The sequence below is a fragment of the Platalea leucorodia genome (genome assembly GCF_965183815.1).
Source record: "Platalea leucorodia genome assembly, chromosome: 11".
NCBI classification, from domain to species: Eukaryota; Metazoa; Chordata; class Aves; order Pelecaniformes; family Threskiornithidae; genus Platalea; species Platalea leucorodia.
Genome location: NC_138833.1, coordinates 17171590 through 17241925, shown reverse-complemented (window position 1 = coordinate 17241925; position 70336 = coordinate 17171590). Strand labels below are relative to the sequence as shown.

Below are 70336 nucleotides of genomic sequence, written 5' to 3'. Positions count from 1 at the left end.
ATGTCTTACAACCTACAAGTAGTACAAATATTAGAGGAGAAGACTGTAAAACTGAAGGAACAATTTCTACTTGGTCCTTTCACAGATAATGCCATCAGACTGCACATACCTCCCTTCCCTTTTCTCAGGAGGACTCGTTCAGAAGCACGGAGTGGAAATGGTTAACATGTGTTTTTCAAAAGTTCTTCCTCCCAGATCATGATTTTGTCAAAACAAAGTTTTTTCTTTTTCTTTTTTTTTTTTTTTAAATGGTGGCCATTTGGCTAAATTAAAATGTTGACAAACATCTTCAGGACAATGCAAGAAACCAATGACCTCACTCCGTTTCATCTCAAGTTTCCTTTTACTTTGGTATTTCTTTGTAGTCTGTCATATGTTGATTTGTGCTTGGCTGACTGAGTGCACACTTTTTAATGAATGATGTTGCAAATAACATCATCTCATCTGCTGGTGTTTTTAAATGCAATGCATGACATAAACTATATTGAAAACAAAGGTTTTGAAAGTTGTTTTTCTTTTTTACATATTCTTCCGTATTTGTGCTTTGTGATTAACACTCATATTGTGTTTTCATCTGATTAGAAAGGAAACAGAATTATGAAATATCTTGCAGTGGGCAAGTGGTGGAAATGAAGTTGACGGGCTGGTTTTGTGCATGCCGGTTAATGCTAATCTCCGATCAAATCTGTTTTGTGAGTACTTCTTCAATTTTTCCTAAACTTTAAGGCCAGTCTGCTTTAGTTGTACTATCAAAACAACGGGTGGGACTGAAACTCTGCTGGGGAGAAGCTCGTGCATTTTGCAGCGCACAGTTCCCGGCGAATTCCCAAGGGCAATCAGCAGCTGCTGCCCGAGCGCCCGGCTGCCTCGTTGGGCACCTCGGGAGGGCCCAGGCCAGGGGACCCCGCGGTGCTGAGCGCACTCAGGGGGCCCGGGGGGATCTGGGGGGTCCGGAGAGCACTGCGCCTGCAGGGTGGCCAGTCCAAGGCAGCAGTTACTCTCTGGGCTCCCCGAGGGGCTGGGTCTTACCCTTCTTTGGTGAAAAGTGTGGCTGTGGGAAGCATGCCATGCTGTTCATCTCTTGAGAATGCCACCAGGTGCTAAAGCTCTGGGCAACCTTTCCCCCTGAAGCTGACAGCGATGCCAGCCCCTCTTCTGCCCCACGCAGGCTGCGGATCGCTGAGGCAGGGACAGGGGCTTTTTCCAGCCAGGAGTTTCTAAATTGCCTGGTACAGCAAAGCCAGGCTCTGATCTTGATTGCAGTCTCTGGGTTCTGCTGCAATATAAAAGCTGATGATGCTAACACTTAGCATTTATATAACACTTTAAATCTTCAAAGCACTTTCCAAATGCTAATTCATCTGTGGAATGCCCCTTGGGCTAAGCATCACCCTCACTTTACATGGAGAAAACCAGGAGATGAGGCCACACAGCATATCAATGTCCAATTTGGGATCAGGGTGTGAGGCTTTCCTGGCTTTCCACTTAACACTCAGACCATCCCATTGAACTTTATTATCTGCCACCGCCTCTCCCTTGCAATGCGTCTGGTAATTGGGGCTAAAAAATAAAGGCAGAGCTAGAAAGCTGCTAGTCCTTCCCTTTCATTTAAAAAGTCTCTGTTTGATGCTGATGTCGTAATTAACTCCAGGCTGGATGCAGCGGGGTGCCTGGTCTGGCGGACGCTGCTCCTCGGGCAGCAGGCAGCACCGTCGCTGCAGAGGGCTCCTGCCCGGGCATGGCCGCGCGTCCCCTGCTGCCACTCTGGTCCCGCTTGTCTGCAGGAGCCCTCTTCGGCTTACAAGGGATGCCTTGTACCGAAGGGATGAAACCGCTGAAATATGTACTGCTAGAGTCTTTTAATCACAGTGTTTTATCATGAAGCTGGAAATTGGGGAACAACGTCGCGAGCAGAAATAGTTGTTCTGCTCTGATGTGCCTGTCCTCGATTTGGTGCCGAGTGGCTGCGCACATGGGTCTCCACAGGGAGCTGCATCCTTTGGCTTCCTCCTCCTCCAAAGTTGACTCAGAAAAGAGCTCAAATGGATCCCAAACCAAAGAGCAAATACACTTTGCCCCATCGTCCTGCAGGAGCTGTGCTGTCCAGCGAGTGCTTCTGTGCACCCGCACAACGTTAATGCCAGGGCCAGGCTGAGCGTGCCCAGCCTTGCAGGAACTCGTCCGAGAGCTCCTCTGAGGAGAAGGCTTGCTGTTTTCAGTGCACAATGCACAACCGGGCGTGAACGCTGTCCCTCCTGAGAGCACGGAGGGTTTACAGCGGCGTTTCTTGCTGCCGACAGTTGACGCTTAGAGAGATGTGCCATGGTGAGAAGCGTGAGGTTTGTTTTCTCCAGGCTGTCACGGCAAGTGCCTCAGTCTCTCCCACCACCTCACTCCAAACCTTTCTCCACTTGGTTTCTCTGGGAGAAAATCGGACAGATTTCTGTGTTTACCTGAGTGCGTGCAGCTCCTCCTCCCACTTTGACCATCAGCTCGTGGCTGTGAGTTTCCAATGCATAGAGACACTGGTGAAAAAAGTATTTTACCAGCTTTGAATTTCATACATTTTAACATTGTTGGCTATTGCCAGTTCTGGTGGTTATGAGACACTAACATATAAACAAGCTTTGCATTTAATACCTTTAGATCACAAAGAACTCCATGAAGTTGGATATAATTACTCCTGTTTAAAGAGGGGGAAAAACAGGGGTGGGGTGACTCTTCAAGGTCATAAAAGCAATCAGTGGCAGAGTGGGGAAGGAAGCCTACATCAAATAACCTCTGCGATCAGCTCTGCCTCACTCATGGCCTGACATACTGGGATGCATCCTTACAATATGAAAACTAATTTCCTTGCTCTTCCTATGGCTGCCTGGGCAGAATTACCAGAAGACAGGGCATTGTTACAAGAAATGCAAAAGTCATTTCACACATATCATACAGTTTCTATATTGAAGGGCAACGAAACATGGGAAATCTGCTCGTGAAAACCCTGCTGTTGCAAACAAACACTTGGTCCATACAGCCAAAGTAATTTTTAAGCATCTGCTCTGTCAAACCAAACAGGTTTTCTTTGGCCCACCAAAAGGAGTCTCACGGAGCTCTGCAACCTTCGGTCTTCTGGCTGAAACTATGGAGATGTTAGAGCATCTGCATCTTTACTCTTTCTAGGGAGTCCCTCTGGTGGGACTATTGCACCTCCAGGACGCCGTGTCCTCCAGGCTGGCTGCCCTTGCGCAGGCTGCGTGAGATGGCTCTCCAACAGGACCGACATCCCACGCGGGTCTGGCGATGGGCTCCCGAGAAGTGCCCTTTGGCAGCGGTGGTGGGGCGGCTCTTCTTTCTGGGTCCCTCTGGGCTCTCCGCTTGAAATAACAATGGGGAATAGCATGAGCAAGTGAGAGGAGCCTCTCTCCAGTACCCCTCGCCTCGTGCTCTGGAGCCATCCTCCTCGCCCTGTCCTTCATCCCACCATGCAACCCAGTGACTGGGCGGCCAACCCTGTGGACATCAGGGACCCCGTGCCCCCTGCGAGTACCGCAGGGGCACCAGGCTGTGGTTAAATGAACACTACAGCCCTGTCATGGACAGGGAGTGCGTGTGCTAGGGGAGGGCATGGGCATGGCAGCGCTTCCCGGGGGGGCTATAAAACGCCTCTGCTACTCTGCATCTTGCGAGTGGATGCCACACACCTCCTCCTCTGGGGAAGAGGGACCTTTCAGGCTGTTTTTAGCTCCTGGAGGGCAGGGAGAGGGGGTGCCACTTACAAGCTGCTACAAATTATAGATTTGAAGCTAACAGCTTGTCCTCCTACCCACCCACAAACACAACGCCCGGTGTTGTCGCTGAAGGAGGGTGAACGGCAGGTCCTGCCTGTGCCTCCCGACCCCGAGGGCCAGGAGGGGAGCGGTGCCCCCGCCACGGCTCGGGGTCGCTCGCTCGGGATCTGCTGCTCAGCCGCCCTACGGACAGCACGCCATCGGCCGCGGCAAGCGGCCGTGCACAGCTGCAGCGGTGGGTTTTGTACACGTGGTCTAATGCTAATTTAGAAAAGCCTGAACATTTAGTAAATACATTGCATTTGCTTGAAGACATAATTAGGCCAGCGTGAATCTGCAGGGATGTGCACAGCACGGGGACCTGCAGCCAGCAGAGCAAAAGCCTCCCTAAAATTTTCCATCTCTCAAACCAGCCCCTGGTCCCCTCTGCTCCATCCTGGTCGGGCAGGCAGCCAGCGGGCGCTGCTCCCTGCTCCCGCTGCCCTGCTCTTCACCCTCCAGAGGGGCACACAGCAGGGACAAATGCACCGGCAGCTGGATTTTAAGTCTTTCACCTTTTTCCATTTCGTGAGGTATGCATCAGCTGGCGGATAAAAGCCAAGCACTGAGAAGCAATCTACACTTAGAGAGCCATTTATTAATCTTATGGAGAGTCAAATGCTGTATTTTGCCCATAACAGCCTTGTACAGTCTTCTGTCAGGTAACATGAAGGCTTCAGCTGATTCTGAAGTAGCTGGAGCAGAGCGGTGCCTATCCAGAAATAGAGAAGTATTTTAAAATGAAATTTATTCACTGATTTTCCCTAAGACAGATTGTTATGTGTTTGTTGATGTGTCATTAGAAGTAGCCAGCAGTGGAGCCGGGCCAAGCAGCAGCGAGTGGACTGGCACCGTCCTCCCTGCGCCTGGGGAGGTCACCCAGACCACCTCCTCCTCCTCCTGCTGCTGCCTGGTCTCTGCACCGAGGGCTGAGGTGGCAGCCCAAGAGGGCAATGGAGGTGATTAAAGCTGACACCAGGCTAGTGAGATTTTGGGCCAGACCCAGAACAGGCTTTGGCACCTCCGAGTTAGCAGCTGTGAGGTCTGAGCTCAGGCACCAGGTCCCGAGTGGGTGCAGCTGGCAGGTGATGGGGTGACACTGCCACCCCTCCCAAGGACAGATGCCCTGAATGCCATCTGCACGGGTGATGGGGCTTCAATGGGAGGGGACAAGAGCCATTCGGCAGGTTGCTGCATGGCCTGGTGTTGGAGTTTCCTCCTGGGGAGGGAAGGGCACCGGGCAGCCCCTGCTCAAGCAACCGCAGCTTGGACGTTAAGCTGCCTGCGAGACCGTGGCCGCTCCGGCAGACAGTGCACCAGGTGCCCTGGCACAAAAACTGGGCCGGGCTGAAGAGGTCGCTGATGCCAGCCTCTGCTCCATGCTCCTGCCGTGGCTTTTTCTCTCTGTGCTTTCTGCTACTTTCATCCTTTTTTCCCTACAGTGCAGTGAAGAACACCAAGCACTAAATCCTGTTTTACTGGGATTTGCCCGGTAAGGGCTGAATCTGCAGGGATGCAATTTTCATTTCTTAAGACAAGAAGAAATAAGGGTGTCCAAGTAGCACTAGACCTGAGCACCAGCCTAACAGGGCTTTGAAAGTTGTTTTGAGCACTTCTCAGCTGTTCTTCACACAGGTCTGACCACAGAAAATGTCAGGCTTCAGTTACCTAATTAAACATAGATGCAAATAATGACACTGCTTGCAACGATACATCACCTTTTAGTGTTCCCAGGTGCTTCTGGCCAACAGTGAGTGCTGCAGGCCAGAACAGTGCCCGTAGCTCAGCTGGTGAAGCAAACCAGGTTATAAATACTGCTGCTCCAAAAGCTCCAGCTCCAGGCATGGAGGGGACAGTTGTGGTACAGGAGGGGGAGCATGGAGGGGGTAAGTCTTTAACAGACTGCTGCACGTGTACCTCTGCTTTATGGCATTAAGGAGCAATTGGTTCAGCTATTTGCTGCTTTTTTGTTTGATCATGTAGTGATTTGGGGGCTGGCAGTGTGAGTTTGCTTCTCTAACAGCTCCTGCTTGCAGAGCAGCGCTCTTTGTGGAAGATCCGGAGAGCGGGCTCGTGAACCCAGCAAAGAAGAGCATAGTGGAAAGACACAGTGGGGTTGGAGTCCTTGTAGTAGAGTTATGCCATGCTGGCAGACTGGTTTTCATGTCTGCAGGTATGTGGGAGCTGTACCTCAGCCATGGTATAGACCAGTGTTCCTTACGTGCTCGCCTCTGATGCGAGGTGGTGTTTATCCAAGAACTGTCCGTTTCCCTTCCGCGGCTCCCCTCCCCAGCTGCAGCCACCCTCTGCTTCTGGAGGTGCTCGCTGGGCAGTGCCACCTTCGTGCCGTGGCTGCTGTTGTTGTTCTGTTCTCTACCAGTGCAGATATGTTCTTCTGAACTCCAGTTTCAGGCTGTGCTGCTGCTCTCAGGAGGAGCTGAGTAAGGTTTGCCTCTGTAGGTAAAACTCAACCCTTGGGAATTTCCCTCTTTGAAGCGCTTTTTCCTGGTTTTTGTTTCTTTGTGACTTCCAGATTTTTATGCTTACTTAGGACTCTTACCTGCCCATGTAAGAGTCTCTAGGGCTAAGGTGGGTGCTAAGTAAGCTGGCTTTCATCAGGGAGCCTGCACACTGCTCCTGGAGGTGCTGGGCGTCCTCCACTCCCACTGACCTCAGCCTCCAGGAATGCACGGCGGGCCCTGCCTTGCATGTGAGGCGAGACAGCAAAAGGAGACCTTCTTAGCTTGGTTTCCTACAAAAATGGAGTTTTATGAACTCGCAGCATATGTGAAGGTGTGTATGTGTAGCTCTGTGTCTGTCTGTGCACCCTCATAACTTTGGAATCCAGTTCAGCGGAGAGTAAAAGCATCCAGAATTTTAAATATCCTGTGACTTTTGTGAAAACAGGTGCCTGAGCACAAAAGAAGGAAACCCTGTCAGCCCCTTCATGAAGGGAGACGATGCAATGTGACTTCACACCTTATTCCAAATCTAACTCGGTGCTCACAGCTCCCCACAGGAGAGGCATGCTAAATGTGCTCCAAACAAGAGAGGATGTTTGCATCTTAACAGACATCAGAGAATCCAACCATGAGCTAAATCCATATGAAATCAGGCTTTCTTTAGCTGCTATATGCATAATCTACTAGTTTTTGCCACAATACCAATGGCTTAATTCCTGCTGCGTCCCAGTCCCTTAGCTTATATGGGGTGTATTGACAGCAGATTTCAGCCCTCTTTGTAACAAGAAGTTTGGATGCAGGATAAGATGCTTAAGAAACCCCATGGTGGGGGGTGCTCACCAAGGGCTGGTGGTGAATGATCAGCACCTGATTGCCAATTGATGCACGTACTCGTTAGTGAGTGAATGGACACCTTTGGGGGAGCAGACTGGCTCTCCTCAGCAGCTCGCACTGAGCAACCCCAGCCCAGAGGAGAGCAGGAGCACTGGGGCTGCACCCACCCACCCACCCACCCTCCGCAGGAGCAGCGCGGGTCCCTTGGCTGCGGGAGCCAGGGCTGTGCGCTGGCTGGGAGGGAAATGCCTGCTTCAGCTCCTTGGAATACCAGCGGGACCTGTGCTTGCCCCTGTATTTTACAGCAGGAACAAGTTGCCTGCCCAATGCTTCAAGGATTTTTATGTAAATCTCTAGCAGAGGATGAAGATGGCCATGGACTTCAGTGATGTTCGGTGCAGGTCAGACTGCTTACCATCACCAAATGGAGACAAGCTTAGTGCCTCCTGATACGAACATTAGAGCTTATACTTACGTCCAAGGCTGAGCAAATCTTGCAATGTTTTCCATGGTTTTGAAATTGTGTTGTTTGGGTAATTAGTTTCAGTGCTGCTTGCACTGAATGGTACCACCCATTTCAATTCACGTGTGTTGCTCTTTTGTGCCTATTTTCTGCTAATGATATTAAACAAATTCACTGCTATGAATATCTGTATGAACAGAGAATACTGAACAGGCTGCTTTGAGCAGGCGGTTAGATTAGATACCTCTTGCGGTCACTTCCACCCTGGATTATGTGGTGATCCTAAATCAAATAAGGAACATTATATAGCTAGCACTGAGCACCATGCGACCTGCGTGTTCAGCCAGATCTGGCTGGGGCAACTCATATTTAGAAAGTTCTTCAGACTTTTAAAATCGTTCATTTAAGAAATGATGTTTAATGTCAGATAAAAGATTACAAATGTTATGAGCTGCTTGCAGAGATAAATGGGAAACGACTAGAAGCAGACCCTTGCCTGTCTTTTTTCATGTAGACTGGTTCGTAAGGCCCCCAGTATAAAACAATCTCAGCTAAGACTTTCTTGATGCTGCAGAATAGGAAAATACAGAGCAGTAATTTGCAGAATACTTCTGTTTGCTAAGCTATACTTCCAGCTGCAGATACCATATCTCCTGATACTGTGGGTAAGCAGAGGCATAAGGCCATAGTCTTACAGACCTTGTGTCCATGCCCCACATCCCTGCCTGCATTCTTCTGCAGTGTATTTGCACCACGTCACTGTCACCTCCCCAGTACGGAGGTGGCCACACTGAACTGCTACAGTCTGCTGCCTGGGGACCACATGAGGATGAAACGATGCAGCCTGGTGTGCCATGCTACTGTTTGCAGTGATGGTGAGTCTCTATCAACTGATCTGGAGGCAAAAACCTGGGTTTAAGGAGCACTTTGGGCAACTGTTTCAAGTGCAGACCTTGTCTGATCAAGGTGGTAATCCAGCCCAAGCACTGGAAAGAAGTTCAGCACTTGAAATGAAAAGATGGCGATCTCACTGCTCAACAGGCAGTGCATTGTGTTATTTTTCTTACCTGGGAACATAGGACTTTATCTCTGAAACACATTTAAGGTATGCCAAGGGGGAGAATTCTTTTCTGCCACATATAAAAGGACTGGTCTGGTCCTGTCCTTTTTGCCACCTTTCCCCAGAATTACTGTACTTTGCTATTACTGTAACTTTCTTCTGTACAAATACATGTGTCATGGTAGTACTTAACAGGAAGAGGAGTGGTGAAATATGATTCTTTAGATCAGTGCATGCTCCCATTTACTGGAATGGAAGCCTGGCTGGAGCAGGCTCGTGTTTCACCACTTCTTCAGCTAAAAATACAGAAGGGCGTTTGACAGACTCAAGTGAATAAGGGGAGCCAGCAATAGCGAAGGCCCCTAGCTTCAGAGCTTTGAGACTCTGCACTGGACAGATGCAGTATGTGCTTGTTCCAGGTCCCAGTCTAATCCCACACACCGTACTGGGAGGCTTTCTCTGTAGATAAAGAAACAAGTGCTGCGTTCAGGCAACAGCCTCATCGATGCCTTCCTCAGGCTGGTGGGTGAAGCAGTCTGGTCTCAGTCGCTCCATTCATCAAGCATCTGCTGTGGCACTATACACAGTACAAGATTCCTGCAACAAGCACAACTTCTTAGGTAGTCTTATGTCAGCGGGTAAAATGTCTTGTCCCATGTGGAGATCAAGGCACCTCTCCCTGTGTCTGGTCCAGCTGCTGTCAGCCTGGTCACCCATCCCGTCACATCTGGTCCTCTGCGGGCTGGCCATACCAGCGAGGGAGTGCGGCTGGTGTAGGAACGTCAGTCTCTGCTGGCAGCAAATTTGTTTAAAAGGGAAGTAACTTCTTTTCTTCTTTTCTTTATTTTATGAGATCAGAAATATGAGGGTTTTATCTTCCCCACCCACCCCAGGCAAAGAGGTCAAGATCGGCTTCTGGCAAGTCAAGCTGCGCCAGGGGAGGTTTAGGTTGGATATTAGGAAAAACTTCTTCACCGAAAGGGTGGTCAAGCATTGGAACAGGCTGCCCAGGGAAGTGGTTGAGTCTCCATCCCTGGAGGTATTTAAAGAACGGATAGATGTGGTGCTCGAGGACATGGTATAGATGGACTTGGCAGTGTTAGGTTAACGGTTGGACTCAATGATCTTAAGGGTCTTTTCCAACCTTGACGGTTCTATGATTCTAAGTCTGGTTGCTTGACAAGGAGCTGTTGTGGCCGTTCTGCCTGCTGGGTGGCAAATCCTCGTGGCTGGCAGGGTCAAGGGAGCAACTCCTATAGAGCAGATGCTATTATCAGGAAGCTGCATTTGGTCTGTTCAACAATATATGGAAAACCCTTACTTTGCAATGAATGATGAAATCTAAACGCACACTGTCAGGGCAGGTGGAGCAGTGATGGTGCTGCCTGCAAACGCCCTTCTGGGAATCCCAGGCCCCGCTCTTTTTGATTGTCATGTAGCGTGTTGGGAAACATCCCCGGTTTGCTGGCACCGTGCTGTGAACAACCCTCCTGCCGGCAGCGGCACGAGCCTCCCCGGGCTCCCCGCGGGCAGCGTGGCTGTGACGAGCAGCACATCCAGTGCCGCCGCTGTGCCTCCGGTGGGGCCAGCGTGGTGGGAGAGGAGTGGGTCCCTGCGAGGCAGGGATGGCACAGACCCCCCCAGCCGCTGGTGGATGAGGGCTGACCTGTTCCCAGGGCACAGAAACGCATCTGAAACCTCCTGAGGGCGATTCTGCAGCTCAGAGGAAAATGGAAAGTGGTGGAAGGGAGCCTGAAAATCAGACTGAAGAGCAAACATATGAATAACTTCCAAAGAGTCAAAAACCAGCTCTGGCTTGGACAAACCCCCTGTTTCTGTGTCAGGGCTCTGACCGTGACACTGCTTACATTTCTTTTTCTGCTTTCAAAGTGACTTGTCTCAATGGCTGAGCCATTAGCTGATGGGCTTGCTGAACCCAGCAGGGTAAAGGCTGAGAGGGGAAATGATTGCTCTCTCTAAATACATCAGGAGGTAAAAACTATCAACAGAGAAGAGGTATTAAACTAAAGGACAGTATTGGTGCAAGTACAAATAAGTACCAATTGGCTGTGAATAGATTTAGGCTGGAAACTAGAATATTTCTAATCATGCAATGAACTAGCATCTGTAACAACCTTTCAGATGAAGCAGCAAGGGCCAAAACGTCAGGATGTTCCCAACTGCCGAATTAGCTTATGGAAGGGGCGATGCAGTATGGTGGCAGTGGCAGCACGCAGGACACGGCGAGCTGGGAGCCCGGTGTGGTGCAGACTCCAGTCCTTTGGGAGTTCAGTAACCCACCCCAGAAGAGAGAGCTGGCGCAAGCCCTGCCTGTGCTGGGGGATGCTCCGACCTCCCTCATCTCTTGCAAGGGACGGGTTGTTCCTGCTGCAGGGAAACTCAGAAGAACAGCAAAACGAGGAAAGTTTCCTCCTTCTGCTAACAGTCAATTATGGTTAATGTGGCATGCCTGATAGCTCCTCACACGCACCACCACATTTACTGTGGTAATGCCACTATCTTCCCCACCATTAAGCCTGGCAACTAGTAAGTAACACCTCTTCTTTCTCTTCATGCATCTAAGAGGTGTCTAAATGCTGGTAAGCTTTTCCTCGCACATACCCAAAATGTAATCTTTTCCTTAGGTTAGCAGCAAGCAGCTCTCTTTGCGACTCCATGCAGAATCTTTTCACTCCTGCTTTTACTTGCTGGCCTCTTCAGCACACACAGAGCCTGCTCCAACTCCTTTAAATTATCAGCTAAAATTATCTTCTTGACCTGCTGATCTGAACCCTTCTGCTTGCTACTCCCACACTGAAGCAAGTTTAACGCTTGTGTCCTTGCTTTCAAGCTTCTACCTTGCTCCTTTGCTTCCTTCGTATCTGACCTGCCCTCTTATCCATGAATTCTAGCCTGCCTTTGTGGCCCCTAATGCTGGCTGAGGCCCATTTTTTGTCTCTTCTCCAGCAGTCACCCACAGACCTTACTGTAAGACATTGTGTGTGCTCAGAGTAACGCGAGCAGTGGGGCAGGACCGAAGCGTTTGGGCGTTGCTGCAGCTGAAACCGTAATGCTCTTCCCCATCCCGATTCATTGCCTACCCTGTGCTTTTGTGAGCAGGAGGATTGTAGTGCTTGCTCTAAGGAAGCAAAACACAACAAAACATTTTTCAGCAGAACTTGCAGGCGGAAACTTGCCTTCAAAGCATTACAGTCCAGTTCACTACAGCTTTTCTTGCTGTCCTACTTTGTTGCAATAGATCTAAACCAACATGTTACGCTCCTTAGGGCAAGGACTGTCTCTCTTTGTTCTGCAAAGCCTCCAGCACGCTTCCAACAATCCCTTCATATTTCCTGACGTGGGGAGGAAGGTGAAGAGAGAGGCCCCACGCTTGAAAGACAGAGGTCATTAAACTACAGTGGAAAAGAGTCTGAAGTAAAACATAGTGCAGTGACGCTCTAGATCATGAAACTTAACGATTTCACTGTTGAATGCAAAGTGATTATTCTTGTATTTTTAGTAAGACTTGTGCTAGCTGTGGGAAACAAACCCACGCTGACACACGAGAGCAGCGTGAATGCTGCCGCGCTGGCAGGGCTGTAGCAGGCGGCGGCAAGCTCCTCGCGGCCCATCCATCCTTCACCCGCCGCTCCCCAGCTCTCACTCGCGGCTGTGCCACCTGCCCCCAGCACGCCGTAACGCTCCTCGGCTGGAGTGAGGCAGGTACGGCTTTGGAGACGGCCTCATAAAACACCACCTGGAAAGTCCCGGTTTGGCGTATTTAATGTGGAAAGGTTGGCCTGAGTTGTTCAGAACAGCTAAGAAATGCAGAAAAGCTATTCGGAAATCTTTTCTTTGCAAGATTTATCTGTACGGGGACATAAAAAGAAGTGCATACATATCTGAGTGAGGAATCCCTCTGCAGCGAGCCTGAATAGCAGCCTCTGCGTGCCAGCCTTGGGTTTACACGGGGAATGTGTGGCTGCAGGACTCTGTGCTGCTGCAGGAGGCTGAATTTCACCCTGATTGCAGCCCCCGTGCCGGCAGCCTCGAGCTGTTCGCATAAACAGCAAACCCAGCTGACAGTACTGCAGAGGACAGGATCGTTCTAACGTGAAAATTACAGGGCTGGGGTAGATTTGTTGTGTTTTGACAGCACCTGTAAGTAACTGTAAGGATGGGAAGCTGCTTTGCTCGCAGCTCGTGGCGGTGGTGCTCGTGCTGTGTTCTCTCATTGCTGCTTTGAACTTTGTTTCCTGTTTGATTGTTCCCTTAATCAAAAGAAAATGAACTCCAATTAAGGTATCTTACAAAGTATGATTTGTGTCAAATTAAGACCACTGGCGTACCTTTGAAAAAGCAGTAATACTGAGGCCTGATTCACACAGGACTTACAAGAGAAAGGGGTGGATCAAGCTTCTCAAGTAAATGCAGTAAAAGCTGAGTTTGATTCATGCAAATCAAAGTTTTCATATAATGTGAGATCCTCCTGTTTGAGATAGGATGGGAGACTGACATGAACATTATAATAGTGTTTTGGAAATGAAAAGGGCGTATCCGTGGCTGTGTGTTTACCCAGGCGTGTTCATGCATGTTCTCTTGGTGGAATATACATCTTTTACGTGTACTTACGATGAGGCTTCCAGCAGCCCAAGGAACCTGCAAGAGCAGTGGCTGTCATGACAAAACCGCTTTCGGCACATGAAGACTGTTCGGTTGGTTGGAAGGTCTGTATTGTGTATTATTAGTATACAGCCATCTAAACTGTTGTCCCGGTATTTAATGAACAAACTTTTAATAAACATAATAAATTAATCTATTGAGAATATTAAGCTTTAAAAGCACTGGTTTTGAATTAAAAGAAGATAGCCTTGGCAGGATGTAGGCAGAAAGCTTAGTTTAAGTCCCACTCAATGAAACTGCATTTAATAGTGGAAATTTACTGAAATCTTGGTACTTGAGCGAAGAGAGATTTTAACTCCTGTTGTGGGTACTTGATTTAAGTAAGTATTAGGAGATGTTTAAAACCCAGACACCGGTTACTCTGTTGATGCATTTTGTACTAAACATACTCTTAATTTTTTCCCCTTGAAAGGAAAGACAAGCCCAAAGCTGGGGATGGGCACAGTGAACAAACCCGTCCTTTACCCGAATAATGGCGCAGATGCCAGTAAGGTATCAGTTTCAGGGTTACTGGTGGGGATCTCTAATGACGGGCTGTCATGGGAAGGTAACTTGGGTCATTGCTTGCTGCCGTTGGGATGGAGGTTTGCATGAGTGTCAAGGAATTGAAGTCCCTCAGACGCTGAGCAACCTTCGGCTGGGGCTGCACGGCTAGAAGGCGCGTCCCCTGGGTGGTGGATAGGGGATCCCTCTCTGGAGGGTGCACCGGATAAAATTGAAGAAGGTGCCGCGAACCAACGCAGCCTAAGGGAAGGCCACCCTGACAGAAAAACCACTGGCCCTCCAAGTCATGGGGGTTGGGCAGGAGGCCAACTACCTCCTCCCGGAAAAAAAAAAAATAAAAAGTTGCAGAAACGACGAGCATCAACTCAGAGATGGAGAAAATCAGTAATGAAGTGAGGAGGAGGAGATGGAACTGGATCGGTCATGTCTTGAGGAAAAAACCAACAGAAGACTGCGCTGTGGCCCTTGGGACTCCAGAGCACGCAGCCGCAGACCGATCGAAGTGGAAGAACGATGTTCGCGCCTTGTGTGCCTCCTGGTACTGCGAGAATTCGGATTCAGATCAGATGCTCAGCAAGGCTGGCTGTAAGCAGCACCTTGCAGAGCTGCTGCCGTGCAAAGCAGAGACCTGCCTCACACCGACTTCTCTTCTTTTCCAGGGTCACCCGGGGCCTGGAGCCCCATCCCCTTCTGCTCTGCACCTCTGCAAACCTCTGCTTTGCCTACTGGAAAAGAAAATGACCAAATCGAAATAGCTGCACTTTCTGTGCTCCTTGAGCCCATGTAAGGGACTGCAGATGAGCAGCGGATTGGGCCTCTGGTGGCTCTCAGTAAGTGACTGTCTTTTAAAAACGAAAAGCAAACCCAGAATGGTCAAAAGGCCCTGAAAGCCAGCAAGAATTACAAACAGGGATTGAAAGCTAAAGAGAGAGAAAATCTTAATTAGATCTCCACCAACCTGTAGAGGAACACATTTGGATTAAAATGAAATGGAGCTTTGTACTCTCAGGGTTTCAGCGCAAGCATGGAAGAGGAATTATTCACATTTGCTATTTGTGAAGCTGGATTGCTTTTTCTGTGAACTTGTCTTTTTACCTTCTCACCTTGTCAGAAAATTGTGAAAAGCTGCTGGGGTGGTGTATTTGGGGTAGTTCTTATCACAGCACATAGCAGAAACATTTCCATGGTTTCACAACACGGGCAGAGTTTCCTATTTAATCCTATCCTCCCCAAGTTAACTCCTTTCCTCTTGTGGTAAACCAGCCTGTCCACCATTCACCAACCTGCCTTATATTTCACTACCGTCAATATTTTCTCTTTGTGAATATCCATCAATATTTAATACAGTGGTGTCAGTTTTGCTGTAAGATGAGAGGAACTACTAGAAATCTTGAATTATACATTGTGTGGCTGGGGGACGCTGGGGAGAGTTTTCTTTTGGACCCAAAGCTCTTGGAGTTGATCTCCGGGACCTACAGCTTGAAATCCTAATAATGGATGAGCACCAGAAGAAACTCAATCAGCGGCATGAGGGAAGGCCCCGCAAAGTGAGGTTCAAAATATCATCAGCTTACAGTGGTCGAGTGCTAAAACAAGTCTATGAAGATGGGCAGGAACTCGAGCCCCCGGCCAAAGAGCACTCTCGGCGTTTTCTCCGCCACTGCTTTGAGCCAGGGGACCATTTCTGTGGGGCTGGGGAAATGCCAGAAAACAGGTTTTACTCGCCAGCCAAGCTGACTGCCCAGCGGATCAGCATATTCAAAGAGGACAAGAAATACAGTCTTGCCTGTAACTCTCCTCTCCTCAGCGAGTGCCAGTCAAGCGACAGTCATTGCAGGGTAAGTAATGGCCAGCCTAGGGCTGTCAAACTGCTTGGAAACCAACTTCAGACTAAACCATTTTTTGGATTAATAAGGTAACAGGAGGCTCAAACTGGAACTGCATTCAGATAAAACTCAGTTTTGTCAGTCCAGGATTTTAAAAAGGTGATTGTAAATCTTCAGCCTTTATCCCACGAATTCTGTGTTCTGCTTACCCTGCAAATGGCAGGAGCCACATGTTCTGCAGCAGCACAGTCAGCAAGTGCACAGCATCTGCTAGCTGTGCTCCATCTTCTCGCTGGGTTGATTTGCATCTGTCCATTTTGTAGAATAAGATACAACATTTCCATATGTATCAATATCTATGCATAGTAACCCTAATGCATCTAAAGCAGTCAAATGTAAGGTGGATATTATCTTAATTAGTTATATTTAAAACATTAAAGTTGCATGACTTGAGCTGGCAAAAAGGTTAGTGCCACCGGCAGCATACCAGTGAGCCTCCGAGCGAGGCATCCGCATCCTCTGGCAAGTCAGAATTACCCTTTGGCTACTTTGAAAATCCCAGCTTAGTTTCACTGGATATTTTGTTAACATATAATTAATGTCACTGATATTGAAGTGTCTCTTTAGTCCTAATAAAAAGCCAGTACATGTGTAATATATGTTAAATTAATACACAGGGATTATGTTCATTTTCTTATCCTGTTGAATTAGATTTCATATCTTTTGCTGCTGTTTGGTTTTATCAAATCTCGATGTACCACCTACACAATTCATACAACGATGGCATATCGGCACTATTGATAACCCAGCCATGTCACACTGATACGCAAACTCAAAATGGAGAACATTATATTGATATAATCAGCAGACTTGTAAAACTTGAGGTGAGTCTGCTCAGAGAAAAGATGATAAAAAGGAAGACTGTGAGGTAAGCTGGCTTGCTGAATTGACATCAGGCCTTTCCCTAGGAGACGGCTCATTCAACTCCAGTTCACACTGAACAACGAGCAGTTAGTGTCAGCAAACAAGTCAACCAGTTGTCCAGTCCGCCCCTCGCACACCACCCCAGTCCTGCAGCACCTGCTTGATGCTGGTGCCCCAGTTGCTTGCAGAAAGGTCAAGACTTGAGTGTATCTCCAGAGAGAAATGAGAGGTCACTCAAGTACACCAACCGCTGCGATATAAAGAAAGTTGTGTCATCATCTGTCGTGGTCTGTGGATAAAGAAGGAATGCCACTCTGGCACTTCCACAACTAAAGAGACTGAAGTGCTTTAGAAAGTATAAAATGCTTTTTATGGCCTTGGTTTGAATACATTAAAAGTCTATTAATTCTTGGTGCTAATCAAAGTTGCATGTAGGAAATCTGTATTTGAACAATATTTAGTTGATACGCTGAGCATCTAGTTTAACTGAAAATATCAAACCATGATGAATCTCTCCTGCCTGAAGACAGAGCGCTAATGTGATCTTATCCATACCATTAATTTGTTCTGCATTCTTGGGTAACGCTCATCTCTATTCCTAGTTTCCCTAACCATAAATACTTTGAGTAATCACGCTATCCAGTACCAGTTCTGTTTTGTATCAACATGCGTTTGGTATTTGGAGACACCGTGTCAGTGTAACAAATACGAGGCTTTTAAAGCCTTCTGCAAACAGTAAGGGTTTGTGCTCGCTTGCCTCCCCCTCCGTGCTTCTCCCCATAGAGAAGCAGGTGCCCAATTGCCAGGAGAGCTATCAGCCACCTCATGTCAGCTGATGCGACTCTGGCAGGGTATTTTCTTAGGAGAACATCTTTTGCATCGCTTCTTGACACAGATACTTAAGCAGAGCGAAATATGAAGAGTGTGTAAAGCAATAGGCTATGGTAACTGCCATATGATACCTAGTGCAAAGGGAAAAAGGGACCAGGTAAGCAAAATGCTGCTTTCAGAGAAATGTTTGACCATATCAGGCTTAGGTTTAAAATCATTAGAAAAGAATACAAATTCAGGTGTCCCCCCAGATGGTTATTTAGACTGGCTCCTCACTGTTAGGAACACAATTTTGCATTAGATAATGAGAATTTTTTATCATCTGACCCTTTTGCCAGCATTAATAAATTACAAAGAAGAGCTTTCTTTTAAATCTGAAAAAAAAAAAGCCATCAAAGGCTGCAGAATAGGTCACCATCATGGGGAATTTCTACTTCTGGCCAAAACCATGAAAACCCCTCTTGGCCCGCCCCACACCCCAACTACTCGGCCTTCAAAGAAATGTAGGTCAATCCCCAGTGCAGAGGTTGCTTTTCCATATATGCCAACACCACTGCTCTTAGAATTGTGCTGTCTTTTTTTCTTGCATATGGGGTGGAATGAGAATTTACATCCCGGAAAGCTTTCCCCATCCAGAACATGACATTAAAGTGAGGGTCCTAAGATTTGAGCCAAAGTCTTGGTCCGATCCCATAGCCCATTAGGGCAGAGCCAGCCAAGCAGATGAGCGGGAGGAGGGGATGTTCTTCTGGAAGCACAGGGATCATCAGTGTTTGTCGAGTGTATTTATACAGGCGAGACACTGATAAGATCCTTCTACAGGCTTCCCCAATTCTAGATTTTGGCAAGATCATCATCTACACTAATAACCTGAAAATCATCCGTGCACCAATGGACCAGAAAGAGCTCATGAGAAGAATCATCCAGACTGAGGGAATAAATGACTGGGCCTTCATATACCGGGAAAGGAAAGAAAGATTTGGTGGTGGACACAAAAGAGATGTGGAAAAAAAGGTTGCCTGCAACCAGTACGTGCAGGTAAGAGAAAATGGAAAGTGTTTTTTTTCCCCTAAGCTTTTGGGTCTTACAGCCTGGTCAGACCACTGAGTATTCCCACCCAAGCCCCATCTATGTCTGTATCTGGCACTTAACTGAATTTGGATTAAAAGCATCACTTTGTTCCTCTTTCCACGAGGGAGATAACCGATCAACGCTGCGCTGCAGTTTGCGCTCTGGGGACAGCTGTTCTGTTTCCAGATGCTCACGTCTCCCACTTGATTCTTCCCCTGGAGATCACTGACGTTTATGTAGCTTGGCTTAGGTCCCCCCTTTGTCACTGTCTCCCAGTGGAATAGGAGCAGGCCAGAGTTTCTCCAGCCTGACAAGGCTAAACACAGCTGCTCTGTGGTTGAGACTGCTGGAGGCTAAAATTTTAATATCAGCTGAAATAAGATTGTGCCTTCCACTTGTTTTCTCATGGGTTAGTCTTTGTTGGTCAGAAACCCAATTAGTCTGACCATAATTTGATCCCACAAAACATAATGTTGTTGTGCAGGGCAAATACGAAGCCTTACAATTTTGCAGATCTGAGACCGACCTGTGCTTAGTGCAGGTTACCTTGGTCCTTCTGCAACCACGAGCCTTGCGTATGGCTCACTTGCACAAAGACCCCATGAAAACTGAGAACAGCCCTGAGAAACTAAGCAGGAATTTTGGCCTTTGTCAGTTTTGAAATAAACTTGATTTTCAGGAAGAGGGCTTTAACATAAAAGCCAAGATTCCTCCCATCTACTGGCAGACACCTGAGTCATCAAAAAATCACTTCTGGCCTTTGGGGGAATATATGTTGAAAAGAACCTCCATAGGGTAATTAATTGCATTCCTCCAGTTGCCCTCATTGGAGGAGCACGCTTTGGAGAAGGACAACAGCTCCTGTAAGGCATTGTTCCAGAGAAATTTGTTAACCTTGGAAGAACTCAGCAAAGTACTTCTGTTCTCCTTGATGTTTGGGAGCAAAAAGTAACACTTGAAGGTCCTAAATATGATTTTTTTTTTAGAATAATTTTGGACTTTCTATACGCTGGTATTATGAACATTCATTTAAAGACGACCAAACCACAGGAAGGTTATTCTTCTGAGAAGTCAATTGATTTGGACTATCAAATTTATGAGCAGGCACCAATATGAAGCATACCTGGCACCAACTCCCCATATCTCAGTTAAAACCTCGTTCCACAGTGCCGTGTAAAGTAGAACCGCTGCACAGGAATGAGGCAGGACTCTGAACCTGACATCAAAAGAACGAAACTACGCTGTGCTGCATTCTTCCTGATGCAGACACTTAATCATTTCTGGGCTCTGCGGAAGCACTGAATTTTAAGATGGGATTTGAAAGAGGCTGTCTGGCACCCTGGGAGTGTTGCAGGCACAAGGGACAGCTTGAAAGAAGCTGCGCATGTCGGTGATGAGGGATTTGGGGGGGAGAAGGTGAGGAGAAATGCTTGGAGAAATGCTTGAAGACATGAAGCATGGCTCAAAACTGAGGATACAGAGCTGAGAAGATGGATGTGTTAAGAAATGACAGGAAGATGGGGGGAGCTATGCAGACCCTTGCGGGAGGAGAAAAATGAATTTGGAAGTATTGTGTTATAAGCCCATTCACCTTAACTTCTCATTTTCTAGAAGTACCCACAAATTGTCCCCAAATATACGGGAGCCTTTTTCTTGAAGATCTTGCTGTAGAGAATTGAATATTATTGGCAGAGCGGCATGTCAGGAGCAACGATTACTTAAAAGACCAGAAGACAGAAGTATGTTACTGACTTTGGTGTGTGATACCCAGTAACAGATTTTTTTCATGATCTGTCTCTTTCAGGAAGGAGATGCTGAACACGGTTGTTCCCAGTGTAAAGGGTCAGGCTCTGCTCCTTGCTCACTGTGCCATGGAAGCAAGTTTTCAATGTTGGCAAACAGATTCAGAGAGTCCTACAGGGCTCTCCGATGTCCGGCTTGCAACGAAAGTGGCCTGCAGCCCTGCCAGATCTGTGCTCCCTGACCAGGACTGCCAGCCCTGCAGCAGGCGACACGCACCACAGCGATATTTTGTTGAAAACTTTGAATTATTTAACTTTCAAGCAGCCTTGCTATAACAACAAGTTTTTAAAAGATGGGAAAGGCACGTTATACGTATCTCACTGTAAATGTGAACACCGCACCTCTGCTACTGACTGCCCCTCTTGTCTGCTACATACACCTGCCTAACTTTTGAATCAGCCCAGACCCCAGTGTCTGCAGGGGTGCACACATCCCCAACGCTAGAGGAAATAATCAGCTTTCGGAAGTTAAGCACCTGCGTAAATGTCTCTGGCATCCAGAGCTCAGCCTGAATTTGCTGGCGCTGTCCCTCAGTTAGGTATCTGGTGCCCGGCACAGCCAGTTCCCGACCCACCAGGCACTCCAGTAACACCATTAAAAGCAGCAGGAGTAGGCGCGGTTTGGGCACGTCGGTAATGTGTCAGGGTATAAAGTCTGTTTGTGCAACAACAGCAGAGCGGTGCCTCCCCTAGGTTTTAACTTGCTGAATGTTTTAAAATTACACTGTCTTTCGTAGTTAACTCTGTACTTGCCCTGCAGTGTCACAAGCATTTCCTGAAGATTTTGCCGATTCTTACATCTCCTTTAGCGGACACAATGATTCCTTTGGGGTCTGATTTATGGGAAGAAACTGAAAACCCTTCCCAAACCTGGAGCTATAAAAAATGTACAATAATGTATTATTATAAATAGAAGTTATTAAGTTTTTAGCCTACTTATGAGGAAGTGCTGAACTAAAATTCCCCTGTATGATGCTCAGCACTTTTCAGGATCAGGCTGGTGGTGAGCAGGACTTCTGTTGCTTAATATTAATCCCATGTTGTAATCTGCAGAAGGTAAACTCTAATTAGTTGAGGTGAAGCAATGATGTGGGATACTTTGCAGGCTGCCACTGGTGGCACAGAACACAGGGGCTTCAAGAGGTTGAGGCAAACAGGGGAAACGGTATTTTTTCCCCAAAGCATTAACGTATTACATTTTATATTCATGAGTAATGTTAATGCAGCCTTAACTCGCATGTTACCTCTGAGACTCTGATGAGTTAAGCGGCTGCTCACGTGTACTTCATGCTGAGGTTGCAACCTTAGGGTAATTCATGGCCAAAATTCTATTTTCCTATGGTAGGTTATAAGATTTCTCTGCAATACTTAAATGATTAGAACTAATGCCGTTTTAGCTCTTAGACATCCATATGTCTCCTACTGAAATTATTCAGTGGGTACTGAGGGTTTATTTTAAAAAAAAAGTGCGTAAATCTATAGCAGATACTTGATTGGCTTCATTTATCATATCAGGATCTGCAATACGAAATGTAGTCCTTGGGGTATTCATTGAGGGCAGATGAGACCTCACAAATCAGAAATTGTTGTCAGGATCTCTTCCCTCAAATTTGACCTGTTTGATCTCCTGGTTTGTTGGGCTTGTTTAAAAGTTTGCCAGCTTAAGATAAGAAAAAAGCAACCAGGCGAAATTGTTGCCTGATAGTTTAATGTTTACAATAAAACTAGATGCAAATATGCATTTATAAAATCAATATTTATTGTTCTTCGGTAATTACAATGTTTCTCAACCACTATTACTCCTCCTGGCTGCGTCAGCTATTCCCATTCATCCCGACACGTCACCGGGGCGATGCTTGCAGCGGGGAGCTGTGCTCTTCCCTTATTTAGCCTGAGTCCTGCAGGCCCCGGCGGGCGCCCGGCCCCAGCGGACCAGGGACCGCGGGACTTGCCTGTGCGCAGCGTCAGGGCCGGGCTGGGAGCGACACAGTCTGAGCTGGGTGGATTTGCTTTAAGCGCACTCATTTTCGGTAATACACTAACTTGATTTACCCAATAAATGCTCTCTTACTTTACATGAACAAGACGTTTGAGCTTTCCTAAACCATCATGGCGAGGCTACCGTTGAGGCAATGGGTTACTTTTCACACGTTGCTGTTTTTATTTCTACTGCAACCAGAGGCTCCCATCCATCCCCACCGGGCCCAGCCTGCGGGGCACGGCACGGTACGAAGGTGTGAGGTGTGACCATGGCGGTGCGACCCCGGCTGCAGCCCTCGCTGGCCGTGGCAGTCAGCGCTGCCCCTGCCATCAGTTTCAAGAGGCACAAATCTGCCCAGGGCCATCGTCCGGCGCTTGTGGCGGGGCCCAGGCCTGCTGTGAGGCACCAACGCCGCAGGACCAGGGCTGAGGGCCGCGGGCTGCAGCTGAAGAGCTCCCTTCCGCCGTATCTGCGGTGGTGCTGCACGACGGGACACCCCCATGAGCCAGCGGTCCCGGGGCCCTCTGCAGGGCCCTGCCGGCTGCTGCTGGCCCGCGGAACCCCCCGCAGGCCCGCGGCCTCCTCCAGCGGGGCGGGCCCGGGCCCAGCCCGGCTCTGCGGGGTACGTCGGGGCGGGCAGGGGCGGCCGCACACAAGATGGTGGCGGGGCGGGGCGGGGCGGCCCCGCGGCGGGCCCGCGGGGCGGGGCGGGCAGGAAGCGGGGCCGGGCCGGGCCCCGGGCCGGAGCCCGCCATGGGGGTGACGGTGGAGGTGCACCGCGTGTACCGGTACCCCTTCGAGCAGGTGGTGGCCAGCTACCTCCGCAAGGTAACCGGGCGCTGCCCCCCGCCCTCCCGGGGCGCTGCCGGCCGGGGCGGGAGCGCCTCCCGGCGGCGGGGCCCGGCCCGGCCGGGGGGTGTGCCCGCTCCGCAGCCGCTCTGCTTAACTCCAGTCCCTGCGTTAGCCGCTGGCTCTGCCCCCGTTCTCTCTGGAACAGCCTTGCTTTGTTCCTGCTTGCGCGGTGCCTGTGTGGAAAACCGTAAATCTTCTCTGTGGGAGAGGAAGCCGGCGGGGGAAGGCGCCGGAGCGGGGCCGGGCAGCGGGAGCCGCCTCGCTGCCTTTGTCCCGCCGCCGCGCCGGCAGCCCGGCACAGGCCGGGCGTGCCAGCGGGTCCCGCTCTGGGGCCCTGTGGGTGTGCGGGCCCTTCCTGCGGCTGAAAGCTTGGTTTTCCTCTTTATCAGAGCTTTTTTCATGCTTAGATGAAAACTTGAGTTTCTGTGCCCGAGGTGCTGGTTGTGTGTCGGTTGCGTACGAGTCTCCGGAGCAGAGCGGTCTCCATCACGCTGCCTGGCACCCCGGGTACCTGGGCTGGGTCCGGCAGCCTCACCCGTGGTGACTTCCAGCAGGGACGGTGCCGGCCCTGGTGCAGAGGACAGGGTGGGCAGTGCCATGGCCATTCTTGGCCAGAAACAGCCTAAGTGCTGCTTGCAGAGCGTGATGTGGTCGAAACATGCGAGAGGGACTTCCATGCAGTACGCAAAGCCACCAAGTCCTGCCTGCTGCCAGAGGCTCTGCTCCACAGGCGTTGCGTGCTGGTCCGTGAGCCGTGATGGACTCGGCGGGGGTATGGCACGACTGCCCCATGGCACGAGGGATGTGCACAGCCGGGATGGCAGCATCTGCCCTTCCAGGGGCTCTGCCGTGGTGGCTGGGATCCGTTTGAAAGAAAGATCAGATCAGTAGAAATGAGTTACGGCTTTCTGTCCTTGCAGAATGCTAACCCCTGCGTCACTGCTTGGTGCACTATGGCTTTTGGCCTAGTAGCGCAACAATCGTTAGACTTTTAAGTAGGCTTCAAAATGAAAATGTTTTGCAGTGGCAGAAGGCTGTGTTAATGGCAGGTAAACAGTGTTTCCGTGTTGCATCTGCTCCTAGCAAAACAGCATCCTGCTAGATTTTCCTTCTGAGCACTCTCAGACCCAAGCTCCAAGCTGTGCATCAAAACTGTCCTTTTTGTTGGTGTTTTCCTTTGAACAGTAGCACAGAAATAGGGATGAATTCTAATCTTTATTACAAGCTGATGCCGGGCTTTTGCCCTCTAGCTGTGAGTGGGTTTTGTGAACACCAAGGTGAAGAATAGAGCAGGCTCCATTATATTTGTTTTGGCCACGTGTGTTTAAACATTAACGATGGAAGTGAGCAGCTGTATAGCGCAGGGCATTTCCTTGTCAAAAAACCCCATGGGTTTGTGGATGTTCTCAGCAGGACAAGATGTTTAAACAAATGTTGACTTTGGGCTAAATTCATCCTTGATGCAACCAATTTAAAACACAAGGAAGGATTTTTTTGTCTCAGCCAGCTGCCAGTTCTCCATCTCCTTTTAGCAGAGGTCTGGCTTTCACAAAGGCAGTGCCAAGAGGAACCCGGAGTGTCCCCGCTTGCGAGACACACGGCCAGCTCTAGCGCCCGGGCGGTGTGTGACTGGTGCACAGCAGAGCTGGGCTGAAGGCGCGGGGCTGTGCCCTGTGGTGGAACCTGCCTGGTGTTCTGCTGCCACGCGGGTGTCCAGGGCAGCCCTGGCCGGCGTGGCGGCGGAGCAGAGTCCTGCGCGCTGGCTTGCAGCCGAGGCAGTCCCAATGACTCTAATTCATCAGTGGTGGCATGACGACCTGTGGTGTGCAGCCTTGCTCCTGCTGCTGCTGCTGTTGCAGGTGCTGGGAAGTAGAGAATGCCTCTTCCTAAGTAATCTTTTATTAAAAATTGTCAGATCCTTAAAAACTGGATTGGTTTTATGGATTAGGGTAGGAGCAGAAGATGATATGTTGCACTTCTACCAAGAAATAAGAAGTTTTTTTGTGTTTGCTGAAAGCCTGTAAAGACGACATTGGGCTTGCTGAACTCACCAGGCTTCTGCACACAGTTTTGGTGGGGTCAGCTTCTCCTCTTCAGTGTCCATCTCTTGAGGAAATGACTGATGAGATACATGAATCTCTAAAAGATGTGGTGGCATGTTTTTGTTTTAGTTGACCACCTTTTTTTTTTTTTTTTTTTTTTTTTTTTGGTGTTTGATGGCTCAGTACACAATGGAATTGGATCCCTGTAGTGGTGTCATACCCTGTACCATAAACCGAACTGTCATGTATGTGAAATTCTTTTGCAAAGGAAAAACCCAAAATTTCCTCACAAGCTGAAGTGTCAGAACTTTGAACAGTAAATACAGGCAAAGATGCTTAGTCGGGAGTCTTTCTATTTCTCTTCTGTTTCTGTTAACTGTCTACAGCTGTTCCTTTTTTGCCCTAGAACAGGACTCTGCAAAGATGCATTTAAGGTTTTCTTAAAAAAAAAAAAGGCAAAATAGCAAATATTTTTTTCTCTCACCCTGCTGCAGAAATCCTGAGCTATAGCTCTGGCAAGCTTGGGCAGTCAGATTTGCTAACCATGTAGTTTAGACTGCCACACTATGGCTAACCAATGGAGGTGCTCTGAAATACTCATTTGTAAACTCTGAACAAACTTGGAAGAGAGAAGGCAGGGCCACCCTTTGCTGATTTTCTTGAGTGTTTGGCAATTAGAGGTGAGAGGAGAAGCAGAATTAGTGCTTTTCATTGTGAAAGGTTTGAGCCAGAGTAGCAATGCAAATGGAAATTGTGTTCTGTGGTATAGTTCCATATGACTTGAGAAGGGCAGTTGGAGGTGAATAGTGAGGCTAATTATGACAGCCAGAAGCACAGAGCAGAAAGGTTAAAATAATCCTCATTTGTATGTGGCAGCAAAGTGCATCACATGCTTTTAACCAGGAATTTGATATGATTGAAAAAATAATTGCCATAGTTACTCATAAATGCCATAGTTAAATTTGACTTCAGGGCTCCTGCTCTTGTTCTTTCTGTTGCGACTCTGCAAGTTGAACCTTTGAATGTTGTTATGTTGCAAAATAGGGTGGGAAGGTGCAACCAGACGTGCTCTCAGAGGAGACCAAAGCCAAAGCAGTTGGGGCTCTTCAAGGGCATGTTTGTGCCAAGACATCTCCTGCCTCACAGAAACCCCACGTATTGCCTCAAGTGGGGCGTTTTGCATGTCGGCTGCTATTTATGGTCTCTGAGGATGGAGCACAGAAGTCACTCGGACTGTGGAAAGTGTCAGTGTGGGCTTTTTTTTTTGTTTTTTTTCCAGACCGCCCTCCCTCTTGTGCATCTCTCAGATTAGGTTTAAAACATCGCAGAGTTACACCCAGCTTCTCTAGAAACGTGCTCTTACTGCAGAGATGCATCCTCTGCTTTCATTACGTAGAATCGCTAAGAAATAGGTGGTGATCAGATGGGCAGCCTGCTACATTAGATATTGGGGTATATATTCTTGTATGTTGGTTCAGAAATATGCTAGAAAATATTCTGCTTTTGCCATGTGTTTCTAGAGAAAACAGCCCCTCCATGGTCGGTGTGGGAGGACAGACACTGGCAGAGCACCATCTTGAGGGATGTATTGGGTGGGTTGGATGGCTGGCGGTCTGCAAGGGCCGCTTTCTTTCCGCTTAGTACACCTCTTGGGCAGCTGTGATGTAGATGAGGAAGAATCCTGCGGGAATTAGGGCCGTTAACTTCTGTGATAGCCAACTGATGTGCCTGGGCTCGCGTGGCCGGTCCCCAGGCAGAGCCGCTGCGCTGCGGAGGCTGTGGGAAAGCCGTGCTTGTTAGGCCTTGGTGGGGTGCGGCGCCGAGGGGAGTCTTGCCCTGTGCCCAGGGGCCTGACCTGCTGGAACGGACAGCAGTTTCTGCTGGGGTGGCCTTAAGGTTAGTGCAGGTGGCGTTTTAAAGTGAGCCCGCGAACTGTAAATCCAACATTTAGTTCAAGTATGACAAATTGATTTGTATTTGAAATAAGTGTATCTGTATGTGAAAGTCGTTTGTATTTATCGATCTTTATCACAGCAAGTAATGTGTGCAATGGGTTTGCTAGACTTTTTTTTTTTTTTAAATTTACGTTTATTCACAACCACAACCTTTCCAAACCAATAACAAAGTGGAGGAATCTGGAAAGGTTTAGCTGATTTTGCAGTGTCACTGCTTCATTTCCTTGGAGTTAAAAAAGAAAGAATCAGAATATTTATGAACTTAAATATTATTATTTTTTGCCAGTCTTTGAAGCTGTCATTTTGATTTATGTGGGCTCCATTTGATCTTGCATGTAAAACCAGCCCTTCATTGCTTTGAAATATTTCATTTTTATACAAATCATTACGTGTAACCTGCAGTGATTTCTCGCTGCTGCTAAACACAGTGCTGCTTTCAGAGGCCTGCCATTTCCCTCAAATAACTTCTAAGAAACATTTCTGTGGTTAGAAACTGCTGCTTTTGATAAATGATCTTACACATTCCAGTTAGGAAAGGTATGTGGGGGTCTTAATTCCCTGGATTCAGAATAATGACTAATGCAATCAGTTCTGCTTGTTATTTGTAGAAAACAATCAATACATTTGTAGGAAGACCGAATGAGAGCACAGGAATTCTTTATCTAATTTTAATAGTCGGGTTTTTGCAAGTGGAGAATGAAGTGCTTCTTCAATTCTGGTAGGCGTGAAATGAGAGGTAACCCCGTAACCTCTCGGGTACCCCCTGTGCTGGGGTGCTGAGGGGTTTCTGGGTATGGGAGTCTCAGTGCTTCCGAACTGCTGTTTGCTGGTGCCTCACTTGCAGCTCTGCATCTGTAAAATGGGCTCTGACATCTTCGGGAAACACTCATCACTGGCAGCCAGGGTAGAGAAAAGTAATTTCAAAGCTATGGATAGCTTAAAGGCAAAGTCAGCTTCGTGGCTTCTGCTGTCGTCGCCGATTTGTTTGGGGTCCTCTTAGTGTGGTGGAGGAGAAATGTCTTTAAAATAAGAAAATCAGTCTGGAAAGAAATTTACTACAGGAACTCATTGGAACTATTTAATTTTTTTAAAAAGAGTATGCACACTTCATCTGGATAACTGTTTCTTTTTCATAAACGTATGGCATTTCGGGTTACAGTGTTTAGAGTTGTACTTCCCCAGGTGCAGTCTGAGATGTAGGAATCCTGCGGGCTGCAGTCTGGGAAGGTTTAACAAAGCCAAGGCGTGAAGATTGTACCTAAGCAAGAAGAGGGATAAGATTTGCTCCTGCATCAAGTAAGTGGCCAGGCCTCGGGGGTCTCCTCCGCTCATGCATTTCCAGAGTAACGAGGGGGTGGTGTTGGTCCCCTCCTGGTGGGACCCTTGGGCAGCTTGGCATGCGCCAGGCTGGGGGCCGCGGCTGAGGAGCGGTGCCCATGCCCTGCTCTGCCCCAGCCGGGGGACAGCAGAGCACCCTGCCTGCGCCCAGCGCGCTGCCCGCACAGAGGCAGGTGCCCTGCGTTTGCAGGCTGGACCACAAGATGGCATTCCCTCCTCGCCAGGTGCCACCGGCACTGCGGGAGCTGCCTTGGGTGCTTGGGGGATTTCACTTCTGCCCCGGCAACTCTGAGGTTTAGGCTGGTTGGCCTGCCCATCCTGCTGCCCTAGCAGCAGGCAGGAAAGCTGCCCTCCAACACCCCAGCAGGGTTTTGCCCAGCAGTTGCTGCCCATCCTCTCAGCTTGCAGCCTTGTGCTCCTGGCCAGCCCTTGCACCCTCTCCGGTGCTGGTTTGCAGGTGCAGGCTGAGGGGACAGTAGCTGTGCTTTAGGAGCTCCCAGGGACGTATGGCAAGAGCAGGTCGGCAGCCTGTGCCTGTCTCAGCACCCCGCGTCCTCTCCTGGTGCAGGGGTGCCCTTCGCGGCGTGGCCAGCAGCTGTGTTCTCGGTGAATGGTGCGTGGTGGGAGCTGTGACATTTGGGCACAACCGCGGGTTAGCAGCACAGAAGTAGCCACCTCTCTTCAGGCAATTCCAAATTTTAGAAGTCCTTGCTCTGTCATGTGGCCCAGCGCAAGGAGTTGGGGATGAGGACGCTGGAGCCAGTGTCATGTGTGACCGCTGGAAGGGATGGCAGCACCTGCCCTGTGCCCTGGCTGAGCAGGAGAGGTCACGCAGGGCAGTTTGCGTTTGGGCTCCTGGGCAAAGAGACGGCAAGGCAGGGCTGAAGCCCTTGGGCTAGTGGGAGCTCTTCAGCGGGGATGGGACTCCTGTGCCTCTGGTGCTGGGGAGGAAGGTTCGGGCATTGAGTTACTGCAGGGATGAAATAACAGTCAGGCTGAGATCTCTTTGTTCTCGGCTGCTGTTAGCTTTGGCATCCCTGGGGAATGGAAACCTTGCAGGGAGGCTCTGGCTGGCTGGAAACACTGTTTTTGTGGCTGTTAGACTCTCCTAGCCATTACATCTGCTTGTAGACTTGTAATGTTCTTTCTTTTACTGTGCTGTGTAGGAAATTGAGTCTATTTCTGTTTAAATACTGGGGTAATAGAGCCTGCTATTTAGTGAAAGATTTATGTAAATGGCTCTTTGTTTCACACGATTGGGCCTTACAGAGTGTAAGTTACATCGATAATGCAATTATGCCACTACTGCCATTTCAAAGCAGCACGTTGTGGAGAAGCCTCCAATTTCTGTATAGAATAGGACTTGAAAACCTTGTACTTTTTAAATCAACTTTTATTCTGCAACAAGAAAAAATAGTAGAGCTGGATTATAGAACAGCCTGTTCTGGAGTTGTCGACCTTTTTAGCTTAGAACCCAAGATTTATATCAGAATTTTGGAGCACCTATTATTGCACATTGTAATTGCATTACATAAACTGAGTTAGCCTTAAAATGCAATTTCTCCACCTTTCCTAAAGCTTTGTATTTTGTTTAATGTTTACCTGGTGGTCAGTATTTCTTCAGTCTGGCATTTGTGTTGGCGTGGAGGTTACAGTAACTTTTGGGTAGTATTTGAGTTCAATAAATTATCTTGCACTTTAAATTTGAGAGTTTATTATTCACAAGAATGTGAATTGCTTTTTGCAACAGAGAGTAAGGTCATTGTAGCCTTCTCTGTCTCATTTCTAGCCAGAGGAGTTTTGTATGTTCCAAAATAGACCATGCATCCTTACAAGTCCTATTCTTCTGCATACATTTCTTATATAGGATGTTGCCCTACAGGCAACCTATGCAATTTTGGAATGACTTCTGTGCAGTGGAGGTCTTGGAGCGAGAATCTCTTTCTTCCAGCCTTGAAATGACTCGTCTGTACAGCCTAAGGAAAATGAGGTTACCTTGAGCAGGAACGGGCAGTAGCAATCCCTTATCCTTGCTGCACGCCAGCCCCTGAGCAGAAGAGCGTGCCCTCTTGCCAGGGTGGACCCACACTGCAATCCGAAGTGACATCCCGCTGTCGCGCTCTTCTAGCAGCTTTTGCAGGACAGTGAAATGTTACGTCCCAGAGTCTGCGTTCAGGTGACGCTCCACCGTACCTTTCCAGCTTTTTGCTTGAGGAAATAGGTTGTGTGGCTGAACATGCTTAGCGGTATGCTGCAGCAAAAGCTAGCATCTCCCCTTCAAGCGATTTTTTTCATAGCAGTATTGTGGGTTTTCTGTTTGTTTTCTAATCTTACTTGCTAAACTAATCTTACTAAATTCTTCCTTTCTGCTAACTTGAATGGAGACTGCAGATTGTTAATATCAGGCGGCTCATACCTGTTGAGAGAAGCTATGAAACTGCTTCTGACTTGACAAGTGACAGCTAGCAATTTTCTTTTACCCATGTGAGAAGTGGTAATCTTTACCCTATGCATTTTTATCCCAGTATCCCAGTCCCATGGAGAAACACGTCAAGGCTGTAGAAACAGTGGAAGAGAAAACAGGTAAGCTGCCTGACTTTTCTTACAGAGCTAATTAAAATTTTTCATAACCTTTAAAAATAATGATGTAATAGTTGTATTTTAATAGAAGCTGGGCACTGCAGACATGCCTGGGATTCCTGCGTGCTGGACATTGTCTAAGCAAGGCCAAGAAAATATTACCGCCTCCCCCAAAGTGTGTGTTTTAACGGCATTAAGAATTTGAATTTTCAGCTTATTCAGAGGCCGTTGGACACGTTACGCCTGGTTTCTCTGCAGTATGTTCTTTTGTTGTATGGTTCCTTGGCGTTTCTGTGATGATTTCCATCTGCAGTGCTCCACAGATCAGGCGTAAGGCCCTTGGAAGGAAGCACAGTGAGCTATGTGGATCAAGCCTCGGGCGCTCCACAGGCATCGCACTACTTGGCTTTCATGATCCCTGCCTTCGGAGGGATCGCTTGCTGTTTCACTTCCCAGATGAGGAGGTAGTTCCAGGAATCGGAGACTTGCACAGTGGCCTTGTAGGATGCTGACAGTCAGAAAGCAATCACAGATCCTCAGTCTCTTGCTTTATCAGTCAGAATTCCTGAAATACCAAAAATCAGATGTTACCACTTCCCAGTCATATTGATGGGAAAATAAATCTGCTCTGGTCAGAGCGCAGTTGTCAGATCAGGTCTGCTAATACACGTCTATTTTAGTTTTCCAGTTGCTGAGCTTGCAGGAAATGTTTGCAATTAGGCACTTAAGGTAACATGCCTGTGCAGAGGATGTATTAAACAGTTACGCTGGTTACGTGGGTAACAAGTACCATACGACTTTGTGTGGAAATAACCACCTTTCTTCCTAATACGGGAACTGTGGTCAAATACTCATTTGGGATGACATAAGAACTTGTGGACTTTAAAGTCTTATTCCCAAATGCTTGTGGATGCTCTTTATCATACATTTGGAGATATCTTCTGTCTTGCAGCTCAGGTTTAATGGTGGCTCTTAATTCCAGGCTCTCTTTCTAAGCAAGGTTAGTGAGCTTGCCCTGAGATTCAAGAAAGCTGAGCATTAGTGCTGCCATTGCTGTTTTCTTCAGGTGCAGTAAACCACTCTTCCCCTAGAATGCTTTTCTGCTCTACGTTGCGTGGAGATAGATGCTCCATATTATTAAAATGATGTGTTTGTTAGAGTTCTGGAAACTGAACCCCATGAAGTTTTCATTGCACAGATCCCACCAAATGCAACTGTTCGAGAAGGTACTCTTTTATCCTGGAGAAGTCTTTAACCTGGGCTGCCTGCCAGCTGGCTTTTCGTTCGGTAGCATTCTGTTCTTTATCTGGGTCATTAAATATTAAAAGGCAAAGTGATTCTAAAAGCCAACCCTTTTTTGGAGATACTAAATAACTGTAATTTGTTTCCTAATAGATAGTTTTGTCCTTGTCATTGGGTCCAACTCAATACAAAAATAAATGTGTGATGAGACAGGACCGTTCTGTAAACCTCGTAGACAGCGTGTTTGCCCAGAGAATGAGCCTGAGAATATAAATTGGGGTGGGCATAGAAATAAACTAAAACTTAGGTCTGTATGTTGGTCTGGTAGCTCAGTCGCCTGAGCTTTTCACTTGCCCCAGTCATCGTCCACCCAGTGCCACCCAGGAGCAGGGTTCTCCAGTGGGTCCTGCCAGACTCTGGGCGGGCTGTGGAGGGAGTCCTGTGTGCACCCACGCAGCCGGGCACTGGCACCGGCGCTGCCTGCAGTGCTTTGCTACCCAGGAACGCCACCATAAATGCCAGTAAAATGTTTGTACCGCGTGCCAGATAAGGGGGGTCTGGATCACAGTGGTGGATGCAGATACCTTCCTCCTGAGGCAAAGCACAAAAAGCCCATAGCAGTCTTATTTACAGCTTTCTGTCTGGCAAAGCAGCAGAAATACTGGGTTATACTTAAAAAAAAAACCCAAAATCCCAAACCACCCACCCCCCCCCCGCCACGCTCTGATAATTTACCAGCATTGCTCCTTGTGTATTTGCTGTGCTGTGAAGTTTTCCAGCTACTTTGTTTTTCTTAAAAAAATGGTAATATTTGCTGCTGTGACTCTTCCCTTCTGATTTTCTTTTTTCATCAGATTTGTCTACGGGGATTATTTACCGAAGGAGAATTGCAACGTGCCAGAATGTAATTCCTGAAATTTTAAGAAAGGTAACTACTTTTAGAGAAATTTAGTCAAGTTGTAAAACCTTAATGCTTCACTGTGATTTATCTTATTTAAAAGGATCACATTTCCTAATGATGTTTTTTTTTAATTAGAAAAGCTACTTTTAAAGAGAAGTTAAGAGAAAAAAATTCTTTAGGAACTGACTTCATATTTAACTTGAATGGACAAAATTGGAGCCTTGAGCACACCAAGATATAACTGGTGGTGGTGGTTGTTTTACAGGCAGTAATGGGCTTTTAACTTTTGTACCTGGAAAAAGTAAAGATGTTTTAAAATGGGGGCCACAGTGTACAGCCATTGCCTCACCCCAATATAATAATCTTATTGCTGTCAATGCTCGTGATTTTTGTGTGGTAGACGGTATTTTTATAAAAGCCCAGTCTTGTGGAACTCAGCAAGAAGGCAGGAGCTAGTGATAAACAGTGCGTAATTATTTCTAAGCTGAGCTCATGTATTTTGGATGTCTGATCCATGGCTCCTGAACACATTGCGTTGTAATCTCTCACAAATCCATTCTGTAAGTGAATTCAGAGGGAATTAAAATAATACTTAATGTGCCTATAGCATGTTGCAAGTTAAATATGGCATCATAGGGTCCCTATAAAGAAGGTAAAACATGATTCCTTAAAGGCTGTAGAAAACATAAGGACCTGGGTTGTGCAATCCCATAGTGTCTCTCTCTTGTGTCTCTTTTAGTGACAGTCCTTTCCTCACAGTTTGTTATGGGAGAAGAATTAGCCTTAATTTATTATTTGTTTTTTTTGCAGAGTATCTTGCAGCAAATAGTCTGTATACAGAAAAGTACATTTACATTCATGCATGGTTAAATAACTGTACTATTTCACAGCCTGCATGCTTAAAAGTATGCATGTACTCTTTTCCTGGTGCTGACGACTCTGTATGTTTTTGCCTCTAAACATGTGTTTGTCTCTTCCAAGCCTCACCTGCCAAGGCGAACCTATCATTGCCCTAAACATGCAGAATGTAAATAAACCGATGGTGAGATTTTCATCCCTTCTTTGGCCCACGCTTGCTAGATCAAGGTCACTCAGGTTGACAAGTGGGCTCTCAGAGGAGGAGGCCTCCTGGGAGAGAGGAGCTGGAGCGGGGCATCAGCCGCTGCGCCTGGCAGCAGGAGCCTGCAGAGGTGCAAGCCTTTCTCCTGCCCTCGTGGTTTAGCTGGCGGGTTTGGCTGCCTTGCATGTAACTGTTTGGAAGTGGCTTCTGTTATCCTTTGTTGTCGTAAATTAGCTGTCAGCAGCAAGAGAGAAAGCATGAAGTGATGCAGGTAAGTTGGCCTGTAGCGGTCTTGGAAGTGCGGCTGGGGACTGAGCAGCTTCCCTAGATCTTGGAGGGTTTGCATGGCCTTTAGTAGATGCTGAGGAAGTTGATTGCTCTCATCAGGGCTAACCACAGCTGATGTGCCCTCCTCCTGAATCCTCAGTTTTATACTCTGAGGCTAGTAATACTTTCAAAATACTGAGAAGTGATTCTACCTTTTTTCTTTCTTTCTTTCTTTTTTTTTTTTTTTGAAAAAGCTATAATTATTCTGTTTCCCAGGTCAGTGTCTTAAAAGTGCCCGACATCTACTTGGAAGAGGAATCTTGGCTTAATATGCGGAAAAGAAACATGGCTATGAAAACTCATTGTCTTACATGGACACAGTATGCGTCTCTGAGCGAGGAGTCCGTCTTCAGAGAGAGCTTGGAGAATCCAAACTGGTGGGTGCTGGCCTCTGGGCGTAGCAGTGCCCCTGTGCTGGCTCAGGGCTGCCACTGCAGGCCCATGGCCCTGAAAAAGGTTTTTCTGTTTCCTTTCAAATGCTTGGAATGAGAGGGGTCTGAACAATAATTTCTTTGGTATGTCTTGAATGCATTTGAAGCAGCAACCATAGATGTCCTGTAGCTTTCCTCTGGCTTGTTTAGATGCGAGGTTAGGTTCTCTGGCCAGAGCACAAATAATTGCTGGAAATTAATTTTCTGTGTGTTGCTCTGCAGTCATAGAAGGCTGCCTCGCTGTTCCCGCACAGCAGGCGTAGCCAGAGCATTCGTTTTGCTCTCGTATCTACCAACAGATGCTTGGACAGCAGTTTAAAAATTATCAGCTCCCTCATGCTTGCCAGCCATTGGCATGGAGCATACTCGTTCCCAAGCAATTTTCTTTCTCCGGTGTCTGGCCCGCTGTGCCCGAAAGATGTAAGCTGCTGTGGGACTTTGTCTGGGAGATCACACATTTGTGTTTGTGCAGAGTGGAGCCTAGAAATGCCTTAATGCACATTTACAGCAGGAGCAGAGTGGAATTTCTAATTCCTGTAGGATTGAAATGAGCGGGTATGTGATACATGTGACTGTCTTTAAAAAAAGATTTATTTCCAGCTGATGTCAACCCCATTAATTCTTACTTTGTTCTGGTGTCTCTTGTAATTAGTCGTTATTTTTGCCTTGTGATGTTCCCTGGGAAGTGTGGCAGGGTTGTCCATGTGACTTCAGAAAGCTCTAAGCATGTTTAAGAAAAACCCCCACCAACTTCAGATGAAATTAAATTCCTTGTGGCTCAGGCATTTTTGAAAGCCTTATGCTGGGACCTTGCTGTTTGAGGACACGTTCCCCTGGCTTTTTAAACTGGTTTTGTTTCAAAAGTTTGCTGGGACCCCCTGTCCTTACTGAGGCTTCCTCTGCATCAGAGTTGCATTGCAGCTGTAGATGTTGGTCCTGTTGGTGTAGAAACTCTTAACTACTGCAACTGATCACTCACTCATGCCCTGTTTTCAAGACTTTTCGGTTCCAGTTTGGCAAAGACACTGTCCTCAGCGTGCTGCTTCTGCTCGTGCAGGGGAGTTGTCCGAGCTTGGTATCACCACTGCTCGCTCTTACCTTAAAGCATACTGTGGCAATCGGGTAGGCAGAGGCGTAGCTGGGCTCCTAGAGCGTGATTGCAGCCTCAGCAGGTCCACTTATACAGGCTTTCAGTGCCTGCTGGGGTGACAGTGCCTCTGGAGGTACCGTGGGCACCGATGCAGGTCAGCAGCTGCAGCACATAGCTGCTGGAGCCCACGGACCTCAGCCGCGCTGCCCTGGCCAGGTAGGTTCAAGGATACCTGGGTGAGCCTGTGCACACCGCTGTCACCTCTTCAGGAGTCTTACGGAGGTAATTGGGTCTAACAAATGCTGGCCGGCAAAACAGGCGTGAAGTTTCAGCTGCGTGTAGTATACGTAGGGAAACTGACATTTCAAAATGTAAATTTTGAGTAGATGAAGGAATTACGCAAAGGGCGTAACATTAGCAGCATGCTATTGCACTGGGAAGAAATAAGAAAACACACAATGTGGAGACTCGAGTGATTCTGATTAGTACATTATGCCCCTAAAGAGAGAACAACATTATGAGAATGATGGTAACCTGAGTACAGACAGAAACTTGCCTTTCTCCCCTACTAAGCACTGCTGGGCAGATTTCAATAGCAACCTCTGGAAACTCTTCAGGGCACTAAAAGCCTGAAGAGAATGAGAAAATTCCGCACCTCAGTCAGGCACCGTGCATGTGTTATAGCGGGCTGTTTGTTTGTTTAATCAGCTTTAACATGACATTGTTAAGGATGCTGATAAATGAAAGCAGAGTGCAGCTTTGCTGGCTTGCATCTTGATCAGCCTTCGACCTGCATCTCGATCAGCAGGTCGACTGCCTTCGCCTCTCCCCGCATCTCCCCGGTGTGTGGTGGGCTCCGCGCCAGGCGCTGCCCGCTCGCAAGCCAGCAGGGAGCTGGTGGCTCGGGAGGTGTCGGGGCGGTGGGTGCAGGTGTCCCTCAGGGTGCCTCGCAGCCGCGGCACCCGCAGCCCTGCTCTGTGCCTCTGCAAGGAGATCTCTTGCCAGCGGGGTCAGTGACAGAGCTGCTGCTTTGCAGAGCTGCAGCCTGGTGCCAGGCACACGTGGTGGGGTGATGCTGATGAGAATCCAGAATATTTCTACCCCTGTGAGATGAAGTTATAACTGTCTGTGCTGACTTCAGCCCAGCTACTTTGTAGACCAATACGCTGTACAAAATCAAACCACGAATCCAGTCCCTGCAGGGACCGTGGCTTAGACGTTTAGCAGAACTTCATCCATAGGACGTGGATTAGTTTACCCAGTTTGAGATAGGCAGTTACGTCCTTTATTATTATCAGCTAGAGAACTGCAAGTCAGGGAAGGGAGACTATAACCTTCCTGATGTCCCTAATGGAACTGGGGCAATTGAAGTGATGCTTGCTTAGTCGCAAACAGTCAATTTAACCACAGCGTAGCTCTTGCTCTTAATGTCAGGTGGTTATTTTGTTCTAAATAAATGTGAGCACAGTGATGCCAACTGCTGCATATTCTTACAGAGTGAATTATTGTGGGTGCTTCCAAGCAGAGCATATAAATGTCTGAAAAGATCTAGTAGCAAACAGACATTACTGTAAATAAATTCTAAACCATTGAAAAAGGCATAATGAGGCATATCTGTGTATTCAGAGGCCAGAAAGCACCTGTGTTGTCCTCTTGGCTGAACTCCTTCAAGACACTTTTTCTTTGTTTTCCATGATTTAATTGCTGTTACAGACAAGCATCTCATCTCGATGTCTAAAGTCTGAAGAAAGCCAGTTAGTCCCCAGGGGCAAGGCCTGGCTGCAGGCAGAGCTGCAGGCAGGGTGGGTCCAGACACGAGCGGCGTTTGTCTACAGAGGGTCCCGGGCAGCTTGCCAGCGCTGCCCCGGTGTTCACCGGCACTGCCCGGGCGTTCGCCGGCACTGCTGCGGGATGGGGCTCCGGAGGGCTCCGGGGCTCGGAGCTTTCACTGCTGGTACATCAAACCAGTGTGAATCTTGTCAGCTGCTCTCCTCCACTTGCATGCATACGTGTTTGGGTTAGTAACGATTGCTGGAGTGATTCAGTGGTGCTTACCCTAAAAGCGTGTGTTACCTACGTTACGTGTGAGCTCGCTTTCCATCCAGCTGAGCTGAGCGGCATCCGTGTTGATGGGGAGGGCTCTGGGAAGAGTTGTCTGTGCACAGTGTCAAACCGAAGTGGAAAGTTAGTGGCAAAACTCCCCTGTAACTGCCTGGATTTATGTTGAAGTTATGTATTGGCAAATTTCCATGTGTCTGGGCAGGTTATATCTGTGTTTCTGCAGTGGAGAATCCCTGTGTAGCTTGAATTTTGTCTCTGGTGTCATTTGCCGTCCCTCTGTGTTTTGGTTTGACTGCTTTTCCCCTCCCTGCCAGGAGCAGTTCTTTGTTTTTTCATTTTGTATCCCTCAATTGCCATCAGATTCCTTTTATTACCCAGCGCTTTCCCTCATTTCATACAGCCCGAGGGAGCTGAAGTCTCTTGCAGCACGGTGGGCGCAGGGTGAGAAGACGTCTCCCTGATGTGGAGAGATGCACGTGATGCACGAGCAGTGCTTGTCAGCTGGAGATGGGAATTAAAAAGATCTCCTGTACAAAAGCTTCACCTTTTGAAGAGCCTTGCACTGGATGTAACTTTTAATTTAGTTTTGAAAGCCATGCAGGCTTTGGAAACTCTCCCTGACACTATCTGAACAAGAATATTGCTAGACTTTTTATACTAAAGACACTTTAATTAAACTCCCATCATGAAAACAATTAGACCAAATTTGCAGTACTTAACTAGTCAATAATTTAGTAGTTGGATCTCATTAATAGACTTCTGCCTGTGACTGTGTTGTAACGATGCGGCATTGCCAGCTGTGTGCTATGGAAATCAATCAGAGATCAATATTTTCCTTGAGCCTCCCTTTTTTGTCCCCTACAATGGTGAAACTGCAAAACGAATAAATAAATCCCAACCGGAGCAGCTGAGTTCAATATTGGATTTTTACTGCTGACATCCATCGTGTGGTTGGGGACAACTTCTCGCGTTCTCCAGCTCCTTCACTTGAACTCCACGCGTTTGTCTTCTTACTGAATTGCATTGACGGAAATAATAAATGGTTGTGGCCCGCCAAGGGCATTGGTGGTGCCGGCTTCAGGTGCATGCTGCGGGGATAGGAGCGGGGGGTCCTCTCCTCACTGTTACCACTGCCTCTGTCTAGCTTGGGTGGGACGATGTCCTGAGGACTCTATAAAATCGTGCAAGTGCATTTCACTGTGTCTGCAGTTGGCTTTCGTGATTCTGGAGATGGTTGTTGTGTCCTCTCCAGACCTCTCTCTGTGTTGCTGCTCTTGGGGCTTCTCCAGTAAGCGCATGTCTTGCCTGAAGCGGAGTCCAGCTGGACCTTCAGCAGTGCTGACTGCGGGAGAGGGTCGTTACAAACCTCTCATTATGCTGATGTTCCTGTATCTCGTTACGTTCGCCTTTGAGATTGTCATACAAAATATGTGAATGTAAGAGGTGAATCCCTTACTTGGGTATCAAACGCTAACTTTCTAACGTAGAGTTTACACTTAAAGTTTACTGAGTAGACAGAAAAATAACAGGGTGTTTTGTTCCCCTTTCTTAGGACAGACTTCACACAAAAAGGCAGAATATCAGTTACGGGGGCAGGTTTGCTCAACTGTGTGTTGGAAGCTTTCGCTCAATCGTTTTTAAAACAAGGTGTGAAGAAGGTAAGTCATTTATTCCTTGAATTTCTTCCCCAAATTGTATTCTAAATTTTTTCACATCACCAGACCATCTGGGCTCAAAATTAAATTGATGTTTTAAGTCTGGATTCTTTACATCTTTTAATTGTTGAGAAAACATTTGACCTTTTCGTTTGTCTGCAGAGAATAAGCAGAACAAAAATGGGTTTAGTTTTATTATGGTAATAGTTTTATTTCAAATACATTTTAAAACACAGCATGTATGACTGTATCAGTTTCTGTAATTCATTCTTATTCCTGATTTCCCTCAGGCATTGAAACAGTTCTTCTTCCTAATGCCTCATTGTACCAGCTAATACTGTAATAATAATTTGCAGTTCTATAGCACCTTTACACTGAAATAGTCAAAAGTAGTCAACATGAATTTATATCATGTCACACATTTTTCTGCAGTCATGTTAGATTTTTTTTTGGCAGCTTGATGTATTTACAATAGCCACAGTCAATCTCCCTGTAGCAGTTCTGTATACTTCAATAGTTCTGTCTTTCAGTAAGAATTATGAAAGAGGATAAGAGCTATCCAGCTATCCAGCAGAGCATCCCAAGGGAGTTAGTGTTCAAAGGCCTTTTGTTTCTGGGAGTCATGCCATATTGATAAACTAGGTTTAACAGCAACGTCTCCTGAAGCGTTCATTGGGAAACGAGGTTTCGTGGAAGTCTTGTTCTCTGGAAGTTTGTGCCTCGAAGAGGTTTGGGGGTTCAGGTTGTGCTGTGCAGACTGTTTAAAATTTACACCTGCTGAAAAAGGAACGAGAAGGAGAAGGAAGGAATATTTAGTTAAACCTTTTTAATGAGAAAGTAAAAGAGGGTTATTTTGCTTTTTTTTTTTTTCCTTTTGTTTTTCCACCCTCCAGTTTGTATCTTGTTTCAGATGAATGAAAGCATGTGTATGTGCCTGAAAACATGGCATTTTCATGGCTGGGCTCATGAATCTTAGGTACTGCAAGACTATAAAGAACCTGTATTTACCATTATTCATCATTTTTTAGTTGCCTAATGGAGAAATTTGTTTTTCAGATGAACTTAGATGTCCACCATTCAGAACATGCCTTATGCCGTTTTTTAATTATTCATGGAGACGAAGTGGTTAATACTGTTGACGGTTTCTTTTGTTTTAGGATTTTTTGTTTTGTTTTGGTTTTGTTTTTAAGTGGCCGTAGCAGTGTCCTGTCTTTTCTCCCACTGAAGTCAGCGGGTGTTGGGGTGCGGAGCCTGGGCAGCACCCGCAGTCCCTTCAGACGCTCCCCAGCGGGGCAGGGGCTGGCAGCCCCAACCTCTCGTTCGTGCTTCAGAAGCTCATTTTGGAATCTGTGCCCCAGGAGCTGTAGATGGAAATGTATTTCAAACAGCATGACTATTTATTCATTTGCTTATTCTTGATAACTATAAGATCTTTTTGTTGTGGCTTTAAAAGAAAAAAAAAAGACAGAAGTAGACAGCTATGCTAGTGTAAGCAATGACTGTGAGCAATGAAACACGTCTTGCCGGCTTATGACAGCGTAGAGCTAGCGGATAAAACAAACTAGCTCACAGTATGTCTATAATGCTGCATTAGAAATCCTTTAGCAATTTTGGCTATGTCTGCAGATCTGTGAAAAAGAAAAATACAAGCGCACCAGATCTGGTATAAATGTACAGTCTTGCCTGGTTTTTCCCCCGCCTCCAAAACATCCGTCTCCCGAAGGCAGCAGCTGTATCTATGCATTTCATTTCTTCTAAGCTGTTAGATAGGATTCCTTTTGTGGCTTGGCAATAGAGTAGTTTTGAGGCACATTTTACTCAAATGTAATAAATGGCAGTACAACGATGATATTTAAAGTTTTAAAATATATGTTGCATGAATGACAATGCTTGATAAATGTTCTTCGAGCTTCCATTTACTTCTTATCTTCCAGTACCCGATCTGCATCCTTCCTAATGGCCTGACCGAAAGGGCATTGCTTTTCTTGCACCTGGTATAATTGGTTGGAATATGTAAGGATGTTACTTTCAAAGCCAAACCATGATTCCTGCTTTATCTCCTTGGTCCTGACAGCAGTGCACTTCTCCATCCGTCTGTTTGGAGAGGCTCAGATGAGATAAGGGAGTAAGGAAACAGTGGGAGGCAGCAATGTGAGGGGGCAGAGGAGATGGAGTAGGGGATGAGCTACATGAAGCGCAGGAGAAAATACTGTATGAATATTAAATTTTGTGAATGACGACAATAAAGTTCATATATTCACACAGTCAATTGTTAAATACCTTTATTTTATAAAAAGAGAGAGAAAAGTTACTATTCATGAAACTATTCATGGACACCAAAGGCACTGATCTTTTTGTAACTGAGATATGAGCCTATTCTGTGGGTAGGGTTTTTTTAATGCCTAACAGAATGACAGTGACATTTTATGGCTCCTCGTATTTGTCACATTTCTCTTACTCCAACTCTCAACAAAAATATAGGAGATAAAGTTCTCCTGCCCTGTTTTTGTTTGTAGAAGTCATTAGTGCATTTGGGTGGAAATTGCAGCGTTTATGATTTTTTTTTTTTTCTTACCTGTTCAGAAAAGGTATTAATGAATGATACACACCCACATTATTGCCAATAAAACTTTCCTCCTGAATAATTCAAAAGTCTGAGCAGATATGCCGTTAAATCCCAGCTACCAGCACAGCCCATTCTGGGTCTGTTGGCGAGAGCCTGGCTTCCTTCAGAGAGGGGAAAGGACGCGCCGTAGTCTGCAAGCGAAGTCTGGGAGAAGCCTCCAGCCCAGGAGGGGTAGTGGTGGCCCCTAAAGTCAGCCTTTGTGTGTGTGAGTTTTTAAAATTTGTTTAAAAAGTGGCCTAATTAGTTTGTACGTGTCTAAGTTATGATGATCCCTGCCAGTGTGAAGCAGTACAGATGACAAAGTTATGAGCGATTTTAAGGCCACACAATAAAGGAACATTTGTAGCAAGAAACTTTTGTTATGTTGGTAGGTGTTTTATCCGTTGCCTCTTAAATGTTCCAACATTTCTGTCATTTTCACTTCTTGGTTTCTTTTTTAGATTCCTTTTGCTTGACTTGAATATATAAGGAGATCGAAATTAGAGGCCGTGATGTAGTGTTTGTTAAAGGATGGAGCTGAGCTCAAATAACAAATATTTAACTGAAAAATGTTTTGTCATGGTTACAAAAAGAATGAAAGGTATTAGGCGCTCTTTTCAGAGACAGCATAAAATTTTCTGCTAGTGTGTTAAAATGTTACCTTGCTTTTGTACTGGCAATGGAAATGAGGTATGTGCTGTAATATGCATTGCCTTCATCACATGCAAACAGGCCATTTATAGTTTTTCTGTACATCACTTAACCTCTTGTTTAAAACTTGTAGTGTTTGGTAAAGATGTAGAGGATGTTACAGATGCGATATATTCTTTCCGTCCCTATCAGCTGGGCGTCCAGTCTGGCTGCTGGCAGGTATTCCAGATAGAAACATAGGCTGCTCAACAAGTCTGCGGTGCTGGAAACTCCTTAGGCTGCCGTTTCGTGTTTCCTCGTTGTCCTGCCACCCCGCTGCTGGGTCAGTGTGCCCGCTGTGGTTTCAGCGTAAGGGCTGCGGTGACAAAGTGGCACTTGCTGGAGGATTCACCTGTAGCCGTTCCTGAACTGGGAATCTGCTGGGCTCCCATCCCTTTGAGTGCTTTGGGGTATTACACCAATAAGGGCTGTATGTAGACACTTATGGCAGGATAGCTTCTTACAGTAGCAGAGTACCTCCACCTTTGAAAAATAAAACTATTCTATGGTTTGTCCGTCAAAGAAGCTTTTAAGCTGCAGCTAGAGAGGTGCAGAGTTTAATGGGTAGGCAATGTTTGTTCTGCATTTCAAGTGCATCATTGCACTCCAAGCAGTGTAAATTTAGCTCCTTTAAGCCTGATCTCCTGGGGCTGAGATTTAAGTGTTTGAACTTTAGTTGAAAGGAATATATTGATTAGGCTTTGATTTAGTCGTTCCTTGCTGAAAAGATACTGGGTAATGACTTGTACCTGCCCTTTCGTATTTTATTCATTTAATGGAGTCCCCTCTTATTCCCCTTTTCTTCCTCAACACCATTTTGGCTAAAAGTCTGCAGTGCTATGAGGAGAAATAAAAGAAAAAGCAGTTGTCACACTGTGAACATAATTGATTCAATAAGTAACATTTTTAAATTCCCTAGGCCAACCTCTGAGTCTTCACTTATGTCAATTAGTGCTTCATTCTGTAAACAGTGGCATGTCCAATTTAGACCAAGGTAGTCAGCTTATTGCCTTCTACAAAGAATAGGCATGGAAGATGAACTGTTTTTCATAGATGTAAAATATCGTGTCCATTTTTTTGTAGGGATGTGAAAAGAAATTCTCTTGACCTATTTGTTAAAGTTAATTGTCTTTTTTTACCTCCTCTCACAGTGAGTCAAACTGAGAAATCCTTTTTCTTTTATCTTGACAAACAGAGAGCATAGTAGGCTAAGCCTTAGCCCCACACAGGTTATAGCTAAGCTCCAACCTTGCTTCAGTCCACAAGATCTGACCAAACATTAGAGGTAGGGTTGGCAAATTACAATTTCAGTACACAGACAGAGCCAAAAAGTGGGAGAGGGAGAGAGGTTGTGGATTTTCTTATCTAAAGTGAGTGGTTTTTTGCTTTTCACCAAATAGGAAGCTGCTTCTCTCTCACTTTGTACTGAACCTTGAACTTAAATTAATTTCAAAATAGCGAAGCGTCTGGCTGCGGAGCAGCCTGTAGCTCTGACGTGGGAAGAGCACTTGGTCGCAAGCTTCCCCCCATTTTGCAGGTGGCTGCCCTGCTGTGGGTACTTCAGTGGTTTGCACCCGCGCAGCTGTTGCTGGTTGGTGAGCGCCTAGGGCTCATCTGCAGTCAACCCCCCAGACAAACAAAACCCCTAGGTTCAACCTACATTTTGCTTTAATTAACAGTTCATTGTTTGGTAGCTCCTCCTTCCTTCACAGATCAGTCCCGGAGAAGAAATATTCACCCTCATGGTCCTCTGATGGCATTTTTTACTTCATTTCAATATTACTTTCCTTCATTATAGAAATAATCAGAGGGGCTTTTATGGGGAGCTTTCATCCTCGCACACCCAATTGCATGCAAAGGACACGAGTGATGGTATTTCCATTTTAAAGAGGGATATACCAAAGTGTAGGGATGAGAAGTGGCTTGGTCCAAGCAAAGCAGTGGCAGAACTGGAATAAAATGTGTGACCTGATCAAGTGCCCTGGCTTTGTGCAGCCTTGACATGGAAGGGCCTGCAAGCTGCGAAGGGTCCTCTGTCCCCTCCAGGTTCCTCCTCAGCAGCCTGTGCCGTAAGCGCTCCTTGTGCCTCCCGGGCAGCGGGGAGAACTGCACTGAGGTAGTGTGGGACCATAAAACGCCATTTCTTGTTTTTTAAGGCTTTACTGGTATGTTGTCGGGTGCCCTTTCTAATGTATGAAATACTTATCTGATCTGATCTGAATTCTCTCAGTACCAGGAGGCACACAAGGCACGAACATCGTTCTTCCACTTCGATCGGTCCGCGGCTGCGTGCTCTGGAGTCAAGGGCCACAGCGCAGTCTTCCGTCGGTTTCCCCCTCAGGACACGACCGATCCAGCTCCATCTCCTCCTCCTCACTTCGTTACCGATTTTCTCCATCCCCGCCATTTCTGATGCTCGTCGTTTCTGCAACTTTTTATTTTTTTTTTTCTGGGAGGAGGTAGTTGGCCTCCTGCCCAACCCCCATGACTTGGAGGGCCAGTGGTTTTTCTGTCAGGGTGGCCTTCCCTTAGGCTGCGTTGGTTCGCGGCACCTTCTTCAATTTTATCCAGTGCACCCTCCAGAGAGGGATCCCCTATCCACCACCCAGGGGACGCGCCTTCTAGCCGTGCAGCCCCAGCCGAAGGATGAAATACTTAAGTTGTGTGTAAAACTGGCATTTATTTGTCCTTTTTTTTCCAGGGTATTAAAATAATGGAGACACTTCTTCAGGAGCAGTGTGGGTGATCGTGCTCTTATTGAGCAACTGTAAGTGCAACATCCATCTACAGATAAGAAAAGTTGTTCAGAGTTTGTGATACCTATTGCACATTGTGCTCCTTGTAGTTCTACAAATAAATGTGGGGTTTTTTTGTCCATTATAAATAGCATGCAACTTTTGAGGAATTTTCAAGAAAAATAATGACCTGCTGCAGTGTTAAGCTCAATACTGTTCCAGGGTTTCCGAATAGGATGTTGATGAAGACGACTTCTGCGTCCTGTATTTCATCCTCTCCTCTCTGTTAATATATCATGAGTGCGATAGTCCTAGTAAAATAAGATGTTAGTTTTGTCTAAGGAATTTTACTGAAAAGGAGTATCTGTGGAGGGAAGATCTGGTCAACTCTTAAATTAGCTTCAGAACAAGAGCAAATGGCTATTGATTACCTCCTAATAAATTTCTTCTAAAACTTATTTTCTCTGCTTTTGCAGGAGAAAATGTGTTTGTGTAGAGTTTCCTTGGAACCACATATCTTCATTGCCGTCAGAATTCCATGGCTGTTGCCTGAACTTTACTGGTACCATTTTATTGAGGAAAGAGTGTTTAATATGCACAGCTGGAAGAAAAGAAGACCACAGACTGCAAATCTTTTACAAAAGATTAAGGAATTGTGCTCCTTAAGGGAAGGTTGATCATGAAAATCACAGAGGAACAGGTGTAAGCTTGGAAACAGCATCTTCCTGTGAATCGGTGCTATAATCTCTAGAGACTGAGAATTCAGTAAGGGAACATAGAGCAACAAAACAAAAATAGCCCTTGTTGCTATGAAGACACCCTTGCCTAGTCAACCAGTTGCTTTGTGTCTTCTCAAGGGAGGTGTAAGCGCACCCCGTGCGCTGTTTATTTCACAGCTTAATTCTGTGGGGTAGAGGCTTCCTTCTACAGAAATGATCCTCAACTGTAGCAGCTGAGTAAGGTTACTGTTCCCTGCTTGAGCCGCTCATTACTTCAGTACTGATTGCTGTGTTGGAAATATTTAGTTATTATACCCCTGCCAGCATGATTATTTTCGGCTGTAAAGACATGCCTCAATACAAGTTTTGCATATATTTGAATTCTTTCAGAAAGTATTTCTCTCTTGTTGCTCCTGAATAGAAGAAGAAGAAACCTGGAGGGGAATTAATCAAGTGCAAGTAAAGTTCCTGACAAAGGGTGTCTCATACGCTTCTCCTCCTTCTCCGCACACTGCATCAGGGTAGTTTTATTTTAAACTTTTCATTTAAAATTCAGATAAGCACAAACCGTCTTTGATACCCTTTACTTAGTGAGGGTAATACCACACTTTACAAATAGCCCCACTAAAGCCTGTGTTTGTTCTTTGTGGGGATTTGAACAAGTTATTTGATTGCCCTAAAGCAAAATGATCGGCTTTGAATTTTTCAGGGTGGGTTGTGTTTTATTTTCTCAAATGTGATGTAAACTCTCAGTGGACTCTTCCTTATGCTATGCCTGAGTACTCTGGTCCTGCTTATTTCAATATTTAATGGTCTCAACTATCCTATTCTGAAGCTAAATGAGTACTACTAAACAGCCCAGCCACAGACTGTGGCCACGCGCCAGCTCTCCGGTAACGTAAATCTACGAACCTTTGCTGCCGTGGCTGGTGCTATAGGTTTACGCTATGGGAAATGCTAGCCCATACTTTGTGATGGAAGAGCCATGACATGGTCCTCAGGGAATGACCGTATATTGTATTGGCACAGCAGAACAAAATACTTTCCTTCATCTTTCTTATTTTGGTTGTTAACTGATTCTTGTGAATTTGGACTCTGAATACTGAACAGTAAATATTTATGAAATGTAATGGCCAAGTCTAAGTACATTCATTAGCATATTTATTTTTATTGAGTTGCTGCTTTGTGTGCCTGAGGAAATTATCAAATTACTTCTGTTTGAACTGCTCTGCACAAATTTAGGACTAACATCTATATTCTTGCATCACTCTGGATTTTGGAATTAGGATAGGAAGCATTTGCGTGTGTGTCCCCCCAGTGTAGAAGTAGTCTTTGAATAATGAAAGGCCAATAAAATCCAGTTTCTTCTTCTTCAAAGGCTGAGTTGCCCATCTGCTTACTGCTAGGTGCCGAAACAGAAGGGTTAAGCAAGATGCTTGTTGTGAGGCCAGGGAACGTGGTCAGGGTGGTGGAATCGCCTGGCCCTCGCTGGAGGCGGCAGCTCATCCCCCGGGGCTCGGGTCTGCCCCTGGCCTGCTGCAGAACGGCCCTGCTGGGCAGGGGAGCCACCCTGCTCCCTAGCTTCTGTTTTGAAGATCTTCAAGTGCTGTGTCCTGTGTTGGAGCTTAAGTCATCCCGCTGCCAAAAGGTGTCCCTGCATTTCCCCCGGGAGCAGTCACTGCTCACAGGGAGGTCTGAGGAGCTCTTGTCGGCAGGGCAGATGGAGTCCCTCAGGGTGCCGCGAAGTGAGTGATCGGGGACGTGATGGGCACGTTCCCTGGGGAGCGCGTGTGGTGTCACGGTATCGAACGTACGGATCAATCCCAGTGGGCAGTTAACTTCACCCATCTAATTTTTTTCAGAAATAACTTGCCTTTTTTTTGCTCTGTGTGTCTGTATGTTTCTTCCTGATGTGTATTGTCATACTAAGATGAAGATAAACATTTTCAGATACAGAAAATAATCTGACCAGATCTGCTGTCCCCTCTCAGGCTGTCTGTAAGACAGTGTGTCTTGTTACACTGATCTCCAGGCATAAAGAGAATCCCCTAATTGCTCAAAAAATGAGAAAGCTCCCTGTTCTTAAGTTTTATGTAATGTTTTATGGTTTATGTTTATGTTTTATGTTCAAATGTTTAAAACTTTCACCCACTGCAGTCATGATGGTTTAAATGATGATTTGACTTACTCATAGTATTCTTCCTGGGACCTGGACAGTGGGAGCTTTGACAGTGTTCGCCTTTAGGAATCAGTGTTCCCAGCAGCCCTGCCAGCCTCTTTTTCTAAATAACAGGATGGTGAACGAAACAGAAATACTGTTTTTCAGATTGTTTTATGAAACTAGTTAATATACACTTGTTTAATTGTAGCAAAGTTAAATTTCAAAATTAAGAAAATGAGTATTTCATTCTCTCAGTTGTTGTGTTGTAGTGTCCCATTAAAGCTCATCTGTGAACATTTCCATTAAAGGGTCATCGTCTTTGTCTAGTGTCTAACTCTTATCTCTGGTAGAAGGATGTTGTCTGCCAGATGTCAGCTGGAATTCATTTCCCTGTGTATAGAATACGTACACAAACAGTCAGTGTGTCCGTCCTGTTTGTCTCGAGATGTTTGTCATCTTGCTGGGTTTCGTTCTACCCCAGTGCTGAACTTTCCGTGGCTCTGTTAGACAAACCTTATGAAAACACTTTGTTACACGCAGGAAGTTAATTCATCTTCATGTGCTGCTTTTATTGACAGTTGCCTTTTCAGGTTTTTCCCACTGTGATCAGTCTAATGGAGCAAAGTTTCTGAAGCCTCTCATGTGCCTCAGGATCCTAAGCCTGGCTGCCTTTCAGTAAGCTTCAGACCCCTGAAAACAGGCTGCCGGTGCCTGGATGGCCGAGACCCCGGCGCCCTGGGAGAGCCTACAGCCTCCCCACCTGGGGAGATGCTGAAGAGGGGACACGGGGGCTTGGTCACCCCTTGGGTGCTGGGCATGGCTGCACCTGCGAAAGCAAATGGCAAAGCCCCGCAAGGACAGTGCGTGGGAGCTGAAGGGAGAGGAGGGGGATTGAGAACCTGGCGCTGGCTTTAGAAGGCAGTAGGGCATCTGAGGAGATAACAGATAAAAGGAACAAACTCCCAAGGGCAGCAGGGCTGAGCTGAGACAGTGCCCATGCTCCTGATGCAGCGGCACACGAGCAACCTTGAAGTCACTTACACGTCCCCTCTGTTCGAGGTGCCGGGGCATGTTCTTGGGGCTGAGCTGCCCCATGTCCAAAGCTGCCTCTTCACCCCATGCTGCATTTTCTGTCAGCTGTCTGCGTCCCTTCTCCAGCAGCTGATGAGTTGTTGTTTCTCATCTGTTTACTGTAAATACGCACAGGAGTCTTAAACATCCCACCCTCGCTCCTGGCTGAGGTGCGGGAGAATCAGCACAAATGCAGAAAAGCCTGTGAGTTTCCAAACCCTTCCTTGCCGTGGCATAGGCACAGCTCTGCTCAGCCTGAGCCATGGCACACGCTGCATTACAGCACGAAATCGAACGGTTGGCTCTGAGGAAAATAATTTCACTAGGAACAGGTTTCTGCTGTTGGTACTTAACTGCAAATAAACCAGTGTCAGGACTTAATGGGCTGCTTTGGTTTGTTCTTAAAACTGAAGCCCGGTGTGTTTATTGCAGACGTGAGCTCCGGGGAATCGCGTGCAGTGATGGCGTGGGGCTGGTCGCCCAGCAGCCTTCCCGCCCCCCCGGCGCGGCAGCGAGGCAGTGCAAATGCCTTGAACGCCCTGCAAGGCAGCGGGTGGGTAAGCAAACTGTCAGGCTGGGAAGCTGGCTTGCTGTATTTTTTGAAGAGCATGGTGTGCTAGGTATGATTGAACACCTTTACCCATGTGTTTCTAAAAAGTGACTTTTTCTGATAGAGGGGAGTTTGTTTTCTCCCCCGCCCCCAATAAAAAACTAAAATTCATGAACAAAAACCTCACAATGTTTGGCCAAAAAGCAAAAACATCATGTGGTAAGCCATAAAGTAATAACACTGTGAGACCTGTCTTAAGAGAAACTTTATAAATTAAAAGTAAAAAGGGGAAAAATCCAGCTGGTAAAATCTGGAAAAAATTCAGGCTGGGGTGTGCTGTGGGGTATCGCAGCCGGTGGGTGCTGGGCTGTAAAGGGCTGGGGCGCAGGGGGCCGAGCGGCGGGAAGGCTTGGGGGGAGCGCGCAGCAGGGAGGAGCAGCTGGGTGAGGTACCAGGGCCAGGAGCTCCCCGGGTGCGATGGGGTGGGATGGGTGGGGGTCCGAGGCCGAGCCCGGGGGCGGCAGCGGAGGGGGAGCTCTGGGAGTCGGGAGCAGAGAGGGACTGAAGGTGCAAAAGCGAAGCTTTACACAAAATATTCCCAAGTAACAAGCGATAGGATGAGAGGAAACGGCCTCAAGCTGCGCCAGGGGAGGTTTAGGTTGGATATTAGGAAAAACTTCTTCACCAAAAGGGTTGTCAGGCCCTGGCACAGGCTGCCCAGGGCAGTGGTTGAGTCCTCATCCCTGGAGGTATTTAAAAGACAGGTAGACATGGTGCTCGAGGACATGGTTTAGCGGTGGGCTTGGCAGTGTTAGGTTAACGGTTGGACTCGATGATCTTAAGGGTCTTTTCCAACCTTAACGATTCTGTGATTCTATGAAAATCACCCTGTGAGAAATGAATCATGCATCAGACTGAGTAGCAGAGGAGCGGGCAGTAAACCGGACCAGGAGGGAGGAACCAGCACAAGGATAAGGAATCGGTGTGGCCGCAGCGTTTTTCAACACGGTGACAACAAAACGCACTCTGTGGGCTGGGTGCTGCTGCTGCCACGCTGCTGGGAGCCCTGCCTCGCCAGTGCTACAGTGGTTCTGTTTAAAACACATCTGGAAGTCTGCCCTCCCCAGACCTGTTGCTTGTTTCCATCCTGACGAGCTGACAGCTCTGAGTACACAAATTAATTAAATTCATGATAGTTTTGCTGTGATCTAAACCCATTGTTTTAGAACTCTTTGTTCCCAGCTTTCAGGCCTGCGTTATTTTTTGCTGTGTTTATTTCTTGTTTTGTAAATGCTGTTTCATGTTTGTCTCACTAATGGGACAAACATTGCAGTAAGAGTGGCAAGATTTAGAGCACTTATCTGCTCTAATATTAATCAGTTGCCTTATTTGGAGCGATAACGGGGCCTCGGGGAAAACTGCATTTCTAGTTACCTTTGCAGCTGGAAGTGTGCTCGCTCTCCGGGGAAAGGAGCCCAGTGTAAAACTCGCAGCCTGCCCCCGCTGTGACATTGAGCACCCGGCTGGGACACTGGCGGGGTGCGTCCCCGGGCGCAGAGCGGGCAGAGCCCAGGCTGGCGGTTTGCATTTCCCCTTTCTGCATTGCACAGTCCCTTTTCGGAAAAGATGGAGGAGCCCCTGATGTCCTGCTGCAGCCCCTGCTCTGCTCACGCCGGGCATGGTGCGGCGCGTGGTCTGCGGCATGAGGGGCGTCTTGGGCGGACTCTCGGTGCGAGCTGAAGATCGACTGCTCCCCTGCTCTGCAGCTGAACAGTGCCTTAAACCATGGAAAGGTTTTGAAGGGGGCAGGTCATTAAAGCTCTTTAGGGAATCCTGCTTAGGAGAAGAGGCAAAATGTGTGAGAAAACTGAAAGGTGAATTTGGTAAGGGGAGTGTGGGCCAGGGATGAGAGCCCACACTGGCTTGGGGTGGAGGAGCCGGGCTGCGGCAGCGGGACGGGAGGGAAGGGGCATGGCATGGCACGGCACGGCACGGCACGGCACGGTGCGCTCACCCGCGGTGCTGAAGTCCGTGTTCTGTAGGAAGCAGAAGGTGCTCAGGAGGGCAGCGGGACGCCGAGGTGCCCAGGCGGTCACAGCGCGCCCCGGAGCTGCCGAGTTTGGGTCAGACCCTCCTGTGCCCCCGAGCACGGGGCTGCGGGCGCCCGCCGCATCTCCCCGCCGCTCTGCTTGGTCCCTCTGCTCCGGGGCAGCTGCGTGGGCGGGCGGTCACCTGCGGTCACGCTCCTGGGTTTTTTGAAAAAAACTTTTATGCTCATTTGCTATTTCTCAGTATCTTGCCTCATGGTTGTTTATGCATTCAAAATCTTTTTGCTGAATTTGACTGAAGCTTTGTTGGTTTTTTTTTCAGTGAATAAACCGCTCACCTTAGTTACTGGCTGGAAACCTGCTTTGGCCGAGAGCCTAAACCAGCCAACACTGGCAGGCAAGAGCCAGGCGCAGACAAGAGGCCGACTGAACGCAGAACACTCTAAATCCGTCTGATGCCATTATGCTTTAATTTGCATTAGCTGAAGAAACAAAGTGCCCAGATAAACGGGCTTGGCGCATTGGCACTGATCTTTTGTAATCTTTAGAAATCAAGTTTTAAGTGCTGAATACGTGGTGGACAGTATTTTCCTTCTAAAAAAAAGTCCCATTATATTTTCAAAGGAAATAAAGAATACCTGTGATTAGACCCTTTCAAAGAGAAAATAATTTCATTTGCTCCCATGATCAATTAGGAAAGCCTTGTGAAAAGGGACGTTGCCATCAGGAGGAAGGATGCTGTTCAGAGCAACGCATTGAAAAAACTGTCACATTTGCTGTTGCCTTGTAAACAGAAAGTGCTGTAAATGTTTCTGACATTTGAAGGGACATCACTGTAATCTTAGGTCACTAACACTGTCTTTGGGGGAAGAGACAGTACATTCCCACTGATTTTTTTTTGTTAACTGCCAGATGCCAGTTGTGTGAAATATAAATTGTTCCAAATGTCAGGAACCGGCTCTGCTTTGTGCAGTGTCCTGGTTTCAGCTGGGATAGAGTTGATTTTTTCTTCCTAGTAGCTGGTATAGTGCTGTGTTTTGGATTGAGTATGAAAATAATGTTGATAACGCACTGATGTTTTGGTTGCTGCTGAGCAGTGCTTACACCAGTCAAGGACTTTTCAGCTTCCCCTGCTCTGCCCGGTGCACAAGAAGCTGGGAGGGGGCACAGCCAGGACGGCTGACCCAGACTGGCCAAGGGGCTATGCCACACCGTATGGCGTCATGCCCAGTATATAAACTGGGGGGAGTTGGCCGGGGGTCAGCGATCGCTGCTTGGGGACGGGCTGGGCATCAGTTGGTGGGTGGTGAGCAATTGTACAGTGTATCACTTGCTTTGTATATTATTATTGTATTATTATATTATCATTACTACTACTACTACGACTACTACTATTCTATTTCATTTTACTTTAGTTACTAAACTGTTCTTATCTAAACCCACGAGTTTTCTGACTTTCACCCTTCCAATTCTCTCCCCCGTCCCACTGGGGTGGGGGGAGTGAGCGAGCGGTGGTGTGGTGCTTAGTTGCCAGCTGGGGTTAAACCACAACATGCAGGAATCAAATGTTTTGTTTTTCAAAGGCACAGGCACATTTCCAGGTGTGGAGCTGCTGGCTCCCACCGAGGATCAGCCCCGCGCGCCCGCTGCCTCGAGCAGGGGTGCTCCTGGGTGACCTGCGCCGGGAGGCAGGAGGAGTTGCCTTCCTATAGCTTTGGTATCTGACCACGCACTGCTGCTCCGTAAAGACAGTTTTGAGCGAGTGCTTATGGACCCGAAGGCTACAGCAGGATTTCTAGGAACATGGGTTGGTGTTCGGTGAGGGAGGGCGGCACGTGGGACTCCGCTGGGCGCCGCTGGGCTGCTGCCTCCCAGGGCACCAGGAGCCTGTGGAGCATCTCCTCTTCCTCCTCTTCCTCTTCTTTCTTCTCCTCCTCTGCCTCCTCCTCCCTGGGATGGCAGTTCCTAGGAAACAGATGCTCGAGAGCATCTGTAAAGCTGCAGAGGTTTAGTTTTGGGGTTCCATTACTAACCAAGCCCTGGGATGGGAGGGCTCGGCTTCACTCCCCCTTCACCCCGGCAGGCGAACTGGCCATCCCTGGCCCGTGCTCTTGCCAGCTCCGCGGCCGGGCCCGGCGCTCTGCCTGCTGCTGGGGCTGGAGGACGTGCAGCCACGGCAGCCTCTCGCCCCTTGCCACCCACTCGATGCGGCGAAGCTGCCCTCCTGCTTTCAGGCTCCCATCCCCACAAAAGCTTTCTCAGCTTCTATATTAACCCTCGTTCACAGTTTCTGCCCAAGCCCCTCTCGCTGAGATCTGAGCTGGGCGGCTGTTCTCACACGTGTTAGGAGGCGGTGTGCCTGTGAGCCACAGACTCGGTCTCTGAGCACAAACTTTCTATTTCCGTGGCGTATTCTCTGATTTCGCTGTAGAATTCCCTCACACCTATTTTGCACTTACTTTTGCTTCAATTCTCATTTGTTTTAAACATCAGTGAGTCTCCAGCCAGAGGAGTAGACCAGACTCCCTTTGGCAGTCTTGGTCTTTTGTAAACGATGCAGAGGCCGTTAAAGTGCCAGGGTTTTATATGCTTTTCCCATTGATATCGCTCGGAAAGACCTTGCAATCCAATTGCTCTGCCTTGATTGATTTGTTCTCATTATCAGCCCTGAATTATTTGCAGAGGTGAATGACAAGGCTTTATTTTCTCATAGTGCTTTATCTTTTTACAAAATGCATCCAACGAAGTTACTAATGGAAAAGCTTTTAACCTCCCGAGGCGGAGGGTGATCCTTGTCCGTTCGGGTGAGCGAGTGACACGTGGAGCTGAGTAATGCCGCGGGCTGCAGAAAACCCTGCTGCTGCCTTTGCAGCCCTCCCTCAGGTCACTGGGAAATTTAATAGACAGCCCAAGGTGACTGGCACAGCGGCGGGGATAAATTGTTTGCTTCGGAAATTAAAGAGAACAGAAAGGACAAATCTATTCCCCTGCTTTGGCGGCAGGGATGCTTAACCCATGTGTCCTGGCTTCATCGATGGGTTTCCAGGAGCCCAGACAGCTGGAAGGATGGTGCTGGTTGTGCTCCATGACAAAATGAAAAACAAACGGATTCTCAGGGACACAGGAGTAAATATCACTGTAGGCATGAGCAAAGTGAATTGATCCGGGCTGGCACCCCCAGCGCAGTGTCACACCACCCGTCCGTCCACCTCGGCAGCTCTCTGTGCCGCACGGCCGCGGCATTACCGACGGCAGGGGCTGAGGAGGGACCTGGGGATCGGGGGAGTGCTGGCTTCATTAGCAGGAGAAAAACCAAACCCGTGTATTGAAGGTAGAGTAGCCAGAGCAGTGCGAGTGCAAAGAGGCAATGGTTGCCAGGTCCATGAGCTATATTTTTAGGGAAAAAAAAAAAAAAAAAAAGGTCAAAGATCTCATTTTCAAAATAATGAAAAATGCATTTCACTTGTCCCCAGCTCTAGGCTTTGCAGCTGCCACGGCCAAGGAAGCAGAGCGTGCAGGGGCATCGGGTCGGACCCTCCCGGTACCGCGGACTGGGCACCTCTCTGGGCGAGTTCCTGCTGCCAGGTCGGGCTGGGCTGGAGAGTACATTTTAGAAAAAATGTGTGATGTAAAGTGTCTGGAGATGAGGAGAGCACCCGGCCCACCCAGCTGCTCCAGCACTTGCTGCTGTAAGCCCTTCACCTTCACTTTCAGATCTCTGTGCCTGTCAGACCTTTGTACACGGCCTGGAGGGCTCATCATCATCAGATTCGGTCTGTCGGTACTTACAGATTATGGCCAAGGCATTTTTTAGCCTGTTCTGAGAGTTAAACAGGTCTATGGCCTTGAGTACAGATTTTTCCAACTCTTTCTGAACCCTGCCAGCCTGTCCCCAAGCTGTCCGCAGTCTGCAGCCCTGCCTGAGGTGCCGACACCAGTCTGCTTGGGGACGCATCCCCGCAGGGACCACAGCCACCCAGCTCACGTCCCCCCTCGGCACCGAGCCAGCAAGTCAACAGTCAGTAATGCAGCAGGAGTCCACCTCCCAGCTGCAAAAATGCCTCTGGAGCAATTGCGTTGCCTGATTTTCTCCAGGGACAGGACTGAACTGGAGCGGCCGCGGCTGTGGTGGAGCCAGGTCCTACGGCAGGACCCCGGCGCTGGGAGTGACCGAGCTCCCTGGGCGTCCCCTGCCCCTGCCTGGGGCTGCCCTGGGGGCTCCTCACCAACAGGGCTTCCACAGTTACAGAACTGCTGCTGATTCCTCCCTGAGCTCAGCCATCGTACAATTGCATCCTTTTGCTGGCTGCTGCATTCAAATAACAAGATGAACTTTAAGTTTAAATTATAATAATCTGTACCTATGGCATTTCTTTCTGTCCTTCACTCTCAGGGTGGCAATTTGTCCTGCAGGGATGGAACAGATGGGGGGGAATATTAGGAAAATTAGATCAAATGGTGGTATAATGCCATGAGATGACTCAGTTCTATTGTGGTGTAGTCTTACAACAACAGGGCATTGAACAAAATCTGCTTTTATAGAAAAGTTTTTTTTCATGTTATTTCTTTTTAAAAGCTGAACAAACACTCCTCCTGATCTGTATCTTTATGTAACATTGGGTTTTTTTATTTGGGCTCCTTGCACTATCCGTAATGATCGCGATCGGCAGGACGCCCATGGGTACCAGTGTGCCGGAGCACGGGGTGCAGCCGGGGTCCTGCCCTGGGGCTTTTTTGGCTATCGCCAGGAGCATCCCTTGCAGATAGATACATGGCATTAAGCTTTTACATGGTTAAAAGTAACATTATCTTCGTATTACTCTACACCACGCAATCAAATCCCTGCTATCCTTGTATGTCACAGGGGGCAAAAAGCCAATTTTGATCATCTGACCAAACACTAACTCTTCTTTTCTTGCTGTTTGCTAACAGAAAAGGGCTTTGAGGCTGGGGACAGGCAGTCGTGGAGCTTGGCCTCAGACACCCCAAACACTTGTAATGCACATAGGGTGATGCTGGTGAAGCTTTTCAGTAACAGCTCTGCTTCATCCTTAGGCAAGCAGAGTATCAGACAAGCCGGGGGAAAAAAGTCTACCTATTCCTTATTTTTTGCCCTCAAAAATGGCACTCCTCCAGAAATCCTGCCTATTCCCAATGTAATTCCAAGCAATGTGGCTGTGTGTTGCAGCTTTGAAGTCTCACGTTTGCTGTGAGCCCAAGCCCTGACACAAACGAACGATTTAATGACCCGACTGCTTATTTCTTTGGGCCAAATGGAGCTGTAACATGGTATCTCACGCGAAACTTTTCCTTCCTAGCCTGGTGGAGCACAGAGTGCCCATAATGAGGCATTGCCAGGTGTGCGTGCTGTGGTAATAACACTTCTCACATTGTTACACTTTGCTGTTTTTTATTTTTTAAGCCTACAGCATTTTCTTCATGGTTAATATGAAAAAAAAAAAAAACAAACCAGACTGTCTGAGCATTTGGGGAGAAAGATGCAGCTCTGAGAACGAAGATAAAGAGATTGTGCAAATATTTATGCACAGAAAATCGATCAAACAGTAATGAATCTCATTTACAAAAGAATTATATGCATTTGTGTGGTTGTAGCTCCTGCAGCTGGTTCAAGAAGGGGCAGCTGTTTATCACAGATAGAGTTGGGTTAGGGGTTACCCACTGACGTGCTTGTCCAGAGGCAATGGTAGGGGGAGAGGAGAGAGGGTCTTGTGCCATTCCCCCCAGTACGCAGCCCTAGGACTCCCCAGGGAAGCACTTGGGGCTGGGCAGGTGTGTAGGCTTAGGGTGATGCTGATGGCTAAAATAGAGGCACCTGGGAACATCACCCCTGTGCCTGCCCACTGATTTTATTTAATCCTCTAAATTAACTGGTGGGCTGCTGCTGGCTAATGGGGAGCAGGTGCCCTCTGCCCCTCCCTAGGGCCTGATCCTGCCCTGGCAGGAGGGTGCAGTTGGTGAGGCTCTGCTCACCCCTCCTCTCCATGTGCTCTGGAGGCTCCCGTCGCCATCCCAGGTAGGAGTCTCTGCTTTGAGGCTTTTCATAGTGAAGGGGGTGGTCAAATTTTGCGTCGGGCTGTGCTCATGCGTGGTCTTCACCAGACCATGGAGGAAGCGTGGCAATAGAGGTGATGTACTTGTGCGGGTGCCCTGGGGGCTTCCCGTGGTCTCACCTGGCTGCCCCCCGCCGCGCCCGGGAGAAGGGGAAGGGAATAGATGAAAAACAAGTGGTGTTACAGCTCTGACCCTGGCAAAAGTAGGTGGTTATAATCCTGACAGAAGATATTTCCCACCATCCTGTGAGGAGAGTTGCCAGCTCTCCAAACTGTTAGACTCAAGCTTTTAAAGCCTGTTATTTAGGGGGGCAATTTATAGCTGTTATGAATCATGTTGTGAGTGACTTTAGCAAAAATATGTGTATGCCCCCAGCATGTACTCACTAACACATATTGTCAAGGAAGGTGTTACTCTGGAGGTGAGGGGAAACCTGAATAGCCCAATTCCTCTTTAAAATAAAGTTGATTTAAACCAGCTTTCTGTATGAGGTTTACAAGCAAACTTTGCTTTCTTCCCCCCTATTTAGTTTTTGCCTTCCTAACACTTTTGAAAAGAGTTTTTAAATATTTAAAACTGGTCAGATAAAATCTGTTGCATAAAGGCTGTCAAGGCTCTGAGTCAGTGCACTATAAATAAAACAAAATACTAGAATAAATCTTGTTAACAAGTAAACATAATATATTTTAATTTGAAAGCCCCATAAATTCCCCTCTACCTGTCAAGAGAGGCTACAACTGCTTTTCTCTGCAGGCAATGCAGAGACCTGCGAGCTGCCCTTCGCTATGAGGAAATGTAATGTAAACCCAGGTAGTAATTAATAATAACCCAGCATGACTAGAACTCTTCTACCAGGCAGAAAAGTGTGTTTAAATGCAGATAAGTTCTTCCTACTACATCAACTGAGTTTGGACCACTGGGAGAGACTACTGTGATTGTATTCAGAAGCACAGCAGCAAATTACTAACAATTGCTATTTAAAAAAAAAAAATGTGGATTTTAATTATTTTTTTCTTTAGTCTTTGACTTAATGTAGTATTTCTGTCTTTGTTATGTTACAAAAAACCCCTGCCAGCAGTTTTTCTTATTTTATAAAGCAAAGGAAGCAGGGTCATGAATACAGACACTGAGCTCTCTGAGAAGAGGTTTGGGGCTGTTTGGTGGGGGGTTTTTTAAGGCTATAACCACCAGCTATTGCTAGTGCCAGTGTTGCACCATGTCCCCGAGAGCAGCACTTGGCCCTCCGGCCCCATCCTCTGCTGCCCGGAGACCTTGGCCCTCGGGGTCCCTCCCTGGGCTGCTCAGGGTGCCAGGCCAGGCAGCCCCATGGCGTTCCTGGGGTTGTGGCACCCAGAGCATGACTGTTCCTTTAGCAGCAAGGCTGACGTTGGCATCTCTCACCTCTGTGCTCAGATAAAGGCCAGTGAAGCTTTTCTGAGGGGCCGGGGAGGGCAGATGGTGGCTCATAGTGAGGGCACTCGGTGGGGCAGAACCAGACGCGAGAGTCATCATTCAATGGCTTGTGTCTATTCCCTGCGTTGCCACCCTCCTTCCGAGCAGATGTGCTCCAACAACAGAGAAAAAGCTGCCGATACCGAAGCCAGGCAAATGGCTTGCTGTGCACCAGCTCAGTTGTTTGCTGGCCCACAGTGTCCTGCTGCATGGGTGGAGGGTCAGCCCGTTGTGGTAAGGATCAAGCTGTCTTCATGTGGTTTTAAAGCCTTTTGGTGCTCCGGGCAGTGCCCACCATCGATACAGCTGCAGGCTGTGGCCCTCGCTGTGCGGGTGGGTGGGTGTGCAGCCGCAAGCGCGGTGCCTGCGTCCTGAGCAGAGGGTTCCCGGGAGCTGCACTGCTGCAGGAGCAGTGCTGTGCAGAGCCGCAGCCCGGGGCCGTTAGCGGGTACCTGCCCCTTGGTTTGCCTGGGGCAAGCTGTGTGCCCACCAGCTCTGCTGGGACCAGGTACCAGCTCGTTATCCCCATGAGCAACAAGCGCCGTCTCTTGTTAGATGGAAAGGGGTGGTTATGTCTGGGAGTGTTACGGGGGTTTAAACCTCCCAGGATGTGGTGTGGTGGGATGCTCCAGGACGAGGAAGGGCTCCCCAAGCCCACCGGCAGCCAGAAGCTGCATTTCATATTTTAAGACAGCCCTGAACCCATTTTTCACCCACAGCATAAATTCATTCCCTCCAGTGTTTAGCAAATACCTGGGAAATTCCATATTGTACAGTGACCTATTTTACAGCATTTTTTTAAAGTACTGGGCAAACTGCCAAAAAGTTAAGTCTTAATTTTTCTGAGGCTGGCCCATTAGCTTCTGTCTGTCTTTACAAGAAAGTGGGTGGTGAGTTTGCAGCCAAAGCTTTGCTTCCCCAGGTGAGTTCATTCCTGTGCTGGCTCATGGCAGCGTGGTGCTGTGGAGACGCTTGCGGAGGATGTTTTGGTTAAGGAGCTGCAATTTTAAAATTCATCCCTTCTTCCTGAACTGGTCCAGCCTGGACTTACTGAGAGCTGGATACAAGAATATTTGGTTAGTTTTTCTGAGAGGAGGTAGATTTACAGGGACACATTTTTATATGTAAAGAATCCTGGGTTTGAAACTGGCTGGCAACTGCCTGAGAGCATACATGAAATCCACTTGTTTTCTTCTGTAAATCAGCTCTATGGATCACTGGAAGGAATATATTTGGGTAGTGGACGATCGTTGTAGCTACAGAGTCTGTTCCTTAATTATGAACAGGTCTGGTAGAGAGCTTTGAGAAAAGGCAGCACGGGTACCCCTGGCTTCTCGCAAGCAAAACTTCTCAAACTCACTGGGATGCTGAGGTTTTCTGTATCCCTGGTGGCACTTGTCTTCTGGGAAAACTTCATTTATAAAGATTAAAACAAAGATGGTTTGAGTCCCTATTTTCTGGCTGAATGTCAATGTTTTTGACAGAAGCGATGTGCTTTGGAAAAATTTCACTTGCCCAAAAATGGAGATTTCTTCCTGGTACATAAAAAACTAGAAGCAACCTGAGCACGAACTCTGTTACAATCTACCTCAATATCCTCAGGGAGTGAAGTGTCCTGCAAGTGGCTTTTAGCAGCGAAACAGCTGTACTGGTTGTAGTGGTTGGTCTGACATTAATTCACAAGTGGGCAACAGATGGTGGGGGGAAAGAAGTTTGTGCATTTTCACTGTCACCTGTGTTCTGCTATGGAAAATCGTATTTCAGCTGCTGCTTGGAGGAGTTGGAATCTTTCCATTAGTTTTGGTGAGAATGGTCAGAGGAGGTGCTCCAGTGCTTCACAACATGGAAATGCTGATATGATTCCACCCCCCCCCGCCGCCAATTTCCAGTTCTGGCAGAGACCACCCATCCCCTGCACCCCCCCAGACCACGGCAGCCTTGGCTCCATGGAGCCTTACCAGGTTTTCCACTTGTTAGTTTTAAATCAACTTTTGGTAACAGAGCTCCAAACTCTTAAGTAATGGCTCATTAAAATCATTGTTTGGCAAGTTGGTGCCAGCAACCCTCTGGCTGGAGACGATGCTGCGGCAGAGCCTCGCGGGCTCCGCTGTGCGCTGGGTGTCTGTCCCTGAAGGCAGCCGTCAGGAGCTGGCTGTCGGCTCCTGCCTGTTTTTTCCCATTGCTTGCTAAAGTATCTCTGACCATTTTAAAGTAGAAATAAGTTGGGCTCATCAGTCAAATTAATTTTTCCTAGGGGCACTTCGTTATTTGGCTTTAAAAGGAAGGAAAAGAATTATACTGAACATTGCGATTAATCTAAGTTGTTTTCTGTAGCCATCTTTGAATCCTGCTGGAAACATAAATGAGCAGTAGGTAAGAGGCTGCGGTGCTGTAGTTCCAATTAGAGTGCCTTCTGTTCAAGTTCATAGGCTGCAGGTAATTTATACAAAGTGCTTGCAGTGCTTTGGATGCTTTAGCTTGATGGGGAAGAAAAGGAGGTCAGCGTTCACCTGAAATACGCCTGTTATTAGCTGCACTTCTCAGTGTTTCTGCAAGGCATAATTTAAAAACAATTTTTCTGAATTGCACCATCTGGAGGAAGAAAAAAATCAATAATGTATTTCCATGAGGTTCAGTAGCTCTACCCACCTCGATAACATCAGTGGATGCAGCTTCTATTGCTTTGCCATTTTCAGATTATGGATCCAGATAGCGCAGTCTGGCATGGGCACAAGAACGGCAATCTTTATCTCAGGAGGGATGCGCAGGGAGCGGGTGATGTCCTCGGCTGGGGAGGGGGTGAGGTACGCTCTCTTCTGCAGCTGCTTTGCCGGTGCTCAGGCTCCGTGTGCTCGCAGGTGTGTTTCTCGGCCAGGATGGCAGCTCATTAATGAAGTGAGTACCTGGAGCTGGGTGTGACCTAAAAATTCTTGTACTCCCATGCATGTGGGAGAAAAGCTTCTTGCAAGTGCGGTGGCTGCCTGCCTCCTTTCTGTTCCAACATCGTATCTGGAGTTTGAGCCAGACTTAGAGCCATCCCTTGTGGAGAGATTACAGGTGCTGATGGCTTGCTGCTGTATGTCTTCTTCACAAGAGAGTACATATGGTCCCATCCCCGCACAATTCATCTGACACCTTCCAAGTCTAAGTGGTTAAAGGAAAATTGTCATTTACTTCTGTTTTTATGTATGGGCTAACATTTGTTTGCCATTGAGAGCATGCTGATGATTATACCAGATTCATGTAGCAATAAACCCATAGGCATGTGTCACCACTGAAGCTGGAATAACCCCCCCCGTCCGTTCCGCTCGTGCTTGCAGCAGTGGCTCCGCAGGGCAGCCTCCCCCCCTCCCCGCCACCAACGCATCCCCTGTGGCTGCACACGGGACCCCCTGTGTGGGGCTGCCCCGCCACGTGCCTCCGCCCGGTTTGTACTGCAGCGTCTGTCCTACTGGTGCTTTATTGGGAATTAACCTCCTGGATGAGGCTTTTGCCCCACGGACTGTAACAAGGAATGCTCTTCCATTTCCTAAAGCGGGTTCCACCGTCCTACCTTAATCAGAGTTGCTCGGGCGGCCTCTGGGAGGAAGGCTGCAGACCTCACGGCGTGCCGCTGACACCAGTGCTCGAGGGCTGCTTGGCTCGCTCCTCGCTCTTGTGCTGGACCGAAGCTTCAGCTGCACATTGCTGGTTGGCACCTTGGAAGTACTGTGAAATCTGGGGGTGTATTCCCCTCTAAGCCAAGACTGCAAGAAGGAGAAAGCAGAACCCTAGGTCTCACCTGCTAGATCACTGTTAAATGTTATATATTGGTCACATATGTTACATCTTGGTGAAGGAAGGACGGGTCAGATAAAGGCTTCGCCAGGCAGATATCTACGGTAACTCAAGGCTGTTGTACCTCCAGATTCTCATCAGTGTTTCATTCATAATCCAAGGTTCATTAACTTCCTAACTATAAAAAGCATAAGCAAAATACCACGTTAATTAAAGCAGTAGTATTTCATGTGTCCTGGGTGCCTTCTGACCCTGGAGAAAGCGATGATCCTACAGCTGGTGCTGGTGTCAATGCAGTAGCGATACTCTGATGTCCCAAAAGATCAAAAGAGGGTTTATAATTTTTATATTACTGCAGTGAGATTCTCCTCTGGGAATTTAAAATGCCACAAACAGAATAAAACCAGAATGCAGTTGCCTGGTAATGAAATTCTGCTTCATTTACGGTGATGGTTGAAGTAGAGGGATCCCTTCGTCTGCCACGGAGCTGCAGCTGTCCGGCTGCAGAACGCAGGGCAGGGTTTCAAGAAGTAGAGGAGAGCAACGTCCGGTGCAAACTGGAGCAAGGGTGTAAATAGGCAATACGGGGGTAAAGCAACAGGATACTAAACTGATATTCCATACTGACAGGTACAGGTGGGATATAAAGTTGTGTGGTTGATATTTTTAATATAAAAATATCAATAAGACAGTGACCCACGTTTGTTTTTATGAAATTTAACTTTAAGGCAGAGGGAACTGTCACTGACTCTGGGCTGGTGGCTCATGGCTGATCCCTGAGGTGCTGACACCTTGCTTTCAAAACGGGTTCTTGCAGGACTGTGTGTGGGTCGTACCCTCTAAGCTGTTAAAAATAAAGCAGGGCCTTCTGGGTCAAAAATGACTTCACAGAAAAGCTGTGTGCCATGTCGAGCACTGAAGAGCTTTACATTCAGTCTCGGAGTAGTCTGATACTGCTGATACTGAGATGTGGGAGTTTTGCTGGTGATTTTTAACGGGAGAAGATCCAGACCTCTTGGTAGAGCAAGTATTTGTATCTGCTGGCTGCTCGGTGCTGGTGCAGGGCTGCCTCTGCTGTTGGATGCTGAGCCAGGAGAGCTGGGGGGGATCCGTCTGACCCATGCAGAAGGAAAGCAAGTTACAGGAGTGGTCAGGGAAAGAAGAAGAAGGAAAAAAATGTTGCTTAAAGCTACACTTTTTCTTCTTGAGCATGGATGGGCAAATGCTGGATTGACCTAGAGAAGCCAGACAGCTGTCCTGGGCTGAGGGCTCAGCAATGGTGGGGTGTAGTCTCAAAAAACGAGCAGAAATAAGGGTTGTGAGAAAATGTGAGCCTGTGCTGGGCTTGGCTGTACCGATTGGTACAACTAGTTTGGTGCTGGGCAAGTCCCTTAGCATCAGTTTCTTACAGTTGTACAACAGATATGTATTTACCCCCTTCTCAGCTTGCTGTGAGAAATAATTAGTTAACACTGTGACAGTGCCATGAATGCAGCAGTTGCTGTTTAGTGCTTTTTTTTTTTTTTTTTAAGAGAAAAGAGGTTTGAGAACTTCCTCTTCTGATCACATTGATATGAAGAAGGAGCACTTCTTGCTTAATGAAATGAGGCCAAACCCAATGACATTACTTGCTCGGAGATAGGGCTAAGTCTTGATTTGATGGCAATGGAGAGCACTTGTGCATGATTCTTCTCACTCAAGAAATCATGAGCAGCGCAGGTCTCCGATGTTATCGATGGCAGGTCCCCAGCTGTGTGGGGCTATTGCTTTCGTTAGCTGGAGAAGGCTGCGGGATTTGCTGGATGATTTGAAATGCCTTTTTCAGATGTCACCAAAATATCACTTTTGAGGTGTTGTTTGGGATTTCAGTTTTGCTGGAACTGTAGATAAATGAAAGGTGAACAAAGGAAGGATTTAAAAAAGGCCAAACCCAGCTTTACCTTTTGCTGCTTCCCAGCATGGTATCTAACACCCAGCTGGCAAATCAGTAAATATGAAACCTACAGCCATAATTATCTTTCTGAGAGCAAGTCTCTAAGCTGTTAAGTTGGTGCTGGATTGTACCTTAAAAGCAAGCCAGGACAAAATAGCTTATTCTTAACCCTGCCCCCGCCAACCTGAAAACAACAACAACAACAAACCTCTCATGCAGTGTGAGTAAATTCATTCACTTCTTGTATGGTGCTCACATAAACATAAATTGTTGGTATTTTGTATGCCTAGTGAGAAGAAGGAAAATGCAGCTGTTTCCTTAGCAAGTGGAGCCTTTCCTTTGGTTAAAATAAAATATGCAAATTTCTTAAAAAGCTATTTGCTGTTATGTTTTCTGATCAGAATAAAATTCAAAACAACACCCAGGAAGACACGAGCTGTGCCTCCGTGCCACGTGGTGAGGACCAGCTCGGTCTGCGTTTCGCCCTCCAGGCGATGCTGCTGTGCTCCTGGCTGGCAGCCCTGCTCCTCGCGGGGGGACTCCTGCGTCAGAGAAGATGCACTGCTAGTGCTGCGTGCTCAAATGCTGTGAATCTTGTCCCTTAAATCCCATTTTGTGTGTGGGTATGAATACTATGGGAACCTCTGAATTGTGTGAGCCTAAGGGTTATGTCTAGCATGTGTTTTCAAGCCTTATTCTGCAAGAGGAAGAAATCCAGCATCTGTGAGTCTCACATAATCATAAGACCCCACAAACTGGAGCTAGTGCAAAGCACCTCTGTTGGTTTTTCTTGTTGTTGACTGTAATGGAAGTAATTGTAGCTTCCGAATCATGTTTTCACTTCTAGTCCTGCTGCGTGACTTGGGTCAATGAGCTTCACGTTGACTTCTTTTTTTGGGTTCTCCATCCTCTGGCCTCCAGCCTTGTGCAGAGCATCTGAATATGTCGCCGTGCCAGGGTGCAGGATTTCCAGACCTGTGCAGCTTTTCTGCTCTTTGTGTATGTGAACAACAAGAGATAAATTGAGACCCCAGTGAAAACCAGCTCGTCCACGCTTGGTTCCCCAGCTGTATAATTGGAATAGTTCTTTTTTTGTCCCTGCAGTGGGGATTGTCTACTTTGCTGGCACCTGTTGGTACGATGCTGCCTGCAGTGTGAGCTGTATTGAGAAGGCGGCAGACCTCTGCTTAAACCGATATTGTCACCGTGAACAGGTCTTTCCCCTTTTCTTTTGGAAAGACAGAGACGGAGACAATACAGGATAACAGTTAACAGGAGACAAACAGAGGTAACGGAGACAGGTAACAGCATAACATGGCTGAAGGCAGATCGACAATTAGAGGATTTCCCCCGGTGTAGTCATCCTGCGCTCTTGCTTGGAGAAGCACCTTTGCACCATGACATTACTCCTGTTTGCTCTCTTATTTCAAGTGGAGCTGGTTCCAGATGATGCCCGCTCTGCCGGGAGGATGCGGTGCGGGCCAGCGAGCCGTGCCACGCGGCGGGGATGTCTTCTGTATTTCAGGAACTTTTATCTCCAGAAGGAGGAGAAAATTCTGCCATTCTGAGTAGGACTTCTTTTTGCTATTTCATCATGATTCTTCTGCACTTGTTGCTGCTTTAGACTGTAATGAATTATTTATTTTGTTCTTTTAGGAAATATTGCCATCACTTTGAAATGATTACTTTTTTTTCTTTATTGGAAGATTATTCTGCTTTTTAATATCACTGTAACTGAGGGCCCAGAAGATTATGAATTAAATAGCAATTCTTCTATCTTCAGTTTTCCATTTCCCTTTCATAAAATCCCATGTTAATGACCAGTGATCCCAGCTTACCCTATAAGAACAGGCTTTGTAAAAGCAAGGCTGTGAGCTGGGGGTTATTTCCAGCAGTAGCGGGTGATCGTTCAAAATCCCATTAAGCATGCAATTTCAGAAAGAGCTCAAACAGCGTGAGCAAAGAATGTATGTGGGATAAATGCTCCTTTGTTTCACTTGCAGGAGAATGTCCCCAAGAAAGACCGACCTGGTCTGTTCAGCGTTACCTGTGATGATCAGCTGATTGAAGTTCATTGACCAGGTTAATATTGAGCCCTTGTGCAATTACCGGGAAAGAACAGAATATGATTTCTTTTTGCTTTGCTTTTGTGATATGGAAGAAAGGTTTATATTTCAAATGATTTTTTAATTCATGCAAGTAGTCTCTTGAAAGAGACCCTTTAATTTAGGGCAGGCTGGAAAAGCACAATTCTTGAGGTCATTCTCAAAGTAAGACTTTGAATTTTTTTTTTAAACGCCAAGCTATAACTAAAGAAACCATTAATCTTCACTACAGAATAAGTTTGAATTAAATCTGCACGGGCTCTCTGTAACCAAAGCGGTCTACCTGCATAGCTCAGGGAGCAGGATAGCTGTTGGCAGTATAGTGGTTTTTCTTTTTTTCTTGGTTTTACGGCTGTTCAAAATCTAACCTTACAGGTACAGGTTTGTTTTAAAAATGGGAATAATCCCTGCCTTCACGTCTCAGCTGCTGTAAAACGGTATATAAGCTGTCTAAAGGCAGTCTGGACTCTGCACAAGGCAAGGATTGGCTGCATGGGGCAGGTTACGGCAAGGACAGATGGTACCGAGCAGGGAAGGGGGGAAGGCGTTATTAGAAGTCCTGTTTCTGGTTACTTCTAGCTCTTGTGCGCTCTCAAACAGGGTCAGAAACCTGGTATTTTGGCATTAAATTTAAATGCTGAATTTAAGTGAAATTTTTAAAATCTAAGATCAATCAAATTGTTTTCTTTCTGTGCTGAATCTGTGTCACATTAAAAATAACAACAAACGTGGAAATTGAAAACTAAAATAAAATGCCTTGTTTTGACACTTTTGACAGTGTTTAATGAAATGTTGTCAATTGGTGATTTAAAAGCGGTTTTAATACAGTAACGTTTTCCACTGGAAAACAGGTTTGATGTAAACTTTCTGTGAATGTTTTCCCTTAGCCAGGCTGGCACATGGGCAGGGAGCATCTTTTCCTGCACGGGTGCAGGGAGGCTGGGGATGCTGTGGGTCCCGGCAGCCACGTTGGCATCGGCCCTGTCTGAGCAAAGAGGGAATGTTTGTTTCCTTTGGGCATGGAACAAAACCAGTTGGTGACTCCTTTTATGCCCACTAAGTGAACATGAAGTACAAATTAGAATATATCTATACAAATGAAATCACATCTTCTTCTTTGGCTGTCTGCTGCTGCGATCTGGTCTGTCCCTTTGCTCCTCCTGCCCCTATTTCCGAGGGGGTCTTGTGTCCCTGGGCAGCTTCTTCCCGCTTTGGTCCTGTTTCAAGACTGGTCCTGTGTCCTGCCTTTCTAGAAACGAATAAAACTCCATGCATATCTCATGCCACGGGGTCACCAAATAGGGAATACATTGATTGTTCTTTCTTATAACGCAAGAATAAGGAATAAAAGAATCATGTGGTTTTTAAAATCTTGGTTTTCTGCTCTGATCCTAATAATTGTGGCGTATCTGAAAGTGTCACACCGCTGACATAAAGTCTCTGTCCTGGCCCTTGGGGTGGACCAGGACCGTGCAGATGAGGCACGAGAGGGGTTTTCTGCCCCAGCGGTGGAGGTGCTCTCACCTGCTGGTCGATGGTGCTGGAGCCGCTGTCCTGCCGTGCCGCAGGGGATGTCTCGGGGACGGCTGGGCAAGGCGAGGGCTGAGTGAGGCTGTCAGAATTGCCTTCTGGCATGGGAAATCTGTGGTTTTGGGAGCTCCTGAGCTGGAACTTCTCTCTGAGTTGTTGTGTTGATTAGCCTTTGATGGCCATTGTTTCCATAAATTTATTTTATCGCTTCTGTGCAGTTTATCTATGTGCAGTGTTAAAAGGATCTCCATCTGTTAGTTTATCTTCCTACTTGTCACTTCATTTCATGCCTCCTTACTGTGTTATGAAGAAACAGCAATCAATGAATTCCCTATTTACTTCCTCTGACACTCGTGATTTGATGGAGCTGCATCGTATCTGTCCTTCTGCAGTTCCCTGTAAGCCAGGAGATCCTGGGCTTCATTAAGCTCTCGCTGGAGCTCTGCTGCTGCTGTGCTCGTGCTCGTCATCCCTGTCTGCATCTCTTCAGATCCTGCTAGAATTTTATACAGAAACAGCAGCCAAAAAAAGCCCCAAGCCACCAAGCCCAGCTGTTAACAGTATGAATTAATATATATATTTTTTTAAGTACTAGCATTCACACAGGAACTCATACAGGAATATGGTTGTTGTGGTGTGGGGTGGTTTTTTTAATTTTTTATTATTTTTCCCCGTGGTCCATACCTGATACTTTAGAAGTAGGGCATGGGCTGATTGTCTTATCCTGTAGTATGCAAATGGTAGTAGCATGATTTTTGACTTTCTTATGCACAGATTAGGGCATGCACAGGCTTTAGCTGAGTTCATAATCTCCTGGTGTGCTGCGGTATGTGGTTACTCTGAGCGGGGTGGAAGATTGCTCAAGCAAGCCAGGCGTTTTCTTGTTGGACAGCTTAATACAAACTTCATCCCACTGACAAGTTAGCGTTTCTCAAGCTCTAATCTGCTGTCCGTTGATAGGCAGGGCGCTGGGCAGCACACACACCAGCAGCTGCTGGCGTGCAGCGTCTCTCTAATTGCATCGCGTCTCCTGCCAAGACACGGGGCTAGGGTTTGGGGAGCGCGGGGGAAGGAGCCGTGCCTGGGATCCATATG

At 47.3% G+C, this 70336-nt stretch overlaps 2 protein-coding genes across 8 annotated transcripts; both read left to right on the top strand.

Moving 5' to 3' along the window:
* Positions 1-15239: 15239 nt before the first annotated feature.
* Positions 15240-20460, top strand: GRXCR2 (glutaredoxin and cysteine rich domain containing 2; the record flags this gene model as incomplete). Its single annotated transcript, XM_082324066.1, has 3 exons — positions 15240-15662; positions 18228-18443; positions 20281-20460. The coding sequence occupies exons 1-3, from the start codon at positions 15318-15320 to the stop codon at positions 20458-20460; spliced, it is 741 nt and encodes a 246-aa protein (XP_082180192.1). The 5' UTR covers positions 15240-15317.
* A 2524-nt stretch (positions 20461-22984) lies between these two features.
* Positions 22985-53319, top strand: PRELID2 (PRELI domain containing 2). 7 transcript variants are annotated; one of them, XM_082324018.1, is made up of 9 exons: positions 22985-23087; positions 30972-31029; positions 33123-33196; positions 34773-34933; positions 39691-39796; positions 45790-45855; positions 46300-49378; positions 50207-50327; positions 52695-53317. In XM_082324018.1, exons 1-6 carry the CDS (start codon positions 23013-23015, stop codon positions 45832-45834), a joined length of 519 nt encoding a protein of 172 aa, XP_082180144.1. In that variant the 5' UTR covers positions 22985-23012; the 3' UTR covers positions 45835-45855; positions 46300-49378; positions 50207-50327; positions 52695-53317. The 7 variants fall into 7 exon arrangements, with proteins under 7 accessions (XP_082180144.1, XP_082180142.1, XP_082180143.1 ...); XM_082324016.1 differs by having other exon boundaries at positions 46300-50327; positions 52695-53319; XM_082324017.1 differs by having other exon boundaries at positions 46300-50331; positions 52695-53319.
* Positions 53320-70336: the final 17017 nt, after the last annotated feature.

Coding starts and splice junctions, on each gene's coding strand:
- PRELID2 (XM_082324015.1), top strand. CDS start 23,013: ATGGGGGTGACGGTGGAGGTGCACCGCGTGTACCGGTACCCCTTCGAG. Junction 31,030..33,122: donor AACAGTGGAAGAGAAAACAG/GTAAGCTGCCTG, acceptor TTTTTTCATCAG/ATTTGTCTACGGGGATTATT. Junction 34,934..39,690: donor AGCTTGGAGAATCCAAACTG/GTGGGTGCTGGC, acceptor CCCCTTTCTTAG/GACAGACTTCACACAAAAAG.